Raw genomic sequence first — 72,089 nt, 5'->3', positions numbered from 1 at the left:
TAATGCAGAGATAGAGTATGTGGCTACTTCCTGAGACTGGAGGAGCTTTGTGGATCTACAGTATCACTCACCTTCATGGACCAGTGTTAAAGTCCCTCTCAGAGCTAAGATGCCCCATGAGAGAGAGTCAGAGTCGCTTGGGTTGGGTTTGGCAGAATGAAAAGCCCATAAGCTGTAGAGTTAAGAGTCAGGCAGACTTGCGTTGGAATCCTGAAAAGCATTTATTAGCTTTGTGATCTTAGGGGATTTATTTAACCTCTAAAAAGGGACATTTAGACTTACAGAAAAGTGTTAGCATGAGGATTATATAAAACAATCCCTGTGAAAACAGTGCTTTGAATGTCTGTCACACGGTGGAGTGTTTGTGTGTCTGTATATCTTCTCCACTCTCTACCAAGAGGTGGTCAGCAGGTTCCAGGATGTTTTAAACTCCAAACTTTCTAGAGGAAATAATATATTAAGGCACAGATACCTTCATCTTGGTCTGAAATATCCTTGGATTGTTAAATTGCTTCCTTTCCTTTTGAATGGAAAGGGTTGAAGGAATATTAAGACATCAGAGGATGAATTAGGGGCAAGAGTGGGACAATGGGAAGTGGATGGCTTATGTGTTGGAAAGCAGGACATGTTTGGGTTAAAAGGCATAAGGAAAGGACCTCATCCTGAGACCTGGAGGAGAACTAGTTTTCTATTGTTCTTTTAAGATAGAGTAGCCTTATCATGTAAAGGAGCTTTATGATATCATTTCTAAGTGGGTTGTTGCCTCAGTTTGCCTAATGAAGTATAGAGGAAACATGAAATTGTGGATTTTATTAGAAAGGGTGACTTTGGTAAATAAAGAATCATTTCCATTCAACTGTAGTCAAATCAAACTTTGGACTTCCCAGGTAGCTCAGTAGTAAAGAATCTACCTGTCCGTGCAGGAGACATGGGTTTGATCCCTGGGTCAGGATGATCCCTGAGGTAGAAAATGGCAACCCACCCCACTCCATTATTCTTGCCTGGGAAATCCCCTGAACAGAGGAACCTGGTGGGCTACAGTTCACGGGGTCACAAAAGGGTCAGACATGACTTAGGCTCTAAACAAAGACAACAGCAAATCAACCTTGTCTGAAAAACTAAATGATCTAATTTGAGACTGGCTTAAATCAGTGTTCAAAGTGCCTAGTAGAAGCTTAAGACCTGCATCAAGGCTGTGTCTTAATCTGTTTGGGTTGTTATAACAAAAATACCTTAGGCTGAGTGGCTTAAACCACAAGCAGTTATTTCTCACAGTTTTGGAGGCCGAGAAGCCCAGGGTCAAGACACTGGCAGTTTCTGTGTCTGGTTAGAATCCACTTGCTGGTTCATAGGTGCTGTGTTCTCGCTATGTCCTCAAGTGGTAGAAGGTTGAATGGGAGCTCCTTGGGGTCTCTTTTATAAGGACACTAATCTCATTCATGGAGTCTCCACCCTCATGACCTCATTACCTCCTAATCATCACACCTACCAGCCATCACACTGGGGTTTAGGATCTCAACATACAAATTTTGGGGCAATACAAACATTCAGTGCAATTGGGCAGATTGGATCATCTTCATCTTACCAAATTCATCCACAGTTGTGAAAGCTTAGTCTCAAATCTCTGTGGTCAGTAATATTCATGTATATGTTGGCTTTTCTCTTCCCACGACCATGCTATGATTTTAAGTAGCAAAAGAAATAACCCCTGATCAAGGTTTGTAGGATACAGAAATAAGATTTTTGAGCCTGATTCCTTAAATTTGAACAGAGCAGATTTTCACGAACATAGCTTTATCAAAGCTTGGATCTTTTGCACAGATCATCCAGTTATCTTGAGACCAGAACACTTAGAATTTATTGCTCTCTGTGGGGTATCATCACAATAAACCTTTAATAATCGACAGAGGCTGACAGTGTAGGAGTGACTAGGAAGTGACTGTGTTGCACATTTCTGATCTGTGTGGAATGTCTACTTCCCATGTAACTGTCAATGTTTAACAATGTCAGACAATACCAACTGTGAGGAAGCTCAGGACTCGGACGTGTGGCCCCAGCTGGAGAAGAAAGGATACTAAAGGAACCTGCCCAGCCCAGTGTTTGGGGCTCATCCTGACTGTCTCTGTTCTATAAGGAAAGAAGGAAACATATTCATGGAAAGAACAGGAAAACCATGTTCCCACTTGACAGGCAGAGGAGGAAATGGAATCAAGGTCAAGTTCTCTAAAGACTTCGAGGTAACTCCTTTCCAAATCATCTTAGTGAGTTTATACTCCACTTTCTTCTTCATGCCTCAAGATGCAATTTGAATAGGATATTTGATACATTGGTTTTCTGAGGAAATAAGCCATATGGATGATTCTTTTTTGGCCATGGGTGGTTGTCTCCTAGGTGTTACCTCTCATCATCACATTTCATTTCAGGTATTTAAACCAAGACTGACTCAGTTAAAAGTATCAATTACCTAGGGGAATTTTCCTAAAGCTCTTTTGGGTTCTTTAATTCCAGGGTTGGCCAGGAATGAATGTATTTATCTAGGAATGCTAAATATAGCAGCTCAGTATTAAGTGACAAGACATCAGAGGCAGTTTACTTTGAGATTATCAGCTGTTTATTACAGTCAGGAAAGCAGTGAGAGAAACTTCAAGAAATATCTCCAGGAAGATTTTCTTGTGGATTTTCTTTTTCTTCTCTACATGCAGATCTAGTAAGACTGCTTTGCGCAACTCAATTCCCAAGTTTTCAAAATATCCAAAAATACTTTTTTCCAGGACAGAATTTTAGGCAAGGGTGTCCTTCTGTTGACTTAGAACCTCCAGATTTTCTTTTCAAGTCTTTATTGCACTTGTTACAATATTGCTACTGTACTGTCTTACGCTTTGGTTTTTTGGCTGTGAGGCAAGTGGGATCTCAGCTCCTCGACCAGGGAGCCAACCTGCACCTTCTGCACTAAAAGGCAAAATCTTGACCACTGGACTCCCAGGGACGTCCCCAGATTTTATTTCCTATCTGCTTTTCCTCCACATGGGCCTAATACTGTATTCTCCCCCTTTCTCTCTTTCTATCCATATTTAAACACTGGGACATAAGTTTGGGGTAAGTGATTGTCACTATTTTAAGTGCGGTCCTTCCTGGAGATATTTACATTTTCACAGAGAACCAAGCTTTAAGCCAAAGCAATGGTATTTTAATGGTATAACTTCAGCCATTAAAAATGAACTGAGAGGTAGGTTTTGGCAGTTGGAGCAGCTGGCTGTCCCGGAAACCATGCCAGACTTATTTGCTAAGCCAAACTTCAGTGAAAATAAAGTATTTACGAAATTTATGATGGCTCTAACCATTATAGTGGTTTATAGTTTACATCTTAGTGGTTTACACTTGTGGTGACTATAGAGTCATTCTCTTCCAGGTCGGATTTTACTTTCAATGTTCATTCTCGTTTTTCCTCCTAAAGAGTCTCAAAGTTCAAAAAATTCCAATTTAAAAATTCATAATCAAGTTAATGAGATTGCCAAGACTTAAAATAAAACTATGCGGAAAAAACAAAAGTCCACTGTCAGATTATGTTTTGCAACTAAGCATTCAGAAAATACAGACATCATGATTAACTTTTTCTAATGATTTGCGAATTTATCTTTCCAGTGAATTGAAGCTACTAACAGGTTGTGTCTTTAAAGCCCAGTGACAATTTTTTGAAGCAGTCCACAAATGTTAGGTTGAGACCCATGTATTTGTTAAAAGGAGACATTGACACTGTGTATAAGTAGTTCAGGGAACTCTATTCAGTGCTCTCATGGGGCCTAGATGTGAAGGAAATCCAAAAACAAGGGATATATTTGTACATATGGCTGATTCACTTTACAGCACAGCATTGTATGACAACTATACTTCAGTGAGAATCAGTTTTTTTTTTAAAAAGGAGACATTCTTTCTAGTGGAAGTTAGATGTGTCCCAGCCCAGACTTTTCAGGGTTTGTCAGGATGCATTTGCCCATGGAAAGAGAGATTTCTGGAAGCCTTTTATGAGTGTTAGCCTCATGTTCACTTAAGTGTTCTTTTTCCTTCTCCTCACTCACACTGTTTGTAGTGGAAATTTGGAAAAAAAAAAAAAAAACAGTCAATGAAAATAATAATAATAAAAAAAAGATGGCAAGACTTATCTTGTTCTTAAATTCAGCATTTGATCAGACAGCCCAGTGTGACATAAGTGTAACTTTGGATTTTATGCAAATATCACTGACTATCTACTATATATCTAGCATTCAAGACAAAATTTAGAGATAAAGATCCAAACTTTAAAATGTCTTTGCTGTCCAAGACAGAAAATGAACACTCTACCATCTGTTCTGTAGAGATGGAGTAGAGGGGGAGAGGAACGGCTCCGTTGGGGGGCTGCAGAGATGGGGATGGACCGAGAGTCTGCGTGCAGAGTGAACTATGTCAGAAAGAGAAAAATATCACGTGTCACAAAGGAAAACGGGATTCCAATATAGGTTTACTTCACTCATGATGTCTCAGAGCCCTCACGGAGAATCTACACGGGTCACCATACCTTGCTGTGTTTAATAAGGTTGCAAGTATACTGATAGTCCCCTAGAACCAGCATAAATAATATGGTAGGACTGCTGTTGTCCCCTAGAAACAGCATAAACAATGTGGTAGGACTGGTGTTTCACTGCAGAGAAGATCATATGATAGAATGTATCTGAAGACAGAATGTATTGGCATTTTAGGAAACGTTGTTGCTGTTTTAGTGGTTAACTCTTGTCTGACAGTTTTGGGACCTCATAGACTGCCAGGCGTCTATGTCCATGGGCTTTCCCAGGCAAGAATTCTGGATGGGTTGCCATTTCTTTCTCCAGGGGATCTTCCCGACTCAGGGATCGAATCTGAGTCTCCTGTATTGGCAGGTGGATTCTTTACTGCTCTTCTTTTTCCCACTTTTATAGTCTTTTGAAAGGTCTAGAAGCTCCTGATGGCCTCACCTCAAGCCAAGACTTGAGAAAGCCCTTTTCCCTGAGACCCCTAAGTCTTGTTGAGAACCCACTGCGAAGGCATCATTTCATCTTCCTGGCTCCACTCGCAATGTCTTGGGAGAAGTCTGACTTTCCAGAGATCTCCTGCCTGATTCCCCATGTGAAGGGGTTCCCAGCTCTCTAACAAAGCCCTGAATCTATTTCTAAAGGCAACTCAGTTTGCATACTAAGGCTACTTAGGGATTTCGTGAGGGCGCTGTCCTGAGTGTTTGCAGTGGTTGCTATTCCAAATGAAAGAACTAGTTTGTTTGTGTTTTAATTATCTCTTCTAACAAGATCTACCCAGCAGTATTGCTCCACATGGCTTTGAAAGAATTTAATTAAGCAAACAAACAGAAAAGCCCTGGTTTTGTTGTTGTTGTTGTGATTTGCTGGGATGAAGTCAGACTATGGTTGCGCCAGGGCGTGGAGACTTTTTTTCTTAATCTACTGAAGAAATTTCTCTTAAGACTAAGGACATAAACACTTAGGGTCACAATACATTTGTTTATTTATTTATTGTGGATTTTATGGAGGGTGTCCCTGTTTCCAACAGACCAGAAGATTGTAGCTTCCAAGAGATCTGCACCCTTCTAGAGGGAAAGAACCAGAACTCTTTAGGATAACTGAGATAGAATGAAAGGCTTTCTGAAGAACATGAGTATGTTTTTAGTTCTCCAGAAAGGTCACGTAGAAATAACAGAAGACGTTTGTAGTAGCACAAAATATCAGTTCTGGAAATAATTGTGAGACCATCTGGCATGATTGTCAAAAGGTAACAGGGAAGTAACCAACCAAGAGTGGCTAAGTGGCCCAGTGGAGTTTCTTTCTTTTTTTTTTTTTTCCCAGTGGAGTTTCTTGGCTAATAATGGCATAAGACTTTATTCACAAAGGAAAACATCATTGTCTTTTAAAAAAGGGAATATTTCTGTTGTGGAAAAGGGATTAAATATAGACAAACAACACATGAAGATTCCTCAAACACTCATAGCATCGAAATCCCTAGAAGATCTTACCATTAGGCTCCTTCTCTTTTTGTCTCATCTACTTTCATCTCTCCTTGTCACCCCATCAGAGGCTTGCAGAGGAAGACAACAGATGAAATTGAAAGCAGACACTGATGCTCCTGAGCAGTTTAAAGTGTCTGCTGCAAAGGTGAAGTTGACAGAGTCTCCATAGAAGGAACCCAATGTAACACATTTCTATGAAACACATGCTGTGTACAGCCCAGCATTCAGAATGTTTGTGGGCATAAAAAACAAATGAATAAAGCATTGTACCTGCCTACCTTCAAGGCACTTATAATCTGGTTGGCTCCATTGTTAGAGCAGTGTGTATTTTTAAAATACCAATGTCTTTGGAGGTATTTTTCATGTTTGAGACACAGGAGATACGGAGGTGGGGCAGAAAAGTTCATCTCTCTTTCAGTTTCAAATTCTCTATTGTAAAGGTTTGGGTGGTATTTAAGAGTTCAGGGGGAAAAAAAAGGGCAAGCATTGATCTTAGATACTTCTCTTAGCTACTCACTTATTTTGTATGTGATTCTTTTCCGCATCACTCCACCCTAGACGCCAACATACGATAATCATTTCTTTACGGTAATAGATTTTTTCCTGCGTTGAGGAAATGTGTTTGCAATTAATAAGGTTTAATTAATAAGCCTTATTAATAAGGCTTTCAGAACTAGTAAAAGGGTATTGATATGTTCAATAACTTTTTTATTCCTTCATTCATCAGATAGTTACTCTCTACAATATTTTAGATCATAGGAACCAGGTGTTATGTAGGGAACAAAACAGCAAAGCTCTGCTCTCACAGAACTTATATTTTGTGATCAATTCTCTATGGTATAGGACAATGGAAATATTAATTAAATCTTTTAATTATAGGAGAAGCATACTATTGCCTATGCATGTTAGTTGAAGAGTGCTTTTAAACTAAAAGGAATAAGATTGGATCATTTGCAGAGACATGGATGGGCCTAGAGTCTGTCATACAGAGTGAAGTTAGTTAGAGAAACATATGCATGACACATATTAATGCAGAAAAATGGTATAGATGAACCTACTTGCAGGGCAGGAATGGAGACACAGACATAGAGAACGGACTTGTGGACACAGGATGGGGAAGGAGAGAGGGAGTCGGACTGAGAGACTAGCATTGACAAATATACACTACCATGAATAAAACAGATAGCTAGTGGGAAAATGCTATATAGCACAGAGCTCAACTTGGTGCTCTGTGAGGACCTAGAGGCGTGGAATGTGGGATGGGGGTGAGGTGGGAGGGAGGTCCAAGAGGGAGGGGATATATGTATACACATAGCTGATTCACTTCATCGTGCAGCAGAAACGAACACAACTTTGTAAAGCAACTGTACCCCAATTAAAAAAAAAACAACCCTCTCCACTGCCCCTATAAAAATGCCCCAAATTCCTCCAACTTCGCTCCTTACAGGACACAGACATCTTTGAGGCAGACCACTACTTAAGACTTCGTGGCTGCCGGGATAGCAGTAGAAACCTTGTAGATTCTTTCTAACCATATGGGTGGCTCTCAACTTATCAACTGGGTAGCAGGTGAGTTTTGACTGAAGGATGGCGTCAGGTGGCAAGAAAGGTGAAAAGAGGAAGCCTTAACATCCGTGCTTCAGGATGACGGACTCAAGGAGGGGAGACAGAGGCCGTGGGGCACCAGGAGAAGGGCACTACAGATAAACTCACACAATCACTGCTCTGTTTTGGCTTGACCTTGATTTCCTTGTGCCTTTCTGTCAGACCTCTCAACCACTGTGCATGCAGATGACACAGAGGCTTGCTGCAGATCACTGAGAAGAAACCACACTGCCTGTCTGACCTAAAGTTATGGTTAGAAGAACAGTGTGACAGACCTATTACTGCAGTGACAAAATACTTTCTGCCTCGCCCTCAAAATAAATGTTACAATACAGCTTCACTTGCAGCTTTCCAGAATGATCATATTTAGATTCTTCTGGTCTAGTTATTTAACTGATTATCTCAGCATCCCACTTTTGCTTTGATGGTGGACTACAGTCTTGAAGTCTGAAGTTGCAGAGTCTCGGGATATAATTCTTTACCCTTCGAAAAGGTCAGTCCCTGGCATCTTTTCAAAATTCGCATCAACTGAACACGGATCCTCCAGTGATTACCCCACTTTCCCAATTGGAAGCTGAAGGATTATTATTACTTTTTAAATGGACTGTGTCCGCCCCTTGGAAGCACGGGTTTATAATTGAAATGTTGACACAGCCTCAAAGTGTCACAGCGCGAGTGGTGTTGTTCTAATAAATCTCGTCCCCTCATCCTTGGAGAGAACCTTGAGCAGAGATTCGCTTTCTGTATCAGGTTTCATTTACTGAAAGGCTTCTGAAGATAAAGCTCATAAACTATGAAGGGACAGATACAATGTGGGCTAAAGGGTTAAAGGGCTGGAGAAAGCTCGGTAATTCTCAGAAATGGGAAACAGATGTTGTTTGACATTTTGAAGCAGTTTCCTTCTTCTCTGTACACTTTTCTGCTATCACAGTTTTCAAAGCTAAGACGTATGGCTCTAAATGAGAATTGCCCTGCAACGAGCTTCCTGCCTCGAGAACAGAGGGACCTAATATTAAGACTAATTTTTATTTAATATAGTGTCTTTTCACATAACGGAATCACAAATTGCATTGGAAAAAGCAATGGCATTGGTACCGTTTATCAGGAAAGCTTGGGAATTAAGCAACTCCTCATGAAAATGAGTAAATATAATTGCAAAGAAACACTGCCTGAGCCTGGAACTCTCCTACATATTAATTTTTGTTGCTTGGGGGAACCGTCCTGATTTGCACTGACTTCTGGTGACTTCTGAAGAGATAAACACCTGCAGCTTCAGCCTTGCAGGTGCAAATAAGAAATCAGGACTTGGTATTGTGCTTCCAGAAAGAGGCGAGAAGAATTGTGGTAATGGTAAGTGATGAGCACAGGGGATCTGGGGAGGCAAGATCCCAAATGAAACAGCAGGCAGATAAAGCCTCAGGTGAGCTCTGAGCTCCCCCAGATGGAAACTGGGAAAGCAGGGAGAAATTTTCCCACCTGGGTGATTTCCTCGGTGGTGGGGAGGGACCACGTGGAGGAGAGCCCATGAATGAACAGAAGGAGAAGCAACAATACTGGAATTTTATAAGCTGCAGAGAGCAAACCTCTGCTCCATCTATTTAATTTGTATCTCTGCTACCAGTTGTGATGGACTTCCCTGGCGGCTCAGATGGTAAAGAATCTCCCTGCAGTGCAGGGGACCCAGGTTCGATCCCTGGGTCAAGAAGATCGCCTGGAGAAGGGAATGGCAACCCACTCCTGTATTCTAAACTGGAGAATTCCATGGACCGAGGAGCCTGGTGGGCTACAGCCCATGGGGTTGCAAAGAGTCAGACATGACTGAATGACTAACACTTAACTTTTTCACTTTACCCACTGTGATAATTTTGGCTTATTGAGATGTAAAGCATGAATGATTGCTAAGTTGACTCTTTCTGTGCACTGGAGACACATCTGTGGTTCCAGAGGGGCATCAGATCAGAAAGAAAGTTACCAAGATGGATTGAACTGAGTGAGGCATTGACAGCTTGTTCTGGACGTGTTCCCATTGCTGTGCAACACTGTACTTATGCAAAAGGTGTGAATTTTCTGTGTTCATAAAGTCCAGTGTATGTAACTACATTTACTGTGCAACATTTAATATTTAGGGAACTAAGATAACAAAACAATAATATGAGCAATAGTATATACTTAATAATGTAGCTATTTGACTAAAAGGCTTCCCAGGTAGCTCAGTGGTAATATTCTGTCTGCCAATGCAAAAGACAAAGGAGACATGGGTTTGATCCCTGGATGGGGAAGATCCCCTGGAGGAGGAAAAGGTGACTCACTCCAGTATTCTTGCCTGGAGATTCCCATGGACAGAGAAGCCTGGCGGGCTATAGTCCATGGGGTTGCAAAGATTTGGATAGGACTGGTCGACTGAGCACACACACATGCATTTGACTGAAGCTACCGTGGCAGTTGAGTCAAAAGAAAAAGACATTGTTGGTGGGGAGGAAAGGGAGTAGGATGCTAAATTTTCACTAACTCTACTTTTCACGGGCGATGAAAGAAAGGTGTATTCAAAAACTGTATCTCAGCTTAAGTCACATTTTTGTTGTTCAGTCATTCAGTCATGTCCGACTCTTTGTGGCCCCATTGACTACAGCATGGACCCCCTGTCCTTCACCATCTCCCGGAGTTTGCTCAAACTCATGTCCATTGAGTCGGTGATGCCATCCAACCATCTCATCCTCTGTTGTCCGCTTCTCCTCCTGCCTTCAATCTTTCCCAGCATCAGGGTCTTTTCCAATGAGTCAGCTCTTTGTGTGAGCTGGCCAAAGTATTGAAGCTTCAGCTTCATCATCAGTTCTTCCAATGAATAGTCAGGACTGATTTCCTTTAGAATTGACTGCTTTGATCTCCTTGCAGTCCAAGGGACTCTCAAGAGTCTTCTCCAACACCACAGCTCAAAAGCAACAATTCTTTGGTGCTCAGCCTTCTTTATTCTTCCTGAGGAATTCCCGGTCGCTCCAGCTCACCACAGCTTGTCTTTCCTGTATTATCTTCCAAAGCATCCACTTGATGACGAGGATATTGTCCAAATCAAGCAAAAAACTGAACAAGAAGAACACTTAAGCCAAACACATCGTGGAAACTCACTGCTGAGGAGAGCAAGCAGCTTGCAGCAAATCTTTGGATGCACTGCTCGTGTTCCTCACGGCAGTTGTCTTACTTCTCAGGTCATAGTCAGGAGCCAATGTATAACAGGTACATGGGGCTCCAGGACCCAAAGCAGAACCAATGAGCATGGCAATGATATGACAGTTTTTCTCTAAGGTGAAAACAAAAGCTTTTGTCTTCATGGCATGTAAACATACTGATCCTACCTAAAGCCTTGCAGGACGAGGGTCTGAGTGCTCCTAAGAAGGTGGCTTATGCTATGACTTTCCTTCACGCCATTATCTCCGTCATCTGAGCTCTATCAGTTGCCAGGATTTGGGCTTCTGTAAGCTGGTAACCCTGCCTTGAGCCTTCGCATGTCCTAATGAGGATGAAGCAACATGGAAGGTGGCGTGGGATGCCACCTCCACAGGACCATTCTCGGGCACGTTTGGTGAGGTCAGAGAAGCCGCTGAGGTTGGGTCTCCACCAGGAAGAATCCAAAGGCACAAGCCTGCAATAGGGGCCAAGGAAACCTAAAAACCATGCCTGTGGGCTCACTCAGCTGTGTCCGACTCTTTGTGACCTCATGGACTACAGTCCGCCAGGCTCCCTTATCCATGGGATTTTTCAAGCAGGAATGCTGGAGTGGGTTGCCATTTTCTCCTCCAGTGGATCTTCCTGACCCATGGATCGAATCCATGTCTCCTTCGTCTCCTGCATTGGAAGGTGGATTCTTTACCACTGAGCCACCTGGGAAGTCCAAAAACCATAATAAAGTGTATTTGTTGGTATTACTGTTGCTTCTTTCTTAAGGCTACAGATTACTGCCCATGCCTTTAGCTGTATGTATGAAAGATTTGATAGCTTGTGCCCCTCCTCTAAAAATACGGTTGAGCAGTACAGTTTTATATTCTCACCTGAGAACTAGGGATTCTTGGTGGAGGTAGTTATCTACCCTGGTTATCTGCCTTGGTCAACTTAATAAGTCCTTGTTGCTATGATTAGTGTGGAAAGCACACCATGGTGTCGTGGAGAAACTCCTGAATTGTAAGAATCAGGAGATAGAGTTCAGATTCCACAGTCTGCCATCAGTATGGCCCTGAGTCAAGTGAATTCAGCTCTCTGGGTTTAGGTCTACCAAATATGAAAGGTGGACTAGATGAACAAGATCTTGCTTACCCTAAAATTCTTTAAAAATTTTTTTAAATAATAATTAAAAAAATATTACTTACTGATCATTTCATAAAATCTTTTAAAAATTATTTATTTATTGGCTGCACTGCAAGGTTTGCAGACCTTAGTTCTCCGATCCAAGGATTGAACCCGTGCCCCCTGCAGGGGAAGCACAGAGTCTTAACCACTGGAACACCAAGGAAGTCCTCTGCCCTAAAATTCTAGATTGCTATAATTTTAACGTGAGAATTTTTTTGTACTCCCCAGCTCCTCACTGGCAATTATTAGCATGCAGGCAACAGAAGCAATTCACCAGGGCAAGGGTTATGAAGAGCTCTTTGCTCTGCTGTGACTTATCTCGGTGAGCATTGCACAATGTTCAGTGAGAACTTCGGTATCTTTCATTAGTATGTACCTCTTCTGCCAGAAGATGCTTCCCTCCCAAGAAAGCCTCATGGCTTGTTCTTTCACCTCCTTCAGGATTTTGTCCAAAGGTTACCTTCCATAGGAGTCTTTCCTAACCCTCCCCTGAGGGGAAACTCATCCTCACCTCAGCACTTCCTGTCCTCTTTTCCCCCCACCATCTGACATTCTGTATCTACCAGGATACTTTCAGGAAACAGAAACCACAGAATTGAATGAAAAGAGAGCATTTAGTATAAAAGAGTCTTAACCAAGTGTTAGAAAACTGAAAAGAAAAAAAAAGACCACTGAAGGTTCACACCGATGGGAAGGGTAGGAAGCAGCTAGTGCTGTGATTTGGGGCTGAATGGTGTCTTCCCCGAAATTCATATACTGCTGTCTTACATCCTAGTCCTTCAGAATGTGGCTGTGTTTGGAGACAGGGTCTTTAAAGAGACAATTAAGTTAGAATGAGGTCGTAAAGGTAGACCCTTATCCAATAAGTCTCCTGCCCTTATAAGAAGAGTGGGGCTAGGACTCAGACCCAGGTGTAACTTTGAGAGGACATAGGGAGAAGACGGCATCTACAAGACAGGGAGAGGGGCCTCTGGAGCAACAACTCCATCCAGCTTCCATAACAGGGAGAAAATAAATTTCTGTACATAAGCCCCTCAGTCTGGGGCACTTTCTTATGGCAGCCTCAGTGGACTATGCCTCTCTACACCTCAATTTCTTTATAGAACAATGCATTAACTATGCATGCTGTTGTTAAGTCACTAAGTCATGTCTGACTCTTTGGTGACCCCATGGACCATAGCCCACCAGACTCTTCTATCCATAGGATTTCCCAGGCAAGAATACTGGAATGGGTTGCCATTTCCTTCACTGGGGGATCTTCCTGACCCAGGGATCAAACCTGTGTCTCCTGCACTGCAGGTGAATTTTTTGCCTCCGAGTCATGTGGGAAGCCCATGGCACATAGTTAATATAACAGTTATGGATTTATTATTATTATTATTATTATTCTGTGTTACCTTCTATATTTCATGATATGCCAGACTTTGTAGAATATTTTATGTAAATTAGTTCATATCACTCCAAACTATCCCAAGAGGTAGGTAATGTTACCCTCCCTTTTTTGGATAGGAAATTGAGGCTCAGGTAAATTAAGTAAGTTGTCCACAATTATCAGTAAGGGACCAGCTCAAGTTTCACACACATAAGTCCGATTCTAGAATCTGTGTTCCTTGCCTGGACCCTCAATCATCATATGCTTGCTTTCTGCAAAGTAGGCTGGGGCAAATGGTGTAGTATATTTCATTTCTTTATACCCTAATGAAATATACCATATACTTCTTAAATACCTTGCATTTGAAAACGATGAAATTACTTTCAAATGAATTGCCTCCTTTTCGGGTATATGTGCCCAAGTTCATTTGTATAAGAAGCATGTAAGTCTTTTGAGTCCATAAGAAAAATTCACTCTAGGCTTTGTTAATATCTATGGGTGTGACTTTTTTTTTTTTTTAGCTCTGGCCTGTAAATTTTGTCCACCTGTTGAGCATGGAAATTTCAACCTGTGGGCTCTGAATGAAGTCTCTGACTAGTGGAGGCAGATTTTGGGGAAGAGAAAAAAGTGAATGACAGAAAAAAGAGGCAATCAATGTTTAAACAATAGCCCACCGTCAGCAAAAGAAATCCCCCATGGGCTTCAGAAGGCTGCTTTGTGTGGGAGGGGTCAGAGAGACCACAAGCGTAAGCTGTCTCGTGTCTTTTGAATCCATCTTGGCAAATTAGCTACTTGAAGGCTTTCAGATGCTTTTGGGCAGCTTATAGTTGTAATGACTGACAGGCCAGGGGACTCTGGACCTCTCTGGAATAATGGTTTTGGGGAAGAGAAAAGAAAATGTTCTGATTAGATGCTACTGAAGGCTTTATTTGCACTATTCACAACACTAAATTATGAGGGTGCCATCCTGACTTGATCTATTAAAAGGTCTGGGAATGACAATACAGGTTCTTATATAGCTAAGCCTAAAGTGAAGGGGGTTTTCTCCAAATTGGCTGGAGAGTGGGGGAGGTTAAGTTTGGTGTCAGGTTTGAGCACCGGTCTGATTCTAAAGCCCTAAGAAAATTTCTAAAGAGTCTTAAACCCAGACATCACTTATTATTTTCTTTCTGGCCCATTCTCATTTCATGTCCCCTTTCATAAACTTAAAACATCTTATGGGGGCAGTCAGATACTTGGGGGAAATGGACACCAAGACCTAGCTAGTTTTGTTTCTTTGTAACAGGAAATGATATTACTGTTCCACACGTTATTACAAATATGCCAATCTGATAGACAAATATTTTAAGACTAGTGAGAGAATCCCATTTAACCTCCTCTCCTGAGACATGAAAGGTTATTGTAGACCACAATGCTAGAGATGTTTATATTTCAGTTCAGGCATATTTTGTTTCATCATGTAGGCAGTAACCATGGTTGACAATATAATATTATTGTACTTAGCTATGCAACTATTTCTTCATATGACCTTCCTGCATAGCATCTGCATTAATATCCAGCTGAAATGGAGCTCCTAGAAAAGGGGGGAGAGCAAAAATTTTAAATATGATGGCTTAGAAACTAATTGTGGCATTGGACAAGACTCTTTAGAGTCCCTTGGACTACAAGAAGATCAAATCAATCAATCCTAAAGGAAATCAACCCTGAATATTCATTGGAAGGACTGATGCTGAAGCTGAAGCTCCAGTACTTTGGCCACTTGATACAAAGAGCTGACACATTGGAAAAGACCCTGATGCTGGGAAAGACTGAGGCAAAAGAAGAAGGCGGCAGCAGAGGATGAGATGGTTAGATAGCATCATTGACTTAATGGACATGAATTTGAGCAAACTCAGAGAGATAATGAAAGACAGAGGAGCCTGGCATGCTGAAGTCCATTGAATGCAGGGGTTGCAAAGAATTAGGCCCAACTTAGCAACAGAACAACAATGACAAGAAAGCAATACATACTGGTTTTTATAAACTTATTATTAAAACATTTTAGTGTTTCTGATTAAATAGGTTGCATTCCTATGACTGTAGTGCATCAAATAAGAAGTATATGGTGGAATGATTTTTCTTTCAGTATTTAGAGTTTGCATAGCATTTTTACATGCTATCTCAGTAATGATCAAAGTTACTTATTTGTTCCAAATTTAGAGATGAGCAAACTGAAATTGATGGGGCGAGTAGTTTAACTAAAATCATTAGCCAGCAAGTAAGTAAAATTCAAACCCAGGTTGTGACTCTAATATTAGTCAAGCTGTTTCCTTATTGGGGGAAGAACAGCAGAACAGGAAAGCGGGGTGATTTCGGCAGATAGCCAGATCCAGTGGGCCAGTGACCACCACCCCACAGAGAAAACAAGATGCTGCTCACTCAACTCAAAATCAATTCAGAAGAACAAAGAATTTTCTTCCTAGATGAGTTTCCATTACCTGTCATGGTAATCATCTTCCTTTAAAGTCCTCTCTGTCCTTCTAGTTAAAATCTCCATAGATGAGATCTTCACTTTGTGTTTCCAGCAAAAGGTTCAGGTTTTTATGGGTAAATCCCCTCAAAGTTTCCCATGACTCCCAATTTACCCAGTGAAGCTGTGTAGCATTATCCAGTGACATGCTTACCGAGATGGACACACCATACAATTATTGGGAAGAGCTATAATTACCTCTGTCTTCTAAACCACAGCATAGGATCCTTGCACTACTTCCTTTTGAATGTGATCATCGCTATTACTATGCTATTGTACAGCATTACCTAGTAAACCCAATTTAGCTACCTAGTAACATGAGAGTCCTTGCATAACAAAGAACTGGGTGCCTGGGTGTGTGATCAGCATTGATGAAATATGCAACTGCCTTCACCATCAGATTCTTGTTGCTTGCCTCTAGCAGGGGATTATAGCTCTCACGGGGCTTCTCTGGTGGCTCAGCGGTCAAGAATCTGCCTGCAATGCAGGAGATCGGGGTTTGATCCCTGGGTCGGGAAGATCCCCTGGAGAAGGAAATGGCAACCCACTCCAGTATTCTTGCCTGGGAGATCCCATGGACAGAGGAGCCTGGCAGATCCATGGGATCCATGTGGTCGCAAAAGAGTTGGCCATGACCTAGCAACTAAACAACAAACAACAGCTCTCAGGAAAGTCTTGGCCGGTAGTGCAGTGCCTTGAGTCCGAGGCTTGGAAACACCTCTAATCTCCAGGGGACTGAAACCCTAGCATGGTTGACTGCACAATGGAAAGTTGCTCACAGTCCTGTTTGTGCGTGTTTAGCAAGAGAGCTTAAGACTGCATTTCTGTGTGCACATAAATGGACTCAGGGCATTTGGGAAGGAGTAGGTGTGTCTTTCTGCTCCATCAACAGGTGAGCCTATTATACTGGTAAGGCTGTGCTGTGGAGAGAGAGAACTGGTTTGGAAAAGTTGGAGCCCATGCTTATCCCACTCACACTCTATCACCCAGTTTTTTTGGACACGTCTGTAGCCAAAGTTCGGAACACTTTCTGCCTTCTTGTAAGGCACGTTTGAGTCCTGAAATAACAAACAGCGATCTTTCCAATTATACCTTGTACCTGGATCGGTCGATGGAGCTTGGTATCCGTCTATCTGTGTATCTTTATATCTGTGTATGTGTCTACTTGTGAATTTGTGTATCTCCTTTCATATCTTTATGGGACATGCTGGCATGAACAGGCTCAGATTACTAACTCCAGTCTGGAGTTCATGGATAACAAGAGGAAACTCGAAGAGGACCTAATGGTTTAGAGCCTGAGGCTTTCTGGCTTTCCAGAAATCCTACAGCTATTTTTTTCCCCCTGTAACATGTTGCTCCTGTGATGTCTCGCACATCTGTCTGCTCCAGCTGCTACCATGCCAACTCCGTTCTTCATTAACCATCAACTGGACCATTATAACAGTTTAATAACCAAACTCCCTGCCCGCTTCTTCTCATCCATCCTAAACCACACACCCTGTCTCCTGTTCAGACACGGCCAATGCTTTCCCAAAACTTGGCTGGTAGTTCTAAGCCTTTCGTGCACATCCTTCTGTTTACCTTTCCAGCATCTTTCTCCTTCTTTTTCCTCCCTGGTGAGGACCCTTTAAGTCCCACTAGGGTGCTTGCTGTTTGTGAGATGTTAGCCAGCCCCTTCCTGGATCTGTACCTTTTCTTATGGGAGTCCTTCCAACTAAAAAACTCTTTTCCCCCATTCGAGCATTTGAGCTCATTTGAATGACATTCAGATATTAAAAAAAAAAAAAATCTTTGATTTCCTCCAAAAGAAGTTACCTCGTCTAGGCCGTATATCCTCTAATTGATTGTAATTCTGTTGCATTCAGGGTTTCTTTCTGTTTTATTTACTTATTTACGGCCGCACCACACAGCATGTGGGCTTAGTTTCCCAACTAGGGATCGAACCTGTGCCCCCCTGCAGTGGAAGCACAGAGCCCTAACCACTTGACTGCCAGGAAATTCCTCTTTTAATTTTACAATTCTAAATGTCTCTAGTTTGGATCCCCCTACTGATCCCCATTGTCATTGCTTTAGTTTAGAGAATGATCACTCTTTTTTAAAAAACTTTTTATTTTGTATTGGAGAATAGCCAATTAACAATGTTGTAATAGTTGCAGGTGGACAGCAAAGGGACTCAGCCATACATATACCTTGTTATCCATTTTCCATCCCAAACTCCCCAACTATCCTTTCCCCCATTCTTCCCCAACTGGCAGCTATAAGTTCATCCTCTAGTTCTATGACTTTATTTCTGTTTTATAAATAAGTTCATTTGTATAATTTCTTTGTAGATTCTACATATAAAGGGGGTCATAGATATTTCCCCTTCTCTGTCTGACTTACTTCACGCAGCATGACAATCTCAAGGTCGATCCATGTTGCTGCAAATGGCATTATCTCATTCTTCTTCATGAGTAATATTCCATTGTATATATGCACCATGTCTTCTTTGTCCATCTCTCTAGGGGATGATCTCTTTTCTGCAGTATTGCAAATGATACTTCTTGTCTTCCATCTTCCAACCATCTGCATATATTGTGATCTTAGTGAGATGTTTAAAACACTAATATGATCATTACTACTCCGTTACTTAAAATCAAGTCATAAGAGGAAAAAATTGGGTAGATGAGTGAGGGGAAGCTCTTGCATTAGCCTTAATATTTTTAAATAAAAATGAAAATTCTTTTTATACTAAAAGCAAATCCTTTCTTTGTTCCTTGCTTCTGACAGTTTGGAAATCAGTCTCTTTATCATGACGTGGAAATTCCTTTGTAACTGAACCCGTGACATGATGGAAAGTCGAGTTTCCTTGGATACCAATTTCTAAGATGCTCTCTTTTTTTTTTTTTAAGGTTTTTTCTTTATTATTATTATTTTGGCCATACCACAGGGCACATACATGGGACCTCAGTTCCCCAACCAGGGACTGAACTGTGCCCCCCACAGTGAAAGTGTGGAGTCCCAACCACTGGACTGCAAGGGAAGCCCTGAAGGTACACTCTTGATGCTTTGAATGTTGGCACCTGCACCCTGGCACAGACCATGCTTCATCCTTGCCTGTATCCTTTTCAGTGTGGAGGAATCTCCTAGTCCTCCATGGTCAAGCATCACCTCCTCAGTGCAGTTTATCTCCCCAGGCAAAATGTGTCTCTGTTTCAGTACTCACCACATGGCCTTGTACTGTTCATTGTTATTTACTTACAGACACCCAGATTCCCCCCATCCCCCCAAAAAGATTTAAGGTGGTTCCTAAGCCCAGAAATCTGGTACTTTAATTTTGTATTCTGGGCACCTAGTTCATGCCAAATTATAGAGGCTATTATTATTATTTTAATTTGGATTTGTGGACCAGTTTGAAAAGAAACATAAAAGCTGAGGTTGGAAGAATAAGTACTGACTATTTATATAAACCTTTTACAATGCAACTGAGGGGGTCTAAGGTTTTTTGGTCTCCTTAGCATCCAACACAATTTGCTGTATTTAAATAGTTTAGTGTTTTATTGTGAAATAAATGTTAACAATCCATGATTGTGTTTGTATAGATTTGTTTGTTTTTCTTCCGAAATGTCCTCTTCTGTCTCCTCATTGAGTTGTTTCTGAGTAGAAATCTGCTGCCATTTTTATCTTTGTTTCTTCATCTTTGATCCTTTTTAATGTATTAAGATATGAAGCTTATTTTTTCCTCTGTTTTTAAGATTTTCTTTCTATCACTAGTTTTGAAGAATGTGGCTAGCTTGTGCCCCAGTGTTATTTTCTTCATATTTCTAGTGATGGGATTTGTAGAACTTCTTGGATCTATGGGTTTACAGTTTTCATCAAATTTTCAAGGCTTTCAACCATTATATCTTCACACAATTTTCTCCCTTCCTCCTCTCCTTTGGAGACACCAATTACACGTGCATTTGGCTGTCTGAAATGTTCTCACAGCTCAGGGATGCACTATTTTTTCTTTCTTTCTTTTTTTTGAGTTTCTTTTCTCTATGTGTTTCATTTCGCATACTCTCCTCTTCTGGTTGCTACAAGCCTGAAACTTATTAGTTAACACATCCATTCTTTGGGGCAATATATTTGATCAGAATTGTCACTCCCCTTTCAACTTGCTGTTATTGCAGAGAAGGAAACTTTATTCCTAGAACTGTTAGGACCTTAGCTGCATTTTCTAGCAGGGAGAGAGGATAACAGGGTATGGAGGAGATGTTACTTTTCCTTGCAATTGGGAGGAGTAGAAGACTGTTTGGGTGGAGGACATAGGACTTGCTAGGAGGGAAGCCGCAGTGATTCAGCGTGGCTTGGATGGTCAGAATGTAGAGGTTAAAAGCAGATGAAAGCAAACACAAGAGGACTGAGAAGATATTGAAGTAAAACATCTCTGGTTTCTCACTGTAGCTGAAAGCCAAGTCTTAGGACTCTTATAGTTCAGTAAAAGTGTTGGATTAGGTACTGTGCTTCTCAGCCCACTTTATGCTCTGACCCTACACCTCCATTCATCCTGGCTGAAAGGATGGAGGAGAGGTTTGGGTGTACCTATAGGTGGGGTGAAGACCTGGACCATTGTTACTGTCAAGGTGGAAAGAACATGAGTGCATTCATGCATGCTCAGTCATCCAGTTGTGACTGTGATCCCGTGGACTATAGGTGTTCAGGCTCCTCTATCCTGGGAATTCTCCAAGCAAGAACACTGGAGTAGGTTGCCATTTACTACTACAGGGGATCTTCCCAACCCAGGGATCAAACATGCATCTCTCACATTCTTACATTGGCAGGCAGATTCTTTACTGCTGTGCCAATTTCCATAGAGGCTTTTCCTTCTATGTCTGTGCTTAGGGCAGGAACCCTGGTTTCCATATGACCCAAGATCCCCTCCAGCTATGACATGCTTAGATTCTGTAAACTTGGCACAATATTCTGCACCATAGGTGTGCTAAGTTCATCTGTTTGAAATGTATGACCATGAGTATTTGCAGCAACTTAAAACCTGGACAGTGCATTAAAAAGCAGAGACATCTCTTTGCTGAAAAAGATCCATATTATTAAAGCTATGGTTTTTCCAGTAGTCATGTATGGATGTGAGAGTTGGACCATAAAGAAGGCAGAGTGCTGAAGAATTGATGCTTTCAAACTGTGATGCTGGAGAAGACTCTTGAGAGTCCCCTGGATTGCAAGGAGATCAAACCAGTCAATCCTAAAAGAAATCAACCTTGAATATTCATTGGAAGGACTGTTGCTAAAGCTGAAACTCCAAAACTTTGGCCACCTGATGCGAAGCGCTGACTCATGTGAAAGACCCTGATGCAAGAAAGATTGAGGGAAAGAGGAGAAGGGGGTGACAGAGGATGAGATGGTTGGATGGTATCATCAACTCAATGGACATGAGCTTGAGCAAGCTCCAGGAGATGGTGAAGGACAGGGAAGCCTGCATGTTGCAGTCCATGGGGTCGAGAGTCAGACACGGCTGAATGACTGAACAGCAGCAACAAAAAGCACCATCTAGGTACACGTGCATGTGATGTGAGAAACAGCCAGTTACCAGCACCACACTGGAGAAACAAACCCAAACAGAATTCAGCACGTCTTCCTCACTTGCCTCTTTATTTCAAGTGGTTTTAGGGTCTGAATCACCTACGTGAATTGTCTTAACATTTCCCTTCCATTTCTATGTGGAGGTAACTCCGATTATGGCCAGCATTACCATTGCCCCCAATCTCTTTTAAGCTTCAAGACAATAAACACTTCCTAACAATTTTAAAAATTGAGATGCCCTTTTCACTTTGACCATACAGATGGGAAAGTCATAAATAATGGATGCTTGACACTCTTCAGAAATAAAATGTGATGAAGAGTTCAGTCGTCTGATTAAATTCCCCCCCATAAAATCTCACCTAGCCTATTCTTTCCGCAGGGAGAAAGGGCTGTGCATGCTATGGACATTATTTTTCTTTTGAACGTACTTGTATCTTGTCAAGATGTCATCAATACAAATACTTGGACATTTTTAGTGCCACGATGGGGAAGCAGGTTGAATTTTTCAATCCTCCCAGCCAATATAAGTCAGTCTGAGATACTTAATTTCTATTTGAGATCCTTCGTTTCTATTATAAACAGATCCCACAGCGGGAGATAAATTTCATGGTAACAGTTTGGACTTTTTTATGAACCACCTGCAAGTTTTCTGCAAACAACATGTTTTATGGAAGCTCAAGGCAATGTTCACCCATCAAGACCCGACAGGAAGAGGAGGATGGATGGGGCCTTATCTCAGGCACACATGTAACCTTCTCTGTCCCCTGGCCTGACCTCCCTCTGCACTCATTTATGAAAATGATTCATCTTTAAAAAGCTTCCTTGCTCTGCCTGCGGGCTGTAGATCTCTCTGCACTGGACTTGTGGAGGCTGAGGTTATAAACTTCAGTGGGGGAAGTCCTTTGGAGGGGCTTCATTCTGAATATCGAAAAAGTAGAGTGCACAATACCTGTGTTTCCTTAAAGAAACAGTCCTGGATGCTTTTCTACAGGAAGATGCTCCCGAGGGATTTCATTGAAAGACCTTTTTGGGGATGTGACTTTTATGTACATTGCTAACATATCGCCACAGTTAACACATTTAAATAGAGGCTCGCCGGAGCGTGGCCAATGGCGCCGGTGACATGAACACGCCACCGTCCACGTGGAGAAGGAAGCACTATCCTTTGCATTTCGTGCTTGTAAAGGGCGCTGCAGCGGGAGTTATTTGCGTCAGGACTGGTGGGAACCGCTCACATCCCTTAGAATAGTCCTTTGAACTGAAAAGCCTTAGAAGGTGAGCGTAGGAACTATAACTCGAGAATCATGAGCTGAACAGAAGTAGAAATAGGAAGAGAGAAGACAGTGTGAATTGATTCATCCTTTCAGGCTGAACTGAGCGGTTGAAAGAGCCAAGGTTATTTCCACAGTTCTTAAGAATTAAGTCATGTCTGAAATGGGGCAAAACGCCCAAGGACATAAACATGCATGTGAATGTTGAGTTAAGAGAGGGCGAAGATAGAAAATATTGATATATAGTTTCTATTTATTTACTTGCTATTTCTTTCCCTTTTTTCTTTGTATTGACTGAAAGATTAAATGCTATAGTGCTTTACAATTCTCAAAAGTTTCATACAGATGATTTCATATAATCCCATAATAACCCTCCCCCCCACCATCCTCCCCCTCCCCACTTTCCTTTGTCCATTGGTAAGGACTAGCTTGTTCTCCATATCTATAAGTCTACTTCCTTTTTGTTTTATTCATTAGTTTGTTGCATTTTTTAGATTCCACATGTGATATCATACAGTATTTGTCTTTCTCTGTTTGACTTATTTCACTTAGCACAATGCCCTCCAAGTCCATCCACATTGTTGCAAGTGCCAAAATTTCATTCTTTCTTATGGCTGGGTGTGCATGTGTGTGTGTTGTATATATGTACATATATGTATATACATATATTACATCTTTATGCAGACATACAGCTTTTTTTTTTTTTTTTTAATTTCAATGTCTGACTGAGTCAGTCTTTATCTACAGACCTCATTGGTGAAGACCTTGACCTTCTGTAGGAAATTTTAATCTATACAATTCTTAACCATCACTTAGTCTGGACTTAATCCATGCATAACTTAACCATTACATTCTTTCAGATGGGATTCCTTAATGTATAGAGATTCTTTATTTCTCCAAAATAAATTCTCGTTAGAATAATTCTCTGAATGAAATGTGCTTTGGAACACAGATTTGTTCCATAGTGTGAGATGGTCTGTCATCAGCAACATGTTTTGCTTTGTCTACTTCTAAGATATTTACTTTCACACCTTTGTTCTTGGATTTGAAATTCTTGGCTTTGAAATGTCCAGTGAGCCAAGCTGCCACTTCCACCATTGTTTTTATAACATCTGCTCAGAGCCTTTCTTCTTTCAAGTGGTCCATGCTTCAGTACAAAGATGCAGAGCTGTGTAATCGCTGGGTAGGAGTCAGTTGAAAAATTGACACAGTGAGAGAAAAACCTGCCCAGGTACTGACTTTGAAAAAGCTTTTACCTTCAGTCCAGTTTGAGCCTGACTGTGGCGCGCTAGAACTCACCTGGTGCTTTGCACCTTCAAAGCTCTTTGCCTGCATTGACTCATTTATCCTATGACACTCATGCCAGGTAAAAGGTACAGTCACAGTGGTAGAAGATGAGAGAATCTCGAAGTCCCTGCAAACTAGATCCTTAAGCCCCTCAATAATACCTCCAAGAGAAAGGAAACATGTATATGTATGACTGAGTCCCTTTGTTCTCCACCTGAAACGGTCACAACATTGTTAATCGGCTATGCTCCAATATAAAATACAAAGCTTAATACGATAAAGTCAGGTCAATAAAATTAAAAAAAAAAAAAAAAAAGAATGCTCCCAAACAGGAGCCCCTTCAGCAGTGACCACTGCACTCCTCTCCCAAAGCAGATGCTGCCTTGACTGGTCCCAAATTTAAACCTAAAAAAAAAAAAAAAAAGGTGTATTTTGGCAGGATCAAATACTGAATATCAGTAAAAAAATACCTACCTACCTCACTGAACTGCAAGCAGTGGTATAGTTTCCTTCAATTAAAAAAAATTAAGGTGTACATTACATATGGTATAGTTCACCCTTTTTAGTGCACACTTTCATGTGAGTTTTCACAAATATAGACAACTGAATAACCGCCACTACCATCAAGACACAAAAGACCATCACACCCACCAATTCCATGCCACCCCCCTACCCCTGCCCTCAGCCAAAGGCAATGCTGTGCCTAGAGTTTTGTCCTGGCAAGAGTATCAGATAAATAGAATCATATAACCTACAGCCTTTAAACTCAGGCTCTGGTGTTGACTCAGAGCCAGGTAAAGAGTCTGTCTGTAATGCAGGAGACCTGGGTTTGATCCCTGGATCCGGAAGATCCCCTGGAGAATAAAATAGCTACCCACTGCAGTATTTCTTGCCTGGAGAAATTCATGGAAAGAGGAGCCTGGTGGGCTACAGTCCATGGGGTCGCAAAGAGTCAGACAAGACTGAGTGACATTGGGTGAAATAAAGAAAGAACTGTTCTTTGGAAGAAAGAGCATAAATATAAGGCGACATGTTGGAATATGTAAGAAATTTGGCGGCGATATTTTGAGTGTCTACTGTGTGCCAGCCATTCTTCAGGCACTGTTCTTGTTAGTGAACTAAGACAGAAGGCTGTTTCTGAACAAAGACTCTTACCTGTTGCCCTTATACACCAGCGTTCGTTCTCTATTCATATCACTCTTTCTTAACGCGTGTATGAGTGTGTGTGTGTGTGAGAGAGAGAGAGAGAGAGAAAGACTTTCTCACAGATCCCCTGTATCTTCCAGCATTTCTACGATCTGTTAGTTCCTTGGAAGATTTCAGAAAGCCCTGTTTATAGCAAGCACCATGCTCTCTTATTATGCCCCCACATTGGGTAATGGGTTGTAAACCTATAGCTGAATGGTGTATCAGTAAAGTGAGTGAAGAGGGGGCTGCTTATTGGTTTGAGGTCTTTGGAAGGGTCTGACTTGCAAATTTTATCACCACCATCGTGTTATAAATGTGTGAGATGCTATTAGGTTTTTATTGCTTTGCATCAAGCATTCTTATAAATAATTAAAAAATGAAACATCACACCAGCATTATCTTATTCTTGTTAACTGAGAGGAGTCCAGAGGAATGAAAACACATCTAAGGAAGCAGCTCTGAGGAGGAGAGAAAAGGGAGACATGGTATTGGAAGCTTGGAGGCTGTTGAGTGCAGAGATAAACCCTGCTTACTTTACATTTTTGCCTGAGACTGATTTTCTGGGGTAAAAAGAGACAGAATTCTGTGTCCAATGATCAAGCTCCTCATTCTCAGAGTACTTAATTTTACAACCAAATCAAGAAGCTAGCTGGACCAGGAGGTCTTCAATTCACTGAGTAGTTTTATGGATCTCAAAAAAAAATAATCTCTTTAATCTATAGAGTTGTCCCATATGTATTAACTGGTTTGGGAAGCCAGGAAAGTTCTTCCCTAAACTAATCTCAAGACAAAGTGTAAGGAAGACGTTCGAAATGACAGGTCCTCCCAATGACACTGGGCATTTGTCTGCTCATAGTGGACCCAACACTGGCTGCAAACTTCCAACTGAGACACTTAAGTGTTAAAATGACCTGGGCTATGATTACTTGATTTCCTATCAGCCCACTTTAAAAATCACAATGGCGCTCACAATGGTGATGAGGAGTCTTCTCAGCAGTCTAAGTAACATACTTCAGTAGGTCTGTTGCCTTACCTGCAACCCCAAAGAGTCTTTCCAGTAAAAAGGTGTCACAAATGAACACATCTACGAAACAGACCCACAGTCATAGAGAATGGACTTGTGGTTGCCAAGGGGAAGGAGGGGGAGGCAGGGAATCTTTGAAAGTTTGGGATTAGCAGATGCAAATTATTATATACAGGATGGATAGACAGTGAGGTCCTACCACAGAGCACTGTTCTGTAATAAACCACAATGGAATGCATATGAATATATATTTATTGAATCACTTTGCTGTATATCAGAAACTAACCCAACATTGCAAGTCAACTATATTTTAATACAAGACATTAAAAATAAATAAATATAGCAGGAAACTAAAGTGGCACTCCACACACATATGGCCTGTTTAAATAAGATGAAAATGTGGTTGTTTTAATTCACTGAAGTTTATTACGAAGAGTTTTCTATCTTCCTGTTCTTGTGACCCACGAGCATTGCAAGCAAGCAACCAGAAAGCTAAAGATGACAAGGGAGATATTGGTACCAACTACAGACTAGCATGTAGCTGGGTACTGTAATAGAGTGTTCTGGAGACAGGCAAGAAGAATTCTGTTAGGTGCTGTGCATATGAGATTGTGTTTTCTGGAATGGTAAGAATATGGAGTAAGGTGGAACTTTTTTTTTCTGAAGCCTGTGCTTGGGATCCATAGCATCACAGTATAGACAGGAGGGTGGGGAGGGTCTTTAAAGGACTTTTAATTTACCTCTAAGCTAGAGAATCAGTTGATAGAGAGTGCCAGAGGTGAACTTTAGGAGATGTGCTACTTTAATGTCTTTACCCGGGATGCTGATGATGTTGATAATAGCAGTGTTAATAATAACAATAATGCCAGTAGTCATAAGAACAAACGTTTATTGAAGGTTTACAACGTGCTGGCAGCTGGGGTAATTGCTTAGCGAGCATTATGTGATGGAATGCCTATAGCACCAACCCCATGAGATAACTACTGTTATGATGATGAGGAAGCTGTGGCTTAGAGTTGAGTGAACGGCCCAGGGCCACACAGCTTATTCAACTTGGAGATTTGATGAACTACATCCCGTTCAATATAAAGACAAACAATGGACACTTCTTCTCAGATTGAAATGAACACAATGTGAAAACAGTTGGAAAAAACACTGCAATTCACATTTCTTTCCAAATGGTTTTATTTTCATTTTTTTCCACCTTTTTGATTAAGGGTTAGCAGAGCACTGATGGGCCACATCTGCTGCCTGTCTTCATATGGCCTGAGAGATAAGAATGGTTTGTACATTATTAAGTTGGGGGGAAAAATCTAAAGAAGAATGTTTCACGACACATGAAAATAGTAGGAAATGCAAATTTCAGTGTCCATAAATATAGTTTGGCTGGAACACAGCAAAGCCCATTAGTTTAGGGATCATCTACAGCTACTTTGGGGTTAGAACAGCAGAGCTGAGTTGTGACAAACTATTTGGCGTGCAAAGCCTAAAACAGTTACCATCTGACTCTTCACAGATAAAGATCGCCAAGCCTGCTTTTTGATTATTTGTGATAAAGCAGTTTACAGCAAGGGTTTTGACTTCAGGCTGCTGGGTTTGTATCCCATACTTGCTGTGCAAGTGGAGGAAAGATGGTTTGACATGTCTCCTCCTCAGTTTCCACATGTGTAAAATGGGTATGATAGTACCAACCCCAAAGGAAAGTGAAAGTCGCTCAGTCATGTCCGACTCTTTGTGACCCCATGGACTGTACAGTCCATGGAATTCTCCAGGCCAGAATACTGGAGTGGTGGCCTTTCCCTTCTCCAGGGGATCTTCCCAACCCAGGTTATCAAACCCAGGTCTCCTGCATTGCAGGTGGATTCTTTACCAGCTGAGCCACAAGGGAAGCCTCTGACTGAGCTCTTAAATGAGATACTCCATGAAGGAGTTTAGAAGAATGTCTGGCACATGATAAGTGCTCAAAGAAATGCTTATTATTATCCTTATCACGCTAATACATTCTCCCAATGATAGATATTAATAGACCTTCTGACGCCTAGTAGACCCATCACTGATCAGTTCAGTTAAGGAGTCTTTTCACCACATCTCCTTGGCCTGCCTCGCCGCTTCCCTCAGCAGATCTGGAGTGGGTTGCTGGGCTCCTCCTGCCTCAGGTCAGGAACTGGTGAGACACAGATAACAAATCTACACCTCCCATCACTTCAGTTACTGCTGGCTCCAGCCCCACCACCCTTGGCTTTGGGCCCCATGACCAGGGAAGCTGTTCCAGTGGGTGTGGGAAACACCCTATGGATTTGGAGACTGAAGTGTGACTCAGTGTGTGTGTGTTCGTGACCCCAAGAGGCTGGAAGGTTTACAAGGTTTCGCTCGGGTCTGCAAATTATACTGAAGGCAGTGGGCTGGCTTATGGGTGAGGAGAGTGGGCTGGTGTTTCCAGGAGGTGGCTTTTAGGGTCTCCATCACCAGCTAGGCCATATCAACTTTACGGACCACCACTCTCCTTTCAGGGACTCGTTTCATCAGCAACATGGGCTGTGTATGAGGGGGTGGCGGTGAAGCAGGAGGGGCCGCCAGGAAGAAAGAGCACAGTGGAATCTGAAGAGAATGTGGACCTGAGTGTTAGCAGCCCAGCTGATTCTCTCCTTAGAGCTCCCAGCACAGGATCTTTCTAGAGCATTTATAGATCTAACTCATGAGCAGGTAAGCACCTGACATGATGATTTCAAAACAGGTCATTACCATGTAATTAGTCACTGTTACTGGATTCCACATTATCACAAAGCAGTAGTGAACCATTCTAGTTTCTTCCTCAAAACCCACCATCTATATTTGTCCAGTGGTTTATTCTGTGTTTCATTTCTTAGGGAAATTATACTAGAATGTAATTGGGAGACAGGTTTACAGGTCCTTAGCTTGTGACTTTGTTACTAATCTCCAAGATGGCTCTGAATTTTTGAGACTGCCAGTTAACCCTCTCCTTAATCTTTAAGTAGATAAAGGAATTGCATCAACACATGGATTCTGGGCTCAAATTCAATTTATAACCAGTTCTTGTCATCATGATCTTGAATAAAGAAATTCACATTTCTGTGCCTTAGTTTCCCTGTTTGTAAAATAGGCATAATAGTAGCATCTCGCTTTGAAGTTGTTGAGAGGATTAAGTGAACTGGTTTAGGTGGAATGCCTAGCAGGTGAGTGTTACTCTTGTGAATAGTCATTCCACTTAGCATTGAATATATTATCCCAGTGAATCCAGACAGCAGCCCTCTGAGATAGGTCTTAGCCCAATAGGTGAAGTCACTGTTCCGTGAGGTTGAGTAACTTGTTTAAAGCCACACAGCTGGTGAGAGAGTTGGCTTTCAAACCCAATCTGATGATCTGTAGAGCCCAGGCACTTTCTGGGCTTGCCATTCTAAGATTCATTGACTCTATACTCAAATTGGGTCTCATAATGCAAGTTATATTAATTACCTGAATAATTAATAAGGTCACACACTTTCTCTTGAATATTGTCATGTAAAGTGCTTGCTTTATATCCTTTTTATTAAAGAAGAAAACTGTGCAGGATTTCCCTGGTGGTCCCGTGGTTGAGACCGTGCTCTCAATTCAGGGGACACAGGTTCAATTCCCTGGTTGGGGAACTAAGATCCTGCATGCTTCAGGGCAGGGCCTGAAAAGAAAAATTAAAAAAAAAAAAAAAAAGTAAAATGTAAAGTCAAAGAGCAAATGCTGTTTGGGATTAAACTCCATGACTTTTAGGATGACATTTTTAGTTTTATTTTATTTTATTTTTTCCTACTTGCAGGCACTCAGTAGAAAAGCTATAGACATTCTACTTCTTATCTGTGTCCTCTGAGTGCCAAGCGAGTGAGCCTTCAAAGAGCTTGTAGAGTCTGAGTGAGTGTGTGTGGCCGAGTGGAACACATGATTGGATGTTGCTAGAGGTGGGAGTGAGAAAAGAGAAATATATACTTAATTGCTACCAGAGGAAAAAGTTGAACTGGGTGGAGGTGCAGAATGATTCACCTGGATCTTTGACTCAAGTGACTTAATGAGTTTCTGCAACGCCTCCTGATAAAAATTTGGCCAAGGAGACGGGATATTTTGTTCAGGGCGTAACCACTCCAAGACTTGATTACTATTTAGAAGCAGTGACTGCCATCTTGCAAAATGATGATTCAAAGATTGCAAAGCCAAGGGGAATGGCTCACCGCAACTGGATTGCTGATTTAGGATCCCAAAAGGCACAAGTGTTAGCTGATTAGCCTATAAAGAATTAAAAAAAAAAAGGATATAAAAATACCCAGGAGCTAAACTGCGTTCCATGGGGCAAAACAGATCAGAAGGCAAAAAAAATGGATCCAACTAGAGGAAAGCCTTTGTTAGAAAATCATCCAACCCAAACAATGAAAAACAAGTGATGGCAATAATGGACTTGTTTTCCTATGAAAATAATGGATTCCACAGGCATCTGGGAGTCCACAGTGGCAGGTTTTGAATCTCTGTTCTTGTTGTACCTAATATCACCTCTCTAGTGCCCTGAACTTGGGAGACATACCCTGCTATTATTAATTTTTTTTAATTTTTTCTATTTTTTTTGAAATTTTTACTGAATGTTTATAACACTGCTCTGTCTCACATTTTGGTTTTTTGGCCAGGAGGCATGGGGATCTTAGCTTACCAACCAGGAATCGAGCCCATATCTCCCGCATTGGAAGGTTAAGTCTTAACCACTGGACCACCAGGAAAGTCCCTGATCTTCAGTCTTGACATGCACTTGGCACACAGCTCTGGTCTATGACTTCTGTGGCACGGACGATGCAGCAAAAGGATCATGATGAACAATACATGGTCTCATCAATTGAAAAATACATAAATATTATATAAATTTTAGAAATCTTCATATTCCAATTAACCCAGCCAAACAAAGGAGCATAATTTTTAAAAATCAGTAAAGGCTGGGATATAGGGAAATGTACATGATTATATGACAGCCATTGGTGGCATTTATAAATTGCTTTAATCTTACTGGCCACAAACTGAAAAGATGTTATATGACATGTACATTTTTTTTTAGACCTAGAGCCAGTCATTCAAGTGTTAGCCATAAACACAAAAGAGAAATTTAAGTAAAGATATTCTTAACAGCACTACATATAAGACCCTCATATTTCAGGCTATTCAAACACCTTCAAATTAGGAAACTTGTAAGTTAACTACAGTATTACAGAATAAGTGAATACTATGTAGGTTAAAAACGAAGATAATGGAACCATTGTTACTTACAAATATGTGAAAATAAGGGAAGTCAAAGTGATTTAGGATTGGTAAGGTTCTAGTCATTTTTAAAATTAGTAAATACTTCAGCTTGTAATTAAAGAAATATGCCTTGAAAAGTTCTTTTCCTCAATTATATTTATCTTCATAGGTATACACACACATTTTTTACCAGCTACAATATTACTGAAATATTATTACAAAAGTAAGATAAATGAGATCTCTGTGGCAGTGGTAATTCTGATGTTCATGGAGATAACTGTTGGAACAAAAGAACATTTGGAACACAAACCACATCATCTGATGTTGTGGTAAATAAAGGAAGTGACTATCTGTATAAAATCAAATGAAAATAGCATTAACGTTTTAGATTTTTCAGGTCAGCATCCTCATCTGCTTATTACCTCTTTTCTCATGCATATGTTTACCTCAATGACCAGAGATTTTGTGCAGAACGGCTTAAACAAACTAACTGAATATGGATTTTAATAAAAAAAATAAGCAAATAAGACAGTGTCATACATTTTCTTTGAAAGTTTCCATGCTTGCTTGAATATTTGTTCTCCATTTGATTCTAGGTCCGTTCTCCTTTGTGGAAAACTGTGCTAATTTGGTGAATGCCACTCAAGTTCCTTTTACATAGCAAGCATTGGCATAATAACAGTACCTAAGAAAATTCATGCTAAGGGCCACAGGCTGTATGAAAGTAAAAACTGAAATATGTGATGCTATAGCTCTCTCCTTTTCCCCCCTTGCTTTCAAACTTTGTTTCAAATTTATTAAAGAGATTTTTGTCTATTCTGGTACAGTCAATTTTGCTTCTCAGTTTTAACTGTCAGATCAGTCATTTGGTTTGGTGATTATTACTTTTGTAGTATACCATTGTACAGAGCTACAGGAATCTTTCAAGTCCTTCTCTTAAGAGATGAAAAGACTAAAGTGTTGAAAATGACTTGTCCAGTTTAAAAGAAGGAACCCCAGATGAAGGGACCAGAGCAGCCTTTGATCTTAAAATCCTGATTGGTTCTTGGTAGGGCATATTCCACTCTGCCTCCTGTCAATAAACACTCGAGCTTCTTGCTAGAGGCAAATATAATGATAGTCTGTACCTGTTACGTGAGAGTGAAGGGAGAAAGATGTACAGTGAACCATAATTCACAGGAGACTGGGATGTGAACAGTAGAGGAAAGGTGGTACATCCTATCTGGCCTTTTTGAGCATCATCTGACTGTGAGATAATGTACAAAGTCAGGGACAATTGGAGATTTAAGAAGAGCAGTGCCTACCCAAGGAGTTCAAAGTTGAAGCTGGGAGACAGTATATACTCATGCTTTAAGCCTCACAATATCACAATATTTATCTACAACATTCCAAAAAGTGAAAACATGGCAAATTCATTTAATAATTACATTGAGAAGGAAGGCAGAGTTAACGATTGCCCAGAACAGATTCACTGAGGGAAGATTTCCTGAAATAAACATGATTCATAATATCCAACACAGCAGAAGAGGCAGAATAATTCAGGACAAAACAAAGTATGCACAGAGGAAGGGAGAGTTAGTTGTTGTTGTTTTAAAATTTATGGAGAGCATATTATATGTCAGATATCACAGTTGGTACTTGGCAGCAGGAGTAACTGAGACACAACGATGAGACATTGGCCTTCAGATGAAACATCTGAAGGGGATTTCAAGCTACAGGAGTGTATAGGCAAGCAGAATGTAAATACAAGAGAGCAGGAGAATGTGCAATCGGGTGAGGCACTAGCCACTTTTCAGAAGGTAAATAGGGAATTCTCCCAGGAAACACTGACATCCAAGTTGAGGTTTGCAGGCAGTGGAGGGGATGATGTGGTTGAGGGTGGTCCCGGCTGACATGGGAAGGATGTGTGGTTTGTTGTACATCTTCCTTGCAGATGGAAATGGGCAGTCGATGAAAGATTGTAAACCAGGGATGGATAGGATTCAGTCTGCATCTTAACCAAATCACTCTGGTTATAGACTAGATCATGAATTGGGTGACACACACTGAATGTGGGCAGCGTAGTTAGAAGACGGCGGCAGTCCTCTAAGCCATGGATGGGTGACCTTGAGGTCCTGGGTATGGAGATTCAGTGAGATGGAAAGGAGACAGAACTAGCAGGAATTAGTTCATCTTGAGGAAGAGAGAGGGGTCAAGGATGATGTCCAGGTTTTGGGTTTTGACCACCAGATGGGTGGTTCTGGAAGTCCTGAGACAGACAACAGGAGGGAGCTGTAGGTTTCAGGATGAGAGGTGTGAGAGAGGAAGAGATGACAAGTTTAGTTTGGTTTTCTGAAATTTGAGATTCTTGGGGGGCATCTGAATGGAACTGTCTCAAAATAAAAGTTAGCATTGGAGACGCGGTAAAGATCTGGATTTAAGAAAAAGGGGGCATGACTTTGGGGACTATAAGAAGGAATATGGGAAGGCCTGGAAGAGATAAGGAGCCAAATTATGGATTCAAGATGTTATTTATGCTTATGAAGGAACTACAGAGAAGAGAGATGGATATTTTCAGTGTGTTGTTTTATATGAATCCCTAAGAATCAGAAGATTAATGGTGCTTAATAAAAAATTTAGAAAGAAATAGGAGACTCAAATATCAGGCTCAAAGCTACTATTAATAACTAGAACAGTAAAGGTGTTTCATTTCGATGCTTCATTAATTTTACTTCAATCATTTGCTTCTAGCTAACTTCAAACTTTCATCTATAAAGTGAAAATAACCATCTGATCTGCAGCATTGTTTAACATACATGGATCGTATCCATCTTAAAAGCACAGCAGTCTTGATCATTTCAGGACTCGTCTAGATTTGATATGGGATCTTCAAAAGTCGTGTTTCATTTGCTTAACAACTCACGTCATATCCGTAAGGTAGTTACCTTTGTAAAACACTTTGAAAGCCATTACATCGTCTGACTCTTACAATCAATCTAGTGAAGTAGGTAAGAGAGTCTTTATTATTCTTTCAGTTCTATACATGAGAAAACTGAAGCTAAGGTGGGTGAAGTGACTTGTCCAATTTAAGTCACTATCTAGTACATGGCAGATTTAGAGATCAATTGCAGGTGTCTGGGCCACAAATATGATTATAATCTTTACAACTACTCACTAACAGTCCTTGGCTATATCTTTATATCTGGATTAAATGATTTCAGTAGATCAGTGAAACTATTCAGATTATCTAGTATAATCAACATCAACCACATGCAAGGCATTGCATAAACCATTGGACAGATTTAAAGACACAGCTGACATCTCTGGGAACAGGAAATCTACTTGAGGCATATAAAACGGAAGTGTCTGGTTAATTTAGTAGTAATAGAGGTACAAAATAATTGCTGTAATACAAGAGAATTTACAACATGTGCAATGAATGATCAGGACTCTAGGGGGCTTCCGAGAGGAAGCCACTTGCAAAAAAAAAAAATGCCATGGAGGAAGCATGACTGAAATCTAGCTTAGGAGATGAGCAGAGACAAAGAGAGAGCACCTGGAGCCAGGACACAGTGTTGGCAAAAGGACACAAAGGCAAAGAGGAGAGCAGGGGAAGATATTCTTGGCAGTCGGTAGACCAGGTTGGTGGGAATAGGTGGTTTATGCAATGATGCTATGTTGAAAATCTTGTAGAGGTCAAGTGGGCCAGATGGCAGAAGCTTTTGAAATGTCAACCCAAAGAGAGTCAGTATAGTTTTTTTTCCCCCATGATTTATTTTATCAGCCTAGTTTAAAAAATTGCTGTTTAATTTGGTGAAAGATGTCTGAAATGCCACTGCACTAATTGATTAATTTGGTCAAATTGGTCACTTGGATTCACTTTCCTAATCATAGTTCAGGAAAAGCTTCAGGCTCAGCGTGAGATCAACTGCTTTTAAGTACCAATAAAAGCTTAATATCAAATGGATGTGCTATTTTCTATCATCACTAAGGTGTTTGAGAAGAAGTTCACTGAGGATGCTTGAAAAGTATTTTGTCTGCTAATGGAGACACAGCTTTCAGACGTTTCTTGAGTCTTTCCTGAGAATTTCCATGGGGCTAGCTCTCAGTACAATCTTTGGGATCAAGGAGTAATGCATTGAAATCAGCAACTTTTCCATCAAGAGAAAGCTAATGTCAAACACCAGATCATAAAGTCACAAAGCATAAGTCTTTGGCAGCTAGTGGGAAGATCCCCTGGAGGAGGGTACGGCAGCCCTCTCCAGTATTTTTGCCTAGAGAATCCCATAGACAGAGGATCCTGGTGGGCTACAATCCATGGAGTCTCAAAGAGTTGGACACAACTGAAGTGACTGAGCACATAAAGACACTTAACACATATGACTTAGCAGGTTGCAAAGTGGTAAAGAATCTGCCTGCCAATGCAGATTGGGACTCAAGAGACCTGGGTTCAATCCCTGGGACAGGAGGATCCCCTGGAGGAGGATATGGCAAACCACTCCAATATTCTTGCCTGGAAAATTCCATGGACAGAGAAGCCTGGCAGGCTATAGTCCATGGGATTGCAGAGTTGGACAGAACTATGTACACACACACATACACACAGCACATCCAACAGCTTGTCACTTTTTTTTTAAACAAACTAACAAACCAATAAACAAATGCCAGTATTTAAGGAATCTAAACCTACAGTTACTTTAAAATCTTATCAAAACCACTATCAGGAAGCGATGACACAAAAGTGCTGTGTGTTTACCCATCACTCCAGTCTCTATTAGTGTCTGACAAATTATATAGCCAGTAGACAACTCTGTTATCTTCTGGTGATATCAGTGATATTACATTAAGGATGGCTTAGCGTGAATGGTGACAAGAAGCTAAAAGCTTCTGTACTGACACATGATTATGTAATGTTCATGATGTGCCAAAACCTCCTTATCCTGATGAATATTCTGAGCAGCGAAAAGGAAAATGCATTATCTGTGTTGGATCCTGAGTCGTGCTCCGGGAAACACAGTTCGTGGCTCCACAGGCCCTCTTGAGCCTGCAGCACTTCTTTGAAAGGAGAACACTTCCCAGCTAGACAAACTGACACAGGTGCTCTTTTGCAAGCAAATAGAGTCAAAGAGGCATCCACATGTATAAATGTCCTAGCCTTGGATTCCACGGTAGAGGTAATTTCCACTCCTGGAACACTTGTGGACTCGTAAGAAGGAAGGGATCTTTTCAACTCCCAGCACGAAGTGGAATTAAAATCTAAGCATAGCCGATTTGAGGAATCGTTCTTTTAAAACTACTCTTTTTTTTTTTTTTAAACAAATCTGGGTCATATAATACAGAGTTAAAAAAGATTTTTGACTTGAGTTATATAAACAATCTTATGACTGTAGCTGGCAAGCGATAATTCTGAAGAAAGATATTTATTTCTTGGTATGATGGATCTTTATTGGCTATGGAGATAAGTTCTATGCATATTTTCATGTACAGTGCCCCTCACTTCTTCATGGAATAAGGCTTAAGTTCCAAGACCCAGAGGATGCCTGAGACTGAGGGTAGTACTAAATCTCACACAAACTATGTTTCTTTCCCACCTATATACCTATGATAAAGTTAAATATATAAATTAGGCATATTAAGAGATGAACAACAACGTAATAAAATAGAGCAATACACTGTAATAAAATAATTTGAGTGTGGTCTGTCTCTCTCAAAATACCTTTTGTACAAATTCAATGCTTTTTTCCTATTTACTAAATGCTTATCATGCCCTGTGGTCATAACTTTGGCGGTTAGGTGTTCGGACAGCAAAACTAACACATATTCCTCTTTCCTTCTTCACAATGTCAAGGACGGAAGATTTGTTCTTATGGTCGACCTCAATATATGATATTTGTTTCTTTCTTATTAAGCTGAAAATTTACATCTTTTCACTTAAAGGAAGCACTTTACAGCTTCTCTTTGGCACATCCAAATTGCCAGCATCTCTACACTTGTGCCTTGGAGCCATTATGAAAATAAGATAATTAAATACGTTGTCTAAACCATTAAAGAATCGTGTGGGTTAAGTGGTGGTATTCCCAATATACAGGTAGGGGAGCTGACTAGGAAAACCTTCCTGTTGTGCCCATGGTCACACAGACGGCAGAGGATAGAAGGGGGCTGCAGTCCAGGTCTCTCTGGTTCCAAACCTATATTGCACCCATTATACTTGGATAGGATGTGATAAATTATGATTGAGGAAGAGCTGTTAAAGTCCTAGATGCAACTGAAATGGGCATCAAGAGTGGCTGATGCATCTTGAGCTATTCCAGGTCCTGGGCTCTGACTCCAGGATCTTACTCACTTTCTTTAATAGCTCCAGGGAGGAATGCATTATTCTTCACATCTTAGAGCTTCAAGGACGATGTGCAGAGAAGGGAAAGTGTTTTGTCCAAAGTTGCAGAGCTGGCAGGTGTCAGAAGCAGGATTGAAACCTCACTGAGGTCTCCTTGGGTCCTAATTCTGAACCTATTACTTCCAAGGTCAGAAAAAGCCTGAGGATATGAGAGCCCAGGGGAAAAATTGCTCCTGGATCTAATCACTAGATGAAAATGTGTGAAAGTGTGCGGCAGAAGTTTGAAGTCAGGATTACATAGGAGTGTGCTGACCACCTGGCCCGAAGGCTCTCACCCTCTGATCAGCTCCCCCTTGAGAGACGAAAGCAGTTCTGGACCTTACCTCCACCCTGGTTCTGGACCTGCCGAACCAGGAGGGCCGCTGCAGGGCCAGCAACTCTGGGGCAAGACCTCAGCAATAGCCAGTGACCTTCTGCCCCTGAAGACAGTGATCAGAAAACTGATCATCTCTAAGCCTAGAAAATGCTAATCCTTTGCATAGAAATATTTCTAAAATTGGTAGCTGTCATGACCAGTTTATTAAATGGGATTCAACCATTTTACATGACTTGTAATGGTGGTGTTCACCTGCTTCATTCTGTGGTCACAGTGGTTTACTCTCGACGTCAGACGGTGGGCAACCACCCTTGCCTACAAGGTGTTTTTTTCTGCCAATAGTCTTTCTCCTTCCTAATTTGGGCTTCCAACTTGCTGTACTCTGAGGAATCAGATAAACATGGCTGTTAGAACTGCATGTAAAATAGGAATCAATAAGGCCTGAGTGACTGACTGGCAGTGTGGCCAATGAAAACAAGATTTGATAGGAGCTCCCTGTGACTACAGAGGCTTGGGGAGGTTGGGTTATTAACTGTAATCCCAAATGATGGTTCTCCTAAAGATGGACTGAAAGAGATCATTCGATCAGGACTTTCCTATTGTCCAGAGGTTAAGAAACTGCCTGCCAATGCAGGGGATGTGGGTTTGATCCCTAGTCTGGGAGGATTCCACTTGGCATGGGTCAACTAAGTTCTTGAGCCACAACTACTGAGCCCAAGCACCCTGGAGCCCAAGCTCCACAGCAAGAGAGGCCACTGCAATGAGAAGTTTGCTGCAACTGGGCAAAACCCATTCACAGCAACGAAGACCGAGTGCAGCCAAAAATAAATAAACAAGTACTTAAAAATAAAAAAAAAATAATTCAGACACCTCCTCTGACCCTCTCCTGTTCTACATGAGGAAACTGTGAATCAGTGCTAATAATAATGGCTAATATTGAGGACCTACAATATTCCAAACAGTATTTTACATTCTTATCTTTCATCATAGTCCTATGAACCAGACACTATGATTATTTTCCTTCTATAGATAAGAATACAAAGTATGAATGATAAACAACTTGACCAAAGTTACACAGCTATTAAGTGCTTGAGAAAGGATTCAAGCCAACACAACTTGGCCAAGAAGAGCCTTTGAGGTGATGGGGCCACTTGAAGTGACTTGTTTGAGCTCAGTCAGGAAACCAACAAAGGGGAAGAGGTTAGAATTAAGGTCTCTCTATATCAGGGCAATGCGTGTAAACTGTGCCCTGATATCTAAGTCCAGTGTAACTACACACACACACACACACACACACACACACACACACACATGGTCATACTGGCTTGCAAATCTTTCCAAGGTGATCTTTCCTATTGCTGTTTTCTTTGCCCTCCTCCCTTCTTCACATCTCCTGTGATAATTTTCGGCACAGATGTAGGTCTGCAATTTGGACAGGAAGTGATTTGGACCATTTAGGACTCTGCTCTTCGGCAGAACTACCATGAGGACAATGACCAGGGAACATTCTGGAGAAACCATCTTGCAAATCAGTTTCATGAGAGACCAAAAGCAACCCGTTAAAGTGTTCATCAAGCTGGTAAATCCAAATGTATTTCAAGAAGGTATTTCCAACCCAAAGTCAATCAGTGGCTAATTAAGCCCTTCCAGTCTTTCCCAGTACTCCATGATCAGAGGTCTCATTTCTCTTATCAAATTCCCAAAACGAAAGGCAATATTCACATCAGTGTCATCTCCCTCCCACCCCACTCCCAACCCCCCGAAATGGTCAGCAGTTGTCCTACATGCTATCAGACTTGTTGTGCCAAATTAAATCTTATTTGTAAAAATAACTGGCAGTTAACTACCGCTCACATTTCTTTAGGGACGGTTTCTCATAGCTTGAAAGACCTTTGCTGCAGAGGATGGTTGTTGCTCTTGAAGAAAATTAGACTTATGTTAGCAACTCTGAAAGGTTTCATTCTGTAAAATCAATATTTTGCATTTGCGTCATGTATATTCATTTACTCTTCATTTAGCAGTGTTAAAATTTTGCCAGTGTTTCCAGTAGAATATTTTTTTGGTCAGCTTTAGGATGTATGCCGGGCTCACAGGTTTAGTTATTTCAGATCTCAAATATTGTTTATATTAGAAAATGTTTGCTTGATTAAGGAAACAATGCCAGTTTTGGGGATTAGAGTAGAGTGAAACCTCTACTGAAGTCACCTAGTGAGTTAATGAATATAGTTATTCTCTTGGGCTTAGGAAAGATTTTCTTCCATCCTCCTGGAGTATTGCCTTTCTTAAATGAGAACTCCTATGGCCCCACTGATAAGCTCTCTTTGGCAGGTCACTTTAAAACTGCAAGTACAGGCTTCCCTGGTGTTCCAGTGGTTAAGAATCTGCTTACCCATGCAGGGCACACAAGTTCAATCCCTGATCCAGGAAGATCTCACACGCCACAGGGCAGGTAAGCCGGTGCATCACAACTACTGTGCCCTCAAACCCTAGAGCCCACGCTCTGTAACTAGAGAGGCCACCACAATGAGAAGCTTGCTCATAGCAATGAAGACCCAGTGCAGCCAAAAATTAGATAAATAAAAAGTGCAAGAAAGTGGTCAATTCAGTGTGGCAAGTAGTACCATGGGTCAGGCACAGCCATGAAAGCATCAGAGAGCAGGTCCTTGGCTGTTTCATTTATGGTACATCTCTTCCCTTATTGTCTACCTTGCTCAGGGGACATTTGCACCCAACACACAGTTCACATGTGCATTGGGGGCAGGTCCCTTCAAAAGAAGTATTGCCTCCTAGCATGCATTTGTGCTATGAATTTCTTTATAAAATCTAGGCCTGCCCCCATAGACACGCATGCTCGTACAGACAGATATGCACAGATATGCACAAGCTTGCAAGCACACAAACATACACACTCACATTGTATGATATACATGAACACATACACACAACTTATGAAGAGATACACAGACCCATGGGTGTAGGTATAGACAGATACATCCTCAGACAGACACAGACATACATACAGATGGACACACATGTATTCGGACACACGCAGATGCAGATACGTGGGCTTCCCGGGTGGCGCTAGTGGTAAAGAACCCACCTGCCCTTGCAAGAGACACAAGAGACTCAGGATCGATCTCTGGGTTGGGAAGATCCCCTGGAGGAAAAAATGGCAACCCATTCCAGTATTCTTGCCTGAAAAATTCCATGGACAGATGAGCCTGGCAGGCTATAGTCCAAAGGGTCACAAAGAGTCAGACACGACTGGGCATGCATGCGATATACAGACACATACAGATTCAGATTCATGAATACATGAATAAAGACAAAGACACACATGCATATGCCCTGCCAGTTATTTCTATGCTGGTCTCAACTATTCAGTGAAACTCCTCTCTCAGTGTTGGAAATGGTCGCAGTGGCCAGAAATCAGGATGTAAGAATTAAATCAGGCGTGATAACTCTTTACCATTTGCATCTTCCATAACATGATTTGAAAACAGCCTCTTGGATTGCTCCTGGAGCCTAGTGACCATGGACAGCAGGACTCCAACTTTGTTTCAAAAGTAGAAGAGAGAAACCAGGACCAGAGCCGGTGGGACAAACACCTGGAGTTGTGAGCGGTTGCCCTGAACCCAGCTTCTTTCTATGTAAGTCTGGGAACCACACTCCTTCACAGGCTTTGAGCTCCTACTCTCCTTCTCTGATGGGAGGGGGGATGCTGCGGAGAAGAATATGCAGTGAAATGTGCTCTCATGGTTCTCAAAACACATGGAGTTATGTTACTGAATCATAAATGTATTTGTATGGATCTTATCTAATTATAGTTACCTGACTGTAACTTTCTTCTTTCAATGAGCGTGCCTATCCGAGTTTCCATCTCTGTATCTGCTCTAACAGATCTTTCTAAAACAACTTTCACCATCAGCTGTAAATGCTTCCTTTGAAAGCTGATGATTATGTCCCGGGAGTACTATTTATGTACTTGCTATTTCCCAACTGGAGTTCTGTTCAAGGTGTCACTTACCAGCATCGTGGTTTGCCTTGATGGATGAGTGGGAACTTGGATTTGCTTTCTGAAGTGAGAGTAGACACCTAAGTGCAAGATGGATCTGATAGTGAGGAAGGCAGGGAAAATACTTGATAACAGATATAAATAGCATCTTTCCCTTCTCAATCATCTATCCTGGATTGGGCTCTGTGATGGGAGCTTTGCACACATTATCTTAATCCTCACAATAGCCCTACGAGGCAGGCAGCTATTTCCCTGACGTGGATGAGGAAACCGGGCTCTGTCTTCCTTGGATATTTAGCGTATTTATTCACACGTGGCTTCAGATGTAGAAAATTTGATCCATGAATTTAGATTCACAGCATTTAATGATGGATTTTGGAGAATCACTTCTCAACTCCAGCTGTCACTTTTTCCATGACTCCTTGTATTTACAGTTTTTACTTGGATCAGACTGTACAAGTATGCTGACTGAACAGGACTTTATTAAGCAATCCTCCTGTTTTGTTTTCAGGGGAACAATAGAATTAAGAATATAGATCTGGAATACAGCTGCCTGGATCTCAATCCTGACTTTGCCACTTACCTGCTGCATGACCTTGGGCAAAACAATAAACTCTTCTGTGTCTTAATGGACTGGTTTATAAAATGGGAGTGATTATAGCACCCAGCTTACAGATTTATGACAAGTCCATCTGGGTGAGATTCTCAGAGCTGTGCTTGGCATAGAGTAAGCAAAATACTAGTGTCAGTTACTATTATCTTTTCTATTTTAAGTCACAGTTTTGGTTTTTCATTTCTTTACAAGTTATTGAAATGTCCTGCTTCACATGTAAAGAAGGAAAAAAACACAAACATATATTTTAACGCACGTCTTAATGGACGGAATGCTAAATAGAGAACATATTCCAAGCAGCACTTTCGTTATAAAAGGAAGGACAAAGAAAAAGAGTCTACAGTCCTAGAAGGACCCTCAATCTCAGCCAACTGATCAACCGGCTTGTCCCGTTGAACCTGAGAGAGCAGCAAAAGTCACCGGAGTGTTCAGGGCAATTTCATTGCTTCCATTTAGTGGGATAGAGGTTGACCAACTAGTAGCTGATGGCAAAATGTTAGTCAAACTGAGACTTGACTAACAGACTGATCATCATCATGTAACAAGAAAAACGAGCAAGACATTTGAGTGGCAAGGTTGTGTGGGTGGGAGGTTTGTTGTTGAGGTCACTGATGTTCTAACTTTATTGCACTATTATTTCAGTCAAGGAAAAGAGCGCTGTGACAAGCCAAGACAGAGTTCTGAAACAATACATACTTACCGTTCTTTTCTCTCTCTTACTTTCTCTGTTTCTCTCTTTCTTCCCTCCTTCCTTCCTTCCCTCTCGCCCCCCCCCTCCCCGTCCTTCACCGCTTTGTTCCTCCTTTCTCTTGTTATTTTTCTTTATCATGGGAAGTCAGCTCTCCTATGTTGCTGATGGCCACTGAAATGACCTTGGTGACCCATGTATTGTAGGCAGCCCCCAAACTCTAGGCTGCTATCTGCCAAAGCATGAAAGAGACATTCCTGTCGGTGCTGAATGTGAAAAACGTATGGTGGATAAATTGTCGGAACACATTAAACCAGGGTTAGTAACAGGCATCGAATTGTGCAGAGAGTTTGGGCTAAAATGGCTAGACATAACAAAGGAAATTTTTTTTAAAAAAATGACAGGTCGAACGTAGCCTTCACTTCTTCATTAACTTTGTTTTTGCAAATCTGTGCTGACTTGTTAGAACTACCAGTACTGTAATAAGGGAATGGTACACAAAGAAAAACAGAGCATAATTATTCAGCTCAGAGATTTCTTAAATACCCCATGCTTCATTCTTCAGATAGAAGTCAGCAAATTCAGCCCCAAACATTTCTACCGGGAAGGCAAACAAACTAAACAAACTAAAAACTCAACAAAAGAATGAAAAAACACCTTTTAATATTTGTTTCTCTTGCCACTTCCTCTATGATGATGACCTCATCTGCCAAGCTTTTCACTGGCTAGAGAGTATTTTAAGTGAATTAAGGAGAGTTAGGAACAATGAGATGTTGGGTAAATTCTTAACGTCAGAAATACTGTCCCACCTCCAAAATCCCTCAGATCTTCAACTGCTGACAAGCTATGGTTTGTTTTGCGCAGCCATCTCAGGAACCTGTGATCTCACTTTTCTCAGAATCCTGCAGGAGGTATTTATATTAGTTACACCTAAGTCGTACACCTTTAAGGTGTACTTTGAGTATACCACTTAAGTTGTACCAAAAAAGTGTGTCACTTTTGTGTTGGTGAAGACTTTCTCTTGTTTAAATATCATCTACTCATGAAGACTATAAACTCCTTGAAGGTGGTAACTTACACTGATTTTATTCTCCCAGCAATCCTCTGCTCACATTGATTAGTCCTCAATGGACGTCTGATGCTTGAGTGATGGAACACTTAGACCGGCTTTTTCATGTGGGCTTACACTCGGGATGGATTTCTCTTTTCCAGGGGCTGCTGGTTGCCACTTTCTGGACTTTCCTGCTCTCCACAAAAAGAGGACGAGATGCTGGGTCTGATTCAAAACTCCCCTGCCCTGGAGGTGTGAGATACGGGGTCTGACTCAGCCTTCTCTTGTCCTAGTGATGTGATGTCTCCATACTCAGCACTGTTTATAGTTGGAGCCATTCCTAGTTTGTTTCACTTGGGAGTCCAGGAGAAATTACACTTTTGCCTATAAATTCTCACTGGGTTTTACGACATCACCTGGCTCACACTGGTAGCCTGGTTAGGGTGGGGATTTGTAGGCGTGAGCTGATGAAGACTAAGCTCCTTGGCCTCTGTCTCTTCCCACTCTCCTGCAGCCTAATCCGGGGTAAATGAGACAGAGGCAGATGTAGCTGGAGGGTTAAACCTTATTTTCACAATGAGGCCCTCTGGAGGTCTCCAAGTGTTCTCTCCATCTAGAGGGAAAGAAAAAAAGTGGAGAGGCAGCTACATCTCCTTTTTATCTCCCTTTGGAAACAGAATTAAGATGCTGCCATTGACTTCAACCTATGAACATCATCCGGACAATTTTCCAGACTCTAGCTTTTCATTTTAAAGCCAGACTATGAGTGTGAATGTGAAATCAAACACAGAGGTAACAAATAAGCAAACAGACAGGGTTGACTTTATCACTGAGCATTCAGGTCACCTGCTAACCATTCCAGGTATCTGATTCCAAAGCAAACATATCATCTAGCTATTAGGATCCTCTAGAGGCATTTAAGCTGAGTGAAAGGGCAAGCAAAGATCTGTGGCATGATTGCCACTGAAGTCAAAGTCACTAAAATTTCTGGAGGTGGAAATTACATTTTGTTACTTTCATGTTCAATTATTCATCATGGTTTTTCCCTTGTGCAGTTTTACAAAAATGACAATTATTTAATTGGATATACAGATAAAACTAACAATTACAGTCATTACTCTTCTCTCTGTGATGGCTTCTGGGTCTTTCTGGATTATTCACCAGCCTCACTGATCCTACAACCTTGTCCAACACCTGTGGGCATGTGCAAGTCAGCCAACTGTGCCTCAATTTCTTTGTAATAAGGTGATATGAAGCCACTGATTTATTAAATATTATTATCTTCTTGGTACAGAGTTTTACCATGGTTAGAGGTAGTAGCAATTTATTAAGAATATTCTGGGGAAAATATCTAAAATAGTAATTGCATGATGCAACAAAAGCTTGCTCATCTTCACTCCGCTGCTTCAACTGTAGACATGCTTGGTGGAGACATGGGATGGGAAAGGACCTGTGACCTATAAGAAATATTACATTGGAACTTATATTACACAGAGTTTGAACAAACTGGCCCAACTGAACTAATGCTTCCCCTCCTCACCCCCCCCCCACCCCCCACACCACTTGCTTGTTTTTTAAACTAGTACCCAGGCAGCCTGGATGACTTCATATTCTCAATAAAAGATCAGCTATTAATCATTGAGGTATATGGGGAAGTTGGGAGCAGTTTTATTAATCAAAAGGTGAAACTAAAATAATTTTCAGGTTGCTCTACTTACTGACATTTCTTGACTTCAAAATGAATATTATTTTCAATACAGAAGTAAAAAGAGAAAGCATTATGTTTTTCTGACTGCATGAATCTGTCTTACTCAAAGCGAGTTACCAGCTTTTATCTTTAGAAGTTATGTTCTTGAATGTCTCCACAGATGCCTACATGAATGTCTGCATGAAGACACACTTTACTTTGGTTCACATCTTTATGATGTGTTAAATTCACTGCAGTGGAGTAGACTCTGATAAAATGCTGAGGAGCTCCTGGATAATTAGCTATCTCCGGGTGATTGAATAACTTTTCTCTTTCATTTCACATTATTGAACAATTTTTTGACTGCTATGTTTCACAGTTTTGACCTTGTCTACTTCCCTAATGCTTTGGAGACTGTTAATAAAATTTTTTTAGGTATGTGTGTTTGTGCCTGTTCAAATCGGACACCAGCTACTGGTTATCTAAACTTACACACCAGAGCTCAGAAAGTTTCTAAGGAAAGAGATCACCATGTTTTGGGGGCTTTATGGTACAGATTGCTCTCTCTATTCTTCTTGGGCATTTAGTTTGTCAATATGTAATCTAGGCAGGTTAAGCTGGGTTTCCCAAACTTGTCTGACATAAGCATCACTTGGGAAACTTTAAAAAATGCCCATATTTAGGAGTTTTCTTTAGAGAGTTTGATTCCATTGGTCCAGGGTTGTGCTCAGGGACATGTGTTTTTGATGAGTTGTCCTAGGAGGTTCTTAGGCTTAAGCAGGTTTGAAAACAGTGCTACTGAATAAAGACCAGGGTTCCTACATTTTCAGAAATGAGAGAGTCATGCAGAATTTAGATGATTAATTGAGTTAACTTAAAATAATGTTAAATAAAAAATTAAACATTCTACACGTGCATTTTAAAATTGGAAAAAAATTATCTCCTCATGGTCAATGCAAAACCATACATTTTTAAAGTGAAAGTCAGTCATGTCTGACTCTTTGAGACCCCATGGACTATAGTACATGGAAATTTCTAGGCCAGAATACTGGTGTGGGTAACCTGTCTCTTCCCCAGGGGATCTTCCCATCCCAGGGATTGAACCCAGGTCTCCCACATTGCAGGAGGATTCTTTACCAGCTAGGCCACAGAGGAAGCCTAAGAATACTGGAGTGGGTAGCCTATCCCTTCTCCAGAGGATCTTCCTGACCCAGGAATCAAACTGCTGTCTCCTGCATTGCAGGTGGATTCTCTACCAACTGAGCTATCCAGACGCCCACTTCTAAGAAGGATAATTGACAGCATCAGAAACTCTACAACTAAGCAAATTTGATTCTCCCTACAGCTTCCTAGCAGTGGTAAAGATTCTGCCTACCGATATGTGAGATACAAGAGACACGGGTTCGATCCCTGGGTTGGGAAGATCTCCTGGAGGAGAAAATAGTAGGGCATGGCAACCCACTCCAGTATTCTTGCCTGGAGAATCCCATGGATGGAGAAGTCTGGCAGACTATATAGTTCAGGCAGTCACAAAGAGTCAGACATGACTGAGCAACTCATCACACACAGCGCAGTTACTGTAGATGAAATAGTACCAGATTGGAGGTTAAAATGACCAATTTCACTCAGTCTTTTGCCTCCTGGTCCAGAAGATAGCTCAGTTGGTAAAGAATCTGCCTGCAATGCAGGAGATCCTGGTTTGACTCCTGGGTCGGGAAGATCCGCTGGAGAAGGGATAGGCTACCCCTTCCAGTACTCTTGGGCTTCCTTTGTGGCTCAGCTGGTAAAGAATCCTGCAATGTGGGAGACCTGGGTTCGATCCCTGGGTTGGGAAGATCCCCTGGAGAAGGGAAAGGCTTCCCACTCCAGTATTCTGGCCTAGAGAATTCCATGGACTGTATAGTCCATGGAGTTGCAAAGAGTCAGACAGGACTGAGCGACTTTCACTTCACCAGACACATGGGCAGAAACAGACTCAGTGGTCACTTTAAGTTTCATTTGGTAGCACTGATGCTTCTTTTATCAGCGAGACCATGGACGCTGTCTGGGAAGTGTGTTTGCAGAGTGTTTAATCCCTCATGAAAATCTAGAATTACTATAGCACAGGGTAGACGTGGCTCCGCCTCGTTGGGTGACTTCATGAATATTGAACGGCTGTTTGTCCCTCCTTAGCGCTCTATTGTGAAATCATGGCCAAGCTTGTTTTTCTTGCCTGAGTTCACCACAGCCAAGCCCAGGTGGAGAGAAGACTAAAGCAACTTCTTTAAAACACCCAGAAAAAAGGTGACTGGCTGTTTTCGTCTCAATTTTCACAATTTTATGAGTCTTTAATAGGCATTTTCTCAGAGCTTGGCAGTTTCTACATGTTTTAAAATCATTTTTACTAGCGACTTCCAAAACACACCCGTGTGAGAAGTCTGTGCTCGTAGCCATGTTTTTACAGGAGGTCTGTAACCCAGAGCACAAAGCGGAGAGACAGGGTTTCACTTTCCTCCTGGCTTTAAACCACAGGGAGAAAATGGGAGGCCTTGCCTGTTTCTTCATGTTTGGGGTTATATAAGTTGTCGAAGAGTTGTTGCCTCAGAAATACGGTGGGGGGTCAGCCTGGGAAAATAAATTCTCCAAGTTATAAGAATGATTGTGTGGCTTCAAAAAAACAAAATGAAACAACAACAAACTTTAAAAAACTTTTAGAAATGACTATGGAATGATAGTTGCTGAGAATAAATTCAGCACTGGGATTTTTCTATGCGGGCACATGACAAATTACAATAATGATATAATGATTTGTGTACCTCTTTTCTTTACATGGAAGGTATTTCATTTACTGAAATACTGTAAGCTCATGATTACGATCTAAGACTTTTCATTAGTAACTTTCTGATTCTTCAACCGACTTCTAGAAGCAGTTCCTTACCTTTGGCCTGCCAAAACACTCACAAAAATTAATTATCGCAATTTCAAATGAGTTTCGAATATGTCATTATTTAACCCTTCTCTAACTGAATAATGCCCTCTAATCACTTAATCACATCATTTATTGGGCATTTGAAAACTTGAGTTTAAAGCCCTAATAACTCCGTTTACTCCTTACTCATTTTTACAGCACTTCAGATACATAACCATGAGGAAATGAAGCTATTAACACCAAATTAATAAAGAATAGACTCGTATAAAGTAGCTTCTCTACTAAAATTTATAAGCTTATAAAATCATAGACTTTCTCCCTGCTCCAATCAATATTAAATTAATTGATACCAGTTCTTTGCTCATTAAACAGTGTTTTCAAGAAGAAGCCATATTTTGACAAGGAGAGGGGAAGACTCAAGTTACATAAAGATTTGCTAAATTATTTTTATTATCCTGCATATGTGTTTTTACTTTATTTTTTTGTGTGTGATTTTTTAAAAATAAAATTGTAGTGTTATTTTGTGACATTTAGTGTTTTTATTCCTGTCTTAGTTGGACTGAATTTAAAGTTTTTCCTTCTGCGTCACCTTTTATGTATAAGGTTATAAAACACAGATGGGAGCCAATGGGAGCCCAAGTCAGTGAAAAATCTCTAATATGTGGAATGAATAAAAATGGAAAATATTTATTTATGCTTAATAACTTGTTAATTGAGGGAACTCATTTTCTTTATCAAAGCAAGAATAAAAATTCATATTTAGAAAAATGTACTTTTTCTGAGTGCAAGGATGAAAAGCAAGAAAACATCTATTTTTTGAGAAATATAAAATTGCATGCAGGCATCTGTATTTTTATATAAAGGTAAACTAAATGACAAAATCAGGTAACAAGTTTTTGAATTTTTCAATGCAACCACACATAATGTCAGGCATATTAGTATATGCTTATTTACTCTACGATGATAACATTTTTACTTTACACATTATAAAAATCTTTTATATTTGTCTCAAATTATGTATTTCAAATGATGCAATAAAAAAGTCTACATTTTAATAATTATTCACTTTTGAACACTTTTGGGGGTAAGAGCATGAGATAAGATCATTAGGTCCAAAGAAACATGAATAAACTAAAATTTCTTAAGTGGAGTTTGGTGAGGCTTTCCAAAATTAATTAGGGATGGAGTCCTTCTATGATGAGTTTTAGATCCAGGATGATGCACTGAAATGAATTGCTCTTTGTTGTCTACCTCTCTTTAAATTAGTTCTGATCATCACCATCATTACTGCAAAAGAGAGATTCTTAAGACAACGTCTTCTTACAGAACTTTCCGTGTACTTCAGGGGATGCGCCTGAGGGCCGGTGACCTATCTAGCGCTAAGACCTCTTCAGGTCAGAGTGCCCTGGGTTCTGACAGGTTTTTGACACATGACTCTTGGTTTAGGTCTGACTATTTTTCAATTTCTTCTCCGGCATAACTCTGGAACTTTCAACAGTAAACATTCAAATAAGGACACTTTTTCTTTCTGTCCAGCTGAGTAAGAGAAAGGAATGCTGAAGCAAACTACCTTGTACGAAATGCGTGATTTCAACTGCAGCTGGGCCTGGCTCTCATAGGAAATGTCTAAGCTCTTCATTGCATAGTGAGGTGAAGGATTTTAGCTCTAAAGTAGAGATTTCTCCCAGTTATCATGGGATCTGATAGTTTAATGTGTCCTATGAGAAAGACAATGATAAAGAAACAATTAGGCATCGTTGTAACCAACTTTACTACACTTGCCCATAGAAACCCTACTTATGTTTTTCAGTATCTTGGAAACTCAGGTCCAGTCTGTGAGAGTCAATTTCTCAGGCAGGTCTTTTGAGTGAATGGTCATTTCCCAAGGCAAAAAGGTCGGGCTTGGAGAGGTAATTAACCTGTAGTCATAAGCCTGATGGCATGAATCCGAAACGTGAAGCACATCACAGTCAGGGACAGCAGTGATTCAAGGCATCGGCATCCACGCATCGGCCTGGACAGAAACACACTGAACCCTTCCGAAAATTCACTCTCAAGGCATGCACATGCAAACAAAGAGAAACCCAAGACTCACAATTCATTTGAATTCACAAGCGAACATTTTCAGGATGAATGTTGCTTTCACGTCGTCTTACTGATGCAGAGGGAAGCCAAACCTGTTTTTAATTGCAAAGCCAAATGGTTTATGCGTGGGCTCTGCCATGCTTGTGGGAACATGTTGCTTTTATAGCCCCCTCCCCCTCTGTGAGCACGAGACCAGGCTTGCCGGCCCTGTGTTTGAGCATGGTCTCATTGAAAAGGAGAAGCCTTGCAGGTATTTTGCAAGGGGTGGTGGTGGGGGTCGTCAATCTGTCAGAGATGTCACTGTAAGTGGATGTACCTGCCTATCTGTTACCACTTGCTAATTATGGATTTGGGTGATAATTGCCATAAATCTTGCCACAAAATGTGCCATAAAACGCATTTTCTGGGGGCAGAGGGTGATGTGTGGAGAGGGATGAAGTGCTTGGGATCAAGAGATCACAAAGCCTGGGCTGGTTCCCTGTTTCATATGCCGATGAATACACATATTGTTGCAAGTGTCATGTTGCTTCAGGCAACATAGCTGGCATTCCATTATAGGAATGGTGAGTGTACACAGAACAGACTCTGCCGAGAAGTTCTCTTCATGTGCCCAAAAGGGCCCTCAGGAGTACCCTGTCCTCAGAATTTTCCTGGAGAGGACTAAGCAACCAAATAAATGACTAATAAAATAAGGAGCTTCTTTGTGCTTGTTAGGAGCAGAGCAATCATGGAGAAGTGGCATCCTGGAAAACATTTTTGAGATGGGTCTTAAATATTTGTTGTCCCAGAGATGACTTACAGATAAGGAAAACAAAAGCCCTAAAAGAAGGCCCATGATTGAAGTCGATGCTCTTCTGTGAAGAGGCTGCAATAAAACAAGGTGGAACCTAAAATTAGCATCTGCTTCTGTGTCCAGTTCTGGAAGTTACTGCCACCACCAGTTACTGACTCATTACTGGTCCCTGTCGCCTTATCTGTTTCCAATCTCTGTATGTCAGCTCTTAGGAACGTGTGTGCATGCACACACACACACACACACACACACACACATACAGCTTGAAATATTAATCTCACAGTTTGCAGTGTGAATCCAAATGTTGTGTGTAAGAAGCCCATTCTCCCCTTGCTGAAATAAATTGGTACCTTGGGCTGATATTCTATGAAAGGTTGAGTTTTCTTAAGGGCAGGACATGGACTTAATATCCTTCTGTCCTCATAGCAGGTGCTGAATAAATATTGAGGAATAAATAATCCCTCCCCAAAATGCCTTCCTCTGAGAAGTAGAATTTCAAGAGACCAGGAACATCTGGCCACCAGAGGCTCAGGTATGTTCCTTGACAGTGATGCTTACGGCTCCTTAGTGTAATTAAGCAAGCAGCTCTTGGCCTGAGAGAAGACCAGAAACATAGAATAAAAAATGCAATAAATAAATAAATGAATCGGGGAAGGACTAGGGAAGGGATAGTTAGGGAGTTTGGGATGGACATGTATGCACAGCTGTATTTAAAATGGATAACCAACAAGAACTTACTATATAGCATAGGGAATTCTGCTCAATGTTATGTGGCAGCCTGAATGGGAGGAGAGTTTGGGGGAGAATGGATACACGCAGATGTATGGCCAAATCCCTTTGCCGTCCACCTGAAACTATCACAATATTATGAACCAACTATCTGTTTCTTAGGTAGGATCAGATTGCCCTGCATTTAGAGCAACAGGATAAGGAAAAGACTATTAAATAGTGCTCTCCTCTGCAATCAGGGATGAGGGGAGGATGGATTTTACCATATATGTGCAGGAGATGCATGCAGGTGGGTGAGGAGGTGGGTATTGGGAGAACAAGGTGTAATTAACGATGTTGGTGATCAGGTGCCATCCACAAGACACCGTGTTCAGGGTCTGGACGGGACAGGATGAATGACAGATGATCATCATCCAAGAGCTACTCAACGGTCCAGTGAGGAAGGGAAAATGCAGGCACAGAGTCAGCATGGAGTAAGAAATGATGTAGTGAAGCCCACTTTGGACTCTGGGAACACAAGGAAGGTAATCTAACCTAGCCAATGGGACAGAGGCTTAGGAAATGAAGGAACAGGTGTGATGGGTCCAGTTGCTTTAAAGCAGTAGGAGGATAATCAGTCTCATTTTCCCAAACATCCCAAGAGTTCCCAAATCTCAGTGTGACTCAAGACACGTGGGGATGAACCCCAATAAAGAAGGGGTGCCTCAGAAACCCTCTTGCTCTCAGGCACATGGACACTGTCAACTAGGGCCAGCTACTGAGCAGAACCAGTGCAAAATAAAAATGAAGGGCCTCCTGTTCAAAAAACAGGAGAAAAGTGCCATGAATGACACTAACATATAAAGCCATTTTCTTTCTTCTACAGATTGACTCTCTCAACTGGTTTTCTTGTTGTTTGCTACTTAATGTCACTCCAGGTAAAGAATACGTAAAACTTAAACAATTAGTATGGATTTTGCCATTCATCTTTATACTGCGTTTTCAATGCAAATATAAGAGAATTTTATAATTTTTTTAATTTTATTTTTTAATTTTGCTAACAAAGGCCCATATAGTCAAACCTATGGTTTTTCCAGTAGTCATGTATGGCATTGAGGGTTGGACCATAAAGAAGGCTGAGCGCTGAAGAATTGATGCTTTCAAACTGGTGCTGGAGAAGACTCTTGAGAGTCTCTTGAACGTCAAGGAGATCAAACCAGTCAATCCTCAAGGAAATCAATCCTTGAATTCATTGTAAGGACTGATGCTAAAGCTGAAGCTCCAGTATTTTGGCCACCTGATGTGAAGAACTGACTCACTGGAAAAGACCCTGATGCTGGGGAAGATTGAAGGCAAAAGGAGAAAGAGGTGGCAGAGGATGAGATGGTTAGATAGCATCACCAACTCAGTGGACATGAGTTTGAGCAAAATCGGGGAGATAGTGAGGGACAGGGGAGTCTGGTGTGCTGCAGTCCATGCGGTCGCAGAGGGTCAGGTATGACTTAGTGACTGAACAACAACAAATAGGAATGAATTTGACTAGTATGCACAAAATTATATAATGAGTATTTCATTGCTCTTATAAGCATATATAGTTTATTCCTAACAGAAGAGTAGAAGTGCTGCACAAAACTAGCTGAACTGTTTCTATTTTACTTCTTGATTCATGCACATTCAAGCAACTTGCTTACCTTGTACTCTGAGTATCTCTGAATTCCATACATCATGGGTCACAAAATTGATACATGGATGAGGTAACAAATGTTGGAGGATACTCATTGTGTGTGTCTCCTCTGCTCACACATATTCTCCATCATCTCACTGGATGCCACTTACAAAACCCCCTTTCCAAGGAACAATTATTTTTTTATTTTTTTTTCTCTGTTCATTTTTTTTTTTTTTATTAGTTGGAGGCTAATTACTTCACAACATTTCAGTGGGTTTTGCCATACATTGATATGAATCAGCCATAGAGTTACACGTATTCCCCATCCCGATCCCCCCTCCCACCTCCCTCTCCACCTGATTCCTCTGGGTCTTTCCAGTGCACCAGGCCCGAGCACTTGTCTCATGCATCCCACCTGGGCTGGTGATCTGTTTCACCATAGATAATATACATGGTGTTCTTTCGAAACATCCCACCCTCACCTTCTCCCACAGAGTTCAAAAGTCTGTTCTGTACTTCTGTGTCTCTTTTTCTGTTTTGCATGTAGGGTTATCGTTACCATCTTTCTAAATCCAAGGAACAATTATTAATATGAAGTTTTTGAGAGGGTGACAGCAGAGCCTGTAATCAAGCAGAGGGTCCTTCTGAGCGTGAGGTCTGCGGTGATGGTACAGGTTTGCAAGTCCACAATCCTAGCCTTGCTGTCATACAATTCCATCTTGGACAACAAAATGAGGCCAAAAGATCAGATAGGAATTCTCTGCTCTTTGACTCTTTAGGCTGAGAGATCAACCATCCTTTATCTTGCAAAAATCCAAACCAAGAATACAAACTGACAATTCAAAAAGAAGGATAATCATTGACCAACACTTATTAAGATGGACTTGGACAGGAGACCAGCTGGGTGTGCACACAGAGGTTTGATCCTCCTGTCCATCCTCTTGGTTTTCTGCACTGATGGCTTGTATTTCCTCGCTGATAACAACAGGGTAAGAATGAAGTCTCCTGTCTTTCTTTTCTGAGAACTTAGAGGATAAGATGAGGACTCTGGGGAATGGTGGAGAGGGAGCATCTAGGAATATGCCCCACTGCTTTCTTTTTCTCAAAATCAACATGCTTGCATAAGTTGATCTTCCCGGGCCAGATTTCCAACCACAGGTACTGTCCCAGGCAACTTTTGGTTCAGTTTCCTCCTGGTCAATCATTCTCTTTAATTTCACTTCCTAGGATACTATATGCATTTTCCTGAACTCTCTGGTGCTCAAATCTCAGTTGAATTATCCTTGGAAACCTCACATGTTTATACATGTTGCTTATTCTCCTCTAATGAATTAGAGTTTAGCCAATAATTCCAGATCACTAACTTGGTTTACACAACTCCTCAGGCCCTGTCTGAGCTCTCAACCACCTCAAAGACTCGCTTGCTCAGACTTTACCAGCCATGGGTTTTCATCTCATCTAGCTGAGTGACAGGGAGACGCTTCTTGTCCACACCTTCAGATTTATATTAAGAGTATGTGAAGATCAAATTTATTATAAATGCATATTTAAAACTTACAAGCAGCTTCATGAGAGTGCTAGTTACAACCTTTATATTCAATATATATCAATGGTTATGAAAAATGCTATGTTATAGTAGAATTCTCTCTTAGGAAGCAAAGGTCTGGGTTTACATACAGTTTAACCAACATTCAGTTAGGTGACCTTTGTGTTGGTGATGAATCCTAGTCTCCTCACCAGTGAAACGGGAAGAATAATATTACTTCTAATACCTTTATAGAGAGAGTGTGACAGCTCATTAGTCTTAAATATTATATGTGGAGGAAATGTTGCAACTGACCAACAAGTAAGCCTATCACAGTACTATTATGATCAACTACTGTAACCTCTATATCGTTAATGCAGTTGTTGTTTAGTCGTGTCTGACCCTTATGACCCCATGGATTGTAGCCCACCAGGCTCCTCTGTCCATGGGATTTCCCAAACAAGAATACTGGAGCAGGTTACTGTTTCCTACTCCAAGCGATCTTCCCAACCCAGGAATCGAACCCAAGTCTCCTGCATTGGCAGGCAGTGTTTTTACAGCTCAGCCACAAGGGAAGCCTGCAATCTCTGTATACAAAGCATATTGAAGATCTGATTGAATTTACACCCACCAACCCCTTTTTTTCCTGCCATTCTACTATCAGAGATACTGATCAGATATCTAGCTTTAAAAATATTTCCAGAGTGTACTTTCTCAATAAAACCTCAATTCTCTCTTTCGTGTCTTATATGTTCTATCAGTACCTGAAATATTTACTTCTGGAGTCTTGCTCAATTGTTTCAAGGAAGAAAGAGGCCTATAAATGGATTCCGAAGTTATCTTAAACAAAATCTAACTTGTTCTTCTTTACATAATACAAATTCCATTTAGTTGTTAGTTCGTTCCAGAAGGGACGTTTAATCTAATTGGCCATTTTAGAGTTAAGATTCTTTACCCAGAGAGGAGAGCAGACCTCTCCTTATCTCTAGGACATGAGTTTGCATAAAAATAGTGGTGCAGCTGTTGGGAGGACTTTTGAGCTCCCATAGCATCTCATTCAGACAGAAAGACCACCAGAAGACAGGAAGTGGGGCTACTCAGGAAATCAGCTCATGTTCAAGATTTTGGAAACTTCAGTCTCAGAGAAACTTGTAGCAAGGCAAGGAAGATCTTAACTGTCTTCCCTCTTAGGTTTTTAAAGGTTTTTTAAAGCTATTCTTGTGAGGGATATTGGAAGCAAGTGGATACTTACATCAACTCTGAGAATGTGTCAAATCCTTTTAATTTTATTTTTTTAAGCAAAGTAATTTTTTTTAAAAGAGGAGGTGATAGGGAAGAATAAAGAGCAAGACTCACCAAATTCAATAAATAGCACAGGGAACAATACTCAATAAAAAGAAGATAATTTCAATTTATATGCACTGAACAGGAATTTGGGGACAAGGTGTGAAGGTCATCTGTCCTCTAAACTTATGGCTGAATAACATTCCATTGTGTATATATATATATATATATACACACACATATATGTATATATATCTAATCACAGTTTCTTTATCCTGTCAACCATGGACACTTAGACTGTATCCTTATCTTGGCTGTTGTAAATAGTGCTGCTGTGAACACAGAAGAAGTGCAGATATCTTTTCAAGTTAGCGTTTTTGTATACTTTGGATATATCACCAGAAGTGGAATTGCTGGATCATAGGGTAGTTCTATTGTTAATTTTTTTGAGGAACCGCTATACTGTGTCTCAAAATGACTGCATGAACTCACATCCCCACCAACAAAATGTATGAGGGTTCCCCTTTCTCCATGTCCACACCAATATTTGTTATTGCTTGTTTTTTTTGATGTTCAGTTTAGTTACTTAGTCCAGTCATGTCCGACTCTTTGTGATCCCATGGACAGCAGCATGCCAGGCTTCCCTGTCCATCACCAACTCCTGGACCTTGCTCAAACTCATGTCCATCGAGTCCATGATGCCATCCAACCATCTCATCCTCTGTGGTCCCCTTCTCCTGCTTCAACTTTTCCAACATCAGGGTCTTTTCCAATGAGTCAGTTCTTCGCATCAGGTGGCCAAAGTACTGGAACTTTAGCTTCAGCATCAGTCCTTCCAATGAATATTCAGGACTGATTTCCTTTAGGATGGACTGGTTGGATCTCCTTGCTGTCCAAGGGACTCTCAAGAGTCTTCTCCAACACCACAGTTCAAAAGCATCAATTCTTCAGTGTTCAACTTTCTTTATAGTCCAACTCTCACATCCATACATGACTACTGAAAGACCTTTGTTGGCAAAGTAATGTCTCTGCTTTTTAATATGCTGTCTGGGTTGATCATAGCTTTTCTTCCAAGGAGCAAGCATCTTTAAATTTCATGGCTGCAGTCACCATCTGCAGTGATTTTGGAGCCCATGATGATGGTGGCTGGCTAATTCTTATCTGAATCCACACATTCCATTCCTAACTATTCTATTTTCTGTTCATCCTTTTCAATTTTACCCCTCTATCAAGTCTGTTCTCTCAGCCATCACTTTACAGGACCCACTCCCAAACCTATTGAAATTGCTCTTAAAAACAAAAATCACCTTATCTCTAAATGCTGTTCCCAAACTTATTACCATGAGTTTCCACTCCCTGTATCTCATTTACCTGTACCTTCCAGATATCAAGTAAGGGACGAAAACATGGATGAGAACAGTTGGTCAGATAGCATGAGACAGAACAAGGAGACGGATGGTTGGGATGAAATGATCATTTCAACAGCTGAGGAATCTGAGAAAATGAATAGAAAATGGAACCAGCAGTCCATGGAGACACAGAACAAACAGATTATAGAAGCAGACATCAGGGTACCAATTAGCAGAGATTTCACCTGGGAAAGCGACTTAGGCAGAAGTGGTGATGGTGGTCAGGTTATAATCCCTGTGGTTACTATGCTACATTTGGAACTATAACTCATATGCAAAGAAATCAGTTTAGTTTGGAGACAGGTCACTCACAAAGTATTTGTTTGCTGATCCATGTATTTAATGCCAAGTAATTCTATGCAGAAACATTCTTTTCCCTCCAAGTATATTTGCAGCAGTTCCTGCGTAAACATATTCTTTATTACATACACGCCTAAATTTATAATTTTGCCTTTCATTTTACTATAAGAATTTCAAATGGTCCCAAGCCCATGACAAGGCGGGTTGCCAATACTGTTTGCTCTCCTGGGTTAATGTTAAGCCACTGGTGAATGCTTTCTAGATGCCTCTGTCCAGTCAGCTGTGCACCCCCTGAATAGCTGTGTGGCTGAGATTAGATCTCCCCAGTCTGTTGATGAGAATGTCAGGTAGGACAGAATCAAAGGCTTACAGAAGTCTAGAGAGATTACATCTATTGCATCCTTTTTATCTACAAGGCCTGTCACTCTATCATAGAAGGAAATTAAATTGGTTTGGCATGATTTGTTCCTCTAAAAGCCATGGTGGTTGCTACCCAGTCCGTTACGTTCTCCTAGGTGATTGCAAATTGATCATTTTGATGATTTATCTTAGTAACTTCTTTGGCACTGTGTTTTAGGCTAACCGGTATTTCTTTTTCCTTCTTTTAAAGATGGACATTGCATTTACCTTTTTCTCTTCTTTAAGTCTTTCCCTTGATATGTATACATTAAAAAAAAAATCATGTCTGGTTGAGGTCTGACTACATATTCTAAATAATGGGTTCATACATTGTTACACTCTGTCATTTGTGTTATTTTTACCAATTGACTGTTAATTCAGTGCATATTAATTTATTCCATCTATCACTCTATTGAGTCACTTACTCAATGACTGTTGAGAATTTAGGACCTGAGAAAGCAATAAATATGTCGACAATGAATTCATAAGCCTCTATGAGAAATTTACAGTCAAGTGCAGGAGACATATGGATAAAGAGATGATTATAATGCAGTGCTCGAAGCACTGTAATAAGGGTGAGTAAGACGGAACACCTACAATAGGCATTTGCTCCAATAAATCAGGGAGTCCTCCCAGAGGAGGTGACATCTAAACTGAGTTCTCATGTCTGAGCAGGAATTCGTAGGTGTTAGGGCAAGTGATGGGAAGAGAAAGTGTAGGACAGAGAGAAAGAGATTCTAGACAGAGGGCATCGAAGTTACAAAGATAAAGATATGAAGGACTTCCCTGGTGGTCCAGTGTTAAGACTTCACCTTCCAATGCAGGAGGCACAGGTTCAGTCCTTGGTTGGGGAGCTAGTATCCAATATGCCTCAAGGTCAAAAAACCAAAAGATAAAACAGAAGCAGTATTGTAACAAATTCAGTAAAGACTTTAAAAATTGTCCACATCAAAATATCTTTAAAAAAAATGACAAAAGTCAATTAAAAAAAAAAAAACAGATAAGGCTGTGAGGATGTAGTGAGTTTGTGGAATCATGGTTGACAGTTCAGGGGGATGGGAATATAGACTTTCTGCTTTTAGGCCCTGGGGAGGCAGGTTGATGATGGAGCTGAGGAGTGTGGTGCTGACAGACCTAAAGATCTTGAAAGACAACAAAGTCAGCGTGGGATTCTTCCTGAGTACAGAGGAGGGTATTCAAGCCTCGTTCAGCTAATTTTTAAATGAGTGCCTATTGTTTTAATAATATGATGGCCTTAAGTACCAGAAGGAGATAGAAAAAAAAAATTAGGGTATAATCTCACTTCTAAAGTACATTGCAAACTACTCACAGAGTGAAGACTTTTAGACACAAAACAATTAAAATACAATATAAGTCACTTAGGGAAGGGCTCAATGGGTGTCTCAGAGAAGAGTTATAGGGACTTCTGAATGAGCAGTCTTGAGTTAGGATTGACCTATTTTATTTAAATTAAGATAAAGTAAGAAGTATCTCTGACTTCAATTATTTGGAAAGTTTCCAAACAGCACATGTTCAAAATATAAATGATTCCTGTGTTCCTAGATTGTTCACTCCCAGCTGCAGGTTTGGTTTCCCAGTATTCTTTGTCCCCACTGCCATAGCAACAACTAAAAAAAACAAAAAAGACAAAGGAAAATGCAAAAAGGGTTACTTTTTCTTTTGATAATGAAAAATAGTTCAAACCAACCCCTGTGCTAGCCTGGAAAAAGTTTTAAAAGTCTGCTTGAAAGCAGTGGAGAGAGGAATAAGAGATGAATGACTGATTTAGGATTTGAGAGAAGATGAAAATTTAGGGTAAGAATCTCAGTATCAGTTTTTTGTTTTTTTTTAACCCTACTGTTTTTCCTTCTTTCTCTCCCAGATATCAAGAGAGCAAGTAGCACTTCTGACAGTGTTGTGAGGCTAAGAAACATGTATTGATGAGCAGGACTTACTCAAGCTACAGACACCTGTGAACAACTCTTACTCTAGTGAAGACCCTGAGGGTTGCATCCTGGAAATGTGGATGAATCCAAAGTAGCTTCGACACTCAGAGGAGCTCAGCTTTGTACCAGCTCAGTCCACAGTGTGCTTCCCAGGGGACACTAGTGGTAAAGCATGCGCCTGCCAATGCAGGAGATGCAAGAGAGGCCTCATCAACCCCTGGATTGGAAAGATCCCTTGGAGTAGACAATGGTGACCCATTATAGTCTTCTTGCCTGGAAAATTCCATGGACAGAGGAGTCTTGTGGGCTACAGTTCATGGAGTCACAAAGAGTCGGACATGGCTTAGCACGCACAATACACAATATCAGATTAAGAGATTCCTGGAGTGTTAGTACTTTCAGGCACATTTGAGACTCAGACAAAAAGATTCTTTCTAGGGGAAGACGACGTCAGTCTTGGTCTTAAACTTTTTCTAGAATAATTTGAACAGGAAGGCATGAGACAACAAGAAGGAAAACTGATAGATACATCAGGTAACAGAAATAGAACCATGGGTGCTCCGGATACTGGAGTGCTCCAACATAGACCCTAGTGGAGCCCTACCTTCTTTGCTCAAAGAAGGAAACTTGAAGGAGAACTTGAAAACGTAGCAAGAATTCAAATAAAAATTCTAGAATTGAACTAAAGAATCTGAAAATGATCTCATATGGTTTTAATGATAAATTATATTTAGGTTAAACCGTGTCCAGGGAAGATTCCCCTGAAAGAGGGCATGGCAACCCACTCCAGTATTCTTGCCTGGAGGATCCCATGGACAGAGGAGCCATGTAGGTTACAGTTATTTGGAAAGAATACTACAACCCCCATGGGGTTGCAAAGAGTCAGACATGATTGAAGCGACTTAATATACACACACATAATGTCAAGACACCACTGAAAAAAAGACAAAAAGAATCTTGATGCAGGTTCAAGAAGCCCTATGAACTCCAAGCAAGATAATTAAAAAGAAAACCACACTTAGTTATACCAGAAGAATATTACAGCCAGCCACAGCCAGAGGGAGCAAAAATGAGACAGGTTGCCTTTAAAAGAATAACTATTAGACTGACAACTGAATTCTCAGTAAATAAAAAAAAAAAATCTAGAAGACAATAGAAGGATATACTTGAAGTGTTTAAAGAAATAACTCGTAACCCAGATATCTATACCCTCTGAAAATATCTTTTAGGAGTAAAACTTATTTTCAGACAAAAGTGGGGATAATACATCATCAGTAAAACAGCAGGATGCTCTCCAAGTCAATAGAATAATCATAAAAAAATAGATGTTTTGAATTGAATTAAAATGAAAACACAAGATACAAAACTCTGTGGGATATAGCCAAAGTGGAATTTAGATGAAAACTTACAGAATTTAGCAAGAAGTTAGAAAAGAGTTTACATGATTGATCAATTTACAGTAATTCATTGAGTTAAATATTTGTATTTTGTGTGCTTTTCTATATATATGTTATGCTTTGCACTTAGCTTTTTTTTTTTTTTTAATGGATGGAAGAAAAGAAGCTACAGAAATCAGGAGTATCTTAGGTGGAAGTGACCTTGGGGCTAGATTTCTAAGCCCTCAGTTGTCTTTTCCCTAAACCACCTTTTTTCTCTCTACTTCCTTCTGCACTATTACCTGTAATTTCACCAATTACGGCTGTATTCTAGCATACTAAATATTTTCTGTGAAAATATAAATACCTCTGGTACTTTTGAAGGACGGTTTTCACAAGTCTCTTATTTCCCGATTCCAGAATTCTAACAAATCTACAATGACTCATTTTCATTTTCTGGGATAAATCGTCTTTCCTGAACCAGACAGGAACTTAGTTGTCATTTGTAATATTGTTCCTGTAGAGATAAAATTCAGATTTTAAATTCCAAAACAAAGTATTGGAATGTGATCTATTTATTGTTTGGAGAAATGCATATAAGGGAGAATTGAGAGGATTTGAATTTGAATGAACTGGACTAAAATTTTTATTTCTATTCATTACTAGCTACTTTTTACTGTGAGAAAAAGTATTTCTCAGTACACATTTATGAGACTCATTTTTCTCACTTGTAAAATGTGGACAGAAATAGCTATCCCCCCAAATGTCATGGGGCTCAAATGAGATAAAACACTGTATAAAGGTGAAAAATAAATATTTAAATTTACTAGGAATAAAATTGGATTTAAGAGACAAAACTGAGTAATAGGTGTCATGCAGGCATGCTCAGTCACGTGACTCTTTGCAACCCCATGAACTGTAGACAACCAGACTCCTCTGTTAAAGGAATTTTCCAGGCAAGAATACTGGGGTAGTGTGCCATACCCTTATCCAGGTGATCGTCCCAACTCAGGGATCGGACCTACGTCTCTTGCATTGCAGGCAGATTCTTTTACAGCTGAGCCACCAGCAGGTAGGACTAAATGATCATTTCATTTATCTGGTATTCCATCTCTCACACTGCCAGTATTTTGAGCAATAGCCTCTTAATTAAATCCTTGTATCATTCTCAAAAGGCTCAGAAAATATCCTTGGAGCATTTCTCACTTAACCTGTGTAAACCTTTGTGAATTGATCCTCCATATTTTTAACTTAATTCCTAATATGTAATTTCCATGAGGGAAAAGATAGTGCCTGCCTGGCATGTAATATATCCCAAATATTTGTTAAATTTGTTAAAAACTCTTCTTGAATCTTTTTATATCTGCAACCTGAACTACTTCTTGGAATGGAATGATCTGTCTAAGCCCTAGCTGCTAACGTCTAAGTGTGTACTTCTATTTGTCCTATGACCACCTTATGTGAATTTAGGATATTTTTCCTAGAATTAGGATATAGGAAAAGTGACCCACATCATTTGAAGCCATACTGGACATTAAGGAAGGTTTTGAGAATTTTTCTTTGAAGTCCTCAAGCATGAGGCTACATGTATCTACTGATTTATTTACATACAGTGTTTGGTATTTTTTAAAATAGAGATGATACTATTTAATGATCACAGACTTTATAAAGCCCTTGGGCTCCGAAATCACTGTGGATGGTGACTGAAGTCATGAAATTAAAAGATGCTCCTTGAAAGGAAAACCATGACAAACCTAGAGAGAATATTAAAAGGCAGAGTCATCACTTTGCCAACAAAGGTTCATATAGTCAAACTATGGTTTTTCCGGTAGTCATGTATGGATGTGAGAGTTGGACCATTAAGAATGCTGAGCACTGGTGAACTGACGCTTTTGAACTGTGGTGCTGGACAAGACTCTTGAGAGTCCCTTGGACTGCAAGGAGATTCAACCAGTCAATCCTAAAGGAAATCAACTCTGAATATTCATTGGAAGGACTGATGCTTAGGCTGAAGCTCCAATACTTTGGCCAACTGATGTGAGGAGCTGACTCATTGGAAAAGACCCTGATGCTGAAAAAGATTGAAGGCAAAAGGGGAAAGGGGACAGTGGTGGATAAGATGGTTAGATAGAATCATTGACTTAATAGACATGGATTTGAGCAAACTCCAGGAGATAATGAAGGATAGGGAAGCCTGGTATGCTGCAGTCCACAAAAAAGTCAGACATGGCTTAGCAACTGAAAAACAACAATAATAAGCCCGTATGGAATGATAAAAAAAAAATCATGTCAAATTTGATTCTACTTGCCCATTTTGATTACCATCTCAGGGACACTAGGAGCCTCCTGGTCAGGATGAGGTATACTGTGCTGAGAGTCAGTTTGCATGAGTCAAAGCTATCTGATCCATGCATTGAATAATTTCATGTCCTGGTCCTCCTTATCTCTGTGCCCACCAAGTTATAGGCAGTGCCACAGATACTCAGAAACAACAGAGGACTGGGGGTCACATGTATATATTTTGTCTGTCAAAATAAAACTTACCCTTTCACAAGAGCAATAGCTGCATAAATACATGAAATAAAATACAAATATTCAACTTTTCCATTTCTCTGAAATTTCTGTCTCACAATTTCTGGTGCACAGCATCTCTAAACTCGTACATTGATCTTTAACTGCTTGAACATGCTCTTCTCCTTGCTATGAGTGGGCAGAGGACAGGTGAACACACACTGTAGCTTAGCATATCTGAAGGGGAGATAATATCAATGATTGAATTAGCTGCATAGGTTTTTGCACTCTAGTCCTGAGAACCATTTGGACAAATACAAGAATCAATAGGAGTTTGCCCAAGTGGTCCATCCTCTTGGGAATTTCCCAGCTGTCTTTCTGAAGCTCTTCCTAGAGATCTTTCAATCAGTTATTTAATTTACTATTTAAATTTAAATCAGAGGGGTATTTAACCCTTGGGTTCTGGCCTTAAGGACTAAATTAATCAAGAGCAAAGACATGTTACATTGTCTGTATCCCTTAAACCCACAAAAGGATATCTTTTCTATCACACAATGATAATTTTGATATGAGAAAAAAATCCTGATATATTGATTACTCTCTCCAAGGAGGATAGTTTATTTTTTAGGTAAGGAATGAGAGAGAGCTGGGAGAAGGGATAGAGCGCTGCCTCTCGGGTCGTTATAGATTTTGTATCTTTCCTGGAGATGTTAATTTTCTGGTTTCGCTCACACTGACAAAGAAATAACCCGGCTGTGGTTCTGTTGCCGTGCGTCCCAAAGGTCAGGATGGCTTGTAGATAGAGGCACGGTTGGTTTCGTGGTGACCCAAAATTATCCTGGACTTCAAAGGACTTCCTCTTCTCTCTGCATGAAGAACTCTTTAAAGAGGTCCTTTTTCCTTTTACAAGGTGAATGCTTCAAAGCACGTGGGAGGAGCATTTCCTTCTCAGTGTTTGCCTTTCAAAGGTGAGGAGTTCACAGACGGTTCCCTGTTTGTACAGTAGAATCTAATCACTGGCTTGGAGGCGAAGGCTCTTCTTGCCCCTGTTATACTGTCAGGAGATTCCCTGCTCGTTTTTCAGTTACTGATGCAGTAAAGAAGCTGTGCCAGGAACCAAAAAAAGCTGCATTCGATTCCTCTGGAGTATATTTCTGTCAACGTTGTATATCACCCAGAAAAGAAGTCTGTTCTGTTTTCAAAGCCTTGCTTTCTTTCACAGGTTACAGGATGTTCACTGAACGGCCACAAGTGACAGGCAAAGTGGATGAGTGGGAAATGCTCACATTTTCTCCCAGGCGAAGGAAGACTCTAAAGTGAGGCAACACTAGTAACATATTCACTTGGATTTATTCATCCAATTGAGTAGGTGCCCTCAGTTAAGAAAACCCAGGGGATGCTGCCTGTAAGACATAAAAAAATGAGCAACGTGGGGGAAAAAATAGCTTTGAAAGCCCACTGAAATTGGATTCAGATGCTATGTTGCATCATTTTACACCATTTGTAACCTTATATTTTCTGTCCTAGGAAACTCTGAGATGGTGAGGGTAGGAATTTGTACCATGTTAGTCTAGAAACTTCCTTTCAGGAATAAAACAATGACTTGGGCTTGGATAGAATATTTTTTAATATGCTTTTCACATTAATATGGAAAAGTCTTTAATTTGTGAGTGAAACAACTTTCAGAAAACAGCTAAAAACTGTTGGAATCGAGTCTGGTAAAATAAATTATTGATCTGTAATACTATTTAGCAAAAGTAACACACAAATAAAAAAATAATTGCCATACACACACACACACATGTATGTATCTATATGGGGCTTCCTTGATGGCTAAGCAGTAAAGAACCCCACCTACCATTGTTGGAGATGTGGGTTCAATCCCTGGGTCGGGTAGATCCCGTGGAGAAGAAAATGGCAATGCATTTCACTATTCCTGCCTGGGAAATCCCATGGGTGTGTGTATATATATATATATATATACACACACACACCATAATGGTAAATAAAAGAATATCACGCCTAGGAAAATTGATCCAAGAAAACCCACCAAAATGTTACTAATTAGAGCCATCAGATTATGAAAAAGTTTTTATACATTTATTAGGAAAAAAATCAAGTCACATTTAGAAAAAAAATAATGAAGCATTTTCCTTGGCAATTAATACAAATGTCTGCCTGAGGGAAACTATAAGCAAGAAGGTCAAAACTATTTTAGGCAATGGAATTGTCACTGCAGCAAGTTTACCAGGATAAAGATAATCTGCTGCTTGTTGAAGAGCTACTGTGTGCCTGGCACATTGTTCTGTGCTGCATGCAAACGATCTCTAATCCGGAAAGTACCGCACCAGGCGAATATTTTAATTTTGGTTTCCATTTTTACAGAAAGTGAAGGGAAGAAAGATGAAGTGACTTGCCCAAAGTCACAAGGCGGTTTTCAGATTGATGACTTTTGGACTCTGAAGCCTGCGGTCTTTTGGCGACAACAGCATTCCTCTTCCGGTGTCCCCTCAGACTCCCCACTGGACGAGGCAAATGCCCTGATGTTGGATGCCCGTTATAACTGGACCCTAGCTAATCTTTTTCTCGTCTTATTCTTCCTTCTCTCCTCACATTCTTTCCCCCACTTAGCCCTCTTCCTTGAGGACACTTTTCATCCTTGTCCAGCCGACTCAAGATCTCCAAAGTCATAAACATTCCCAGGCCTCTCCAGTTTGCTGAAATCCTGTCTCCCTTTGAATTTTTGTTGACTCTACTATTCAGTGGGCATCTGCTTTTTGGTGGCTCTTACATTTTTTCGTATCATTGTCCAATATTTTATGTATAATCGGTTTTCTCCACAGCTCTAATTCTCCCTTCTTGTGTCAGGCTTGCATAAGTTATTCAATTTTGCACTTACCGTGACATAGCGTGAAGGCTAAGAGAACAGAACCTGGAGTCAGGAAGTCAGTGGCTTGAAGAGTTTTTGACTACGTGAACATCGTAGTTTCCTGGTCTGTAAACTGTAGCTAACAATACTGATCACTTCACGGGTTTATTGAGAAGATGACACATCATAGTAAATGTGAAGCATTCATGAGACAGTGAAAGCATCTCGTAAATAGCAGCAGCAGCATCATTCAGTCAGTTCAGTTCAGTTCAGTTCAGTCGCTCAGTCGTGTCCGACTCTTTGTGACCCCATGAATCGCAGCACGCCAGGCCTCCCTGTCCATCACCAACTCCCGCAACATCATTAGGGGTACTCTAATTAGCAGAAAAAAAAAAAAGAGTATAGAAAGCTATGTAATAAGAGAGCAAACAAAACCACCTACAAATCTTTTCATGTCTCTTCAGATCCTTTCAGTGTGCATAGGTCTTCTCATTTTATTAAAAAATATTTACAGTGACTTATTTATATCTATGTTACTTAACACATTGCTAAATGTTTAAAAGGCATTTGTGACGTGCTTGCAAAATGCATACGAATAATGTGGCCACTCTCAAAGACGAACCAAACTAAGAGGCCAAATAAAAACAGAAAAAAAGGAAAGCTGAAAAGGGGAACTTTCAGTCTAACATTGTGGTTGGTATTGGCACACCCGGATGGACTGAAAAATTGAAGCAGACCGGTCCAAATTCACTTAAAAGCAATGGGTTCGGCAAGGGAGCAGGGGTGGGTCTCGAATGTTTTGGTCTTTTTAAACTAGCAGTCACTTCCCTGGGAGTGATTCACCAGGTAACAGTAGGACTCAGCTGGTTTCTGTCTTATCTGTCGGTGATGATCAGTGACTCACATACGTCTCTCTCAAGGTGATTCTTGTTTGTGACTAATATTTCCAAGCTAATAGGTGATTCTCAAACATTTTCCCAAGAATCGAGATGCTCAGTGATTCAAACTCATCTCTTAAGAACTTCACTGGAGAACATAAATGATATCAGCATACTTCCTCGCCTACGGGCACTATGAGTGGTACCTGTTGATGGAATTTAATTTCAGCTTCTACATTGGAAAAAAGGTGAGAGCTTGCAGTGATTCTGTTTTACTGACTCAAAAGCAAAACTTCTCAGCACCGCAAGGAGACAAGAAAGTAGCTTTGGAATTTCTCATCCTTCAGTTTCCACCTGGTGTTGGGTGCCTGTGGGCTCCTTCAGCTTCAGGCTTATGCCTGAGGTTTTACTCCATCTGTAGATAGCAGAAGGGAGGACGAGTTTAGGTTACAATAATGAGTAATGAGGGTGATCAATCACCTCTCCTGGCTGTTCCTGAAAAGAGTCCAGTATTTAAAATACCAGTCCGAATTGTGGGGTGTTCTCACAATGGTAGCCTTAGCAGAACCAGAAACCTCTGTGCATCCAATCCTGGGTGTGTTTGAACAACGTCAATAGCCGGAGAGTTGCCTTTTCCACGTTGAATTGTCATTTGATGCAGAATTGCTTCTACTGTTACCCTCAAAGAGTCGGATGTCAGTAACATAACTCATGACAAGTTAAACAACACACACGACACACACAACAGTGAGAAAGAACTCATACGACAAATGCCCCCTAAACATAACACATGGGTTATTCTAATCAATATGAGACCAATTGCTTTAATAAATAATACCAACCGTCATTTATGAGAAGCTGCTAATTGCCAGGTACTTTATGGGCAGCTAATGGTCACTTTGAAGGGACCTTCCTAGATGGAGAGTCTGGTGGTGGCCCCGTTCCATGGCTTCTAGCTTTCTGCAGAACGTGAACCTAACGCAGCTTGGCGGGAGGCACCCCTTGGACCTGACTGCTTCTCCAGCATCTGGAGCTCAGCCTCCTCCGCTCACCCACTCCTCACTCACCCCTCCCCTTTCTCCTTCTGTTTGCTGACCCCTCACTGCAATCCCTGTGTCCGGTTCAGACTCGTCTCCCCGCCTTTCTCCAATTTCCTCTCCGTGTCCACAAGCTCTTCTCTGGAACCCTCCCTCTTCTCTGACCCGTTCTTCTCTTACATACCCTCTCATCTCTGCAGAGTCTTCTCTGAGCATTCCTTCTTTTCAAGAACAATTGACGTTTTCCTTCCAGAAGTTTCTGCAATTCCTTTCCTTTGAGATACAGTTGATATATAGGACTTCCCTGGTGGCTCAGATGGTGCCTGTAACGCAGGAGACCTGGGTTCCATCTCTGCACTGGGAAGATCCCTTGGAGAAGGCATGGCTACCCACTCCAGTGTTCTTGCCTGGAGCATTCCATGGTCAGAGGAGCCTGGTGCACTCCTGTCCATGGGGTCTCCAAGAGTCAGACGCCGCTGAGCTACTAACACTGACACGAAAACTGTGCTAGTTTTAGGTGTACAGCTTAATGATTGGATATTTATATGTATTGTAGACTGATTCCTGCAGTGAGTTTAGTGAACATCCATCCACACACATCGGTCCAATCTTTTCCTTGGGATGAGAACTTTAAGCTCTCCTCTCTTAGCAGCTGTCAAATATACAATACGGTATTGTTAACTACAGTCACCATGCTGTATATACATCCCCAGGACTTATTTATCTTATAACGGGAAGTTTAACTCTTGACCACCTTCACCCACTCCCTTCCCCACCTTCCTCACCACCTCCTGTAACTCTGCATTCACCTTCAGCCCCGGGCTGGTCATAAAACCACTTGTTTGCCTGTGGGTCTTCCCCACCCCCACCCTCATGGCACAGTCTAAGCAGAAGAGTTCAATAAATATTTGTTAATTGCATGCTCACGAGAACCCAGGCCAGATATTAATAGATTTTATCATTGTTCTTTTATAGATGTGAAAAACTCAAGTGTGGTGAGGTTAAATAACTTGTTCTAAATCATGCAGTTAGTACTTGGCAAGACTCTGATTGAAACTCAGATTTCTCCACATCCCAAGCCCCGTTGGTTTGCACAACACCCCCACCAACCTCGGAGTTTAGAGGCAGCTGGACGCATACAAATTAGTAAGGATGAAGCAGCCTGATTCTTCAGAAAACTGATAACTCATTTCACAAAGATAACTTAAATGGGAGAATGAGTCCATGATGGCCCTGTTTCAGGCCAACCAAAGACCTGAACCCGAGGATTGCGTCCGATCTGCAACTTTGCTAATGGAAATCTAGAGTCTTGATTGGGGGGTGGGGAGGTTCTACAGGAAAAGATGCAGGGTTCCTCTTATGACAGCAGAATTTTTCCACCCTGCTCCAAGGCTTCTGCCCACTCTTAACGTGCCACTCCCCGCTGAGCAATGAGCTGGACAGCCTCCAAATTCTTCCAAGTCACCTTGCCAGCTGAAGCGTGGAGTGCGGTGATGGTGCAATGTGATTAGCAGGAACTGAGGGGCGGGGATGTGGAGCAAGAAGTCGGGGGTGTGGCATGGTGGGAACCTCTTCCCAGTGTGAGCCCTGACGGCTTTTCCTAGTCAGACTTGCCTTCCCCCGCCACCTCTTTATTCTGAGTGGACAGACACAGCTTTCTCATTTTTCTTTAAGTCCTGTGGCCTCCGGTTGGTCATTTCCCTTCCCTCGGGCATTTGACTATAACCTTAATAATGGCAAAAGTCTCTCGCTAAGTCGTGTCCGACTCTGCCACCCCAGGGAATGTAACCCGCCAGGCACCTCCGTCCATGGGGATTCTCCAGGCAAGAACACTGGAGCAGGTTGCCATTTTCTCCTAAAGGGCATCTTCTTGACCCAGGAATCAAAACCAGTTCCCCTGCACTGGCAGGCAGGCTCTTTACCGCTGAGCCATGGGGAAGCCTCAGTAATGGTGAAACAGAAAGGGAGTTTAGAAGATTTATTACTATTTCTACAAGGCTGCCCCTTCCCTTTTATTTCTTCCACATCCATGTGGTAGGCATTTGCCTTCCTTTGTGGAGGGGAGATGGGTGGGCCTTGAACATAAAACATCCCTTTTGTTTCCATGTCTTTAACCCAGTGTTCCCAGCAGGCATCTTGTTACGCAGAAGTAGCTGTAGTGAGATTCATGGGTGAAGAGCTCTCCCCAGCCCTCCCCAGCCCCGCCACCCTC

General features: G+C 41.0%; 2 long non-coding RNA genes across 2 annotated transcripts; both read right to left on the bottom strand.

Annotated features, from left to right (window-relative positions):
• Positions 1 to 45,733: 45,733 nt before the first annotated feature.
• LOC122448783 lies at positions 45,734 to 48,755 on the bottom strand. The gene is made up of 2 exons (XR_006271752.1): positions 48,588 to 48,755; positions 45,734 to 45,953 (listed from the first exon to the last, which is right to left on the bottom strand). It is a non-coding gene; the product is annotated as an uncharacterized LOC122448783 (long non-coding RNA).
• A 6-nt stretch (positions 48,756 to 48,761) lies between these two features.
• On the bottom strand, positions 48,762 to 51,076 carry LOC122448782. Its single transcript, XR_006271751.1, has 3 exons — positions 51,011 to 51,076; positions 50,662 to 50,809; positions 48,762 to 48,787 (listed from the first exon to the last, which is right to left on the bottom strand). It is a non-coding gene; the product is annotated as an uncharacterized LOC122448782 (long non-coding RNA).
• Between the last annotated feature and the right edge of the window lie 21,013 nt (positions 51,077 to 72,089).

Source organism: Cervus canadensis, chromosome 10 (assembly GCF_019320065.1).
Source record: "Cervus canadensis isolate Bull #8, Minnesota chromosome 10, ASM1932006v1, whole genome shotgun sequence".
Taxonomy (NCBI): Eukaryota; Metazoa; Chordata; class Mammalia; order Artiodactyla; family Cervidae; genus Cervus; species Cervus canadensis.
This window is presented reverse-complemented; position numbering and strand designations above follow the sequence as displayed.